At 48.0% G+C, this 72,089-nt stretch overlaps 1 protein-coding gene across 1 annotated transcript; it reads right to left on the bottom strand.

Annotated features, from left to right (window-relative positions):
• Nucleotides 1-17,209: 17,209 nt before the first annotated feature.
• On the bottom strand, nucleotides 17,210-71,634 carry DIABLO (diablo IAP-binding mitochondrial protein). Its single transcript, XM_063964465.1, has 7 exons — nucleotides 71,415-71,634; nucleotides 69,605-69,828; nucleotides 69,066-69,180; nucleotides 61,333-61,461; nucleotides 42,474-42,584; nucleotides 35,152-35,248; nucleotides 17,210-18,093 (listed from the first exon to the last, which is right to left on the bottom strand). Exons 2-7 carry the CDS (start codon nucleotides 69,805-69,807, stop codon nucleotides 17,867-17,869), a joined length of 882 nt encoding a protein of 293 aa, XP_063820535.1. The 5' UTR covers nucleotides 69,808-69,828; nucleotides 71,415-71,634; the 3' UTR covers nucleotides 17,210-17,866.
• Between the last annotated feature and the right edge of the window lie 455 nt (nucleotides 71,635-72,089).

Raw genomic sequence — 72,089 nt, 5'->3', positions numbered from 1 at the left:
TATGATAACAGCGGAGCCTCTGAAAAGATGGCTCACAACAATAATAACCCGATTTTTGTAACTATGTACAAGTATTGCAGATAATCCGCACTTGGGATGGGCGCCCAGCATCCACTACGGACTCCGAGAAATAGAATTATCGGTAAGTAAATTCTTATTTTCTCTATCGTCCTAGTGGATGCTGGGGTTCCTGAAAGGACCATGGGGATTATACCAAAGCTCCCAAACGGGCGGGAGAGTGCGGATGACTCTGCAGCACCGAATGAGAGAACTCCAGGTCCTCTTTTGCCAGGATATCAAATTTGTAGAATTTTACAAACGTGTTCTCCCCTGACCACGTAGCTGCTCGGCAGAGTTGTAATGCCGAGACCTCTCGGGCAGCCGCCCAAGATGAGCCCACCTTCCTTGTGGAATGGGCCTTAACCGATTTAGACTGTGGCAGGCCTGCCTCAGAATGTGCAAGTTGAATTGTGTTACAAATCCAACGAGCAATCGACTGCTTAGAAGCAGGCGCACCCAACTTGTTGGGTGCATACAGTATAAACAGCGAGTCAGATTTTCTGACTCCAGCTGTCCTGGAACATATTTTCAGGGCCCTGACAACTTCTAGCAACTTGGAGTCCTCCAAGTCCCTAGTAGGTGCAAGGCACCACAATAAGCTGGTTCAGGTGAAACACTGACACCACCTTTAGGGAGAGAACTGGGGACGAGTCCGCAGCTCTGCCCTGTCCGAATGGACAAACAGATATGGGCTTTTTTGAGAAAAAACCACCAATTTGACACTCGCCTGGTCCAGGCCAGGGCCAAGAGCATGGTCACTTTTTATGTGAGATGCTTCAAATCCACATATTTGACTGGTTTTAAACCAATGTGATTTGAGGAATCCCAGAACTACGTTGAGATCCCACAGTGCCACTGGAGGCACAAAAAAGGGGTTTGTATATGCAATACTCCCTTGACAAACTTCTGGACTTCAGGAACTGAAGCCAATTCTTTCTGGAAGAAAATTTACAGGGCCGAATTTGAACCTTAATGGACCCCAATTTGAGGCCCATAGACACTCCTGTTTGCAGGAAATGCAGGAAACGACCGAGTTGAAATTTCTTTGTGGGGCCTTCCTGGCCTCACACCACGCAACATATTTTCGCCACACGTGGTGATAATGTTGTGCGGTCACCTCCTTTCTGGCTTTGACCAGGGTAGGAATGACCTCTTCCGGAATGCCTTTTTTCCCTTAGGATCCGGCTTTCCATCGCCATGCCGACAAACGCAGCTGCGGTAAGTCTTGGAACAGACATGGTACTTGCTGAAGCAAGTCCCTTCTTAGCGGCAGAGGCCATAAGACCTCTGTAAGCATCTCTTGAAGTTCCGGGTACCAAGTCCTTCTTGGCCAATCCGGAGCCATGAGTATAGTTCTTACTCCTCTACGTCTTATAATTCTCAGCACCTTAGGTATGAGAAGCAGAGGAGGGAACACATACACCGACTGGTACACCCACGGTGTTACCAGAACGTCCACATCTATTGCCTGAGAGTCTCTTGACCTGGCGCAATACCTGTCCCGTTTTTTGTTCAGACGGGACGCCATCATGTCCACCTTTGGTATTTCCCAACGGTTTACAATCATGTGGAAAAAACTTCTCAATGAAGTTTCCACTCTCCCGGGTGGAGGTCGTGCTGAGGAAGTCTGCTTCCCAGTTTCCATTCCCGGGATGAAAAACTGCTGACAGTGTTATCACATGATTTTCCGCCCAGCGAAAAGTCCTTGCAGTTTCTGCCATTGCCCTCCTGCTTCTTGTGTCGCCCTGTCTGTTTACGTGGGCGACTGCCGTGATGTTTTTCCCACTGGATCAATACCGGCTGACCTTGAAGCAGAGGTCTTTGCTAAGCTTAGAGCATTATAAATTTACCCTTAGCTCCATTATATTTATGTGGAGAAAGGTCTCCATACTTGATCACACTCCCTGGAAATTTTTCCCTTGTGTGACTGCTCCCCAGCCTCTCAGGCTGGGCTCCGTGGTTACCAGCATCCAATCCTGAATGCCGAATCTGCGGCCCTCTAGAAGATGAGCACTCTATAACCACCACAGGAGAGACACCCTTGTCCTTGGATATTGGGTTATCCGCTGATGCATCTGAAGATGCGATCCGGACCATTTGTCCAGCAGATCCCACTGAAAAGTTCTTACGTGAAATCTGCCGAATGGAATTGCTTCGTAGGAAGCCACCATTTTTACCAGGACCCTTGTGCAATGATGCACTGTTTTTAGGAGGTTCCTGACTTGCTCGGATAACTCCCTGGCTTTCTCTTCCGGGAGAAACACCTTTTTCTGGACTGTGTCCAGAATCATCCCTAGGCACAGCAGACGTGTCGTCGGGATCAGCTGCGATTTTGGAATATTTAGAATCCACCCGTGCTGATTGTAGCAGTATCCGAGATAGTGCTACTCCGACCTCCAACTGTTCCCTGGACTATGCCCCTATCAGGAGATCGTCCAAGTAAGGGATAATTAAGACGCCTTTTCTTCGAAGAAGAATCATCAATTCGGCCATTACCTTGGTAAAGACCCCGGGGTGCCGTGGACAATCCAAACGGCAGCGTCTGAAACTGATAGTGACAGTTCTGCACCATGAACCTGAGGTACCCTTAGTGAGAAGGGCAAATTTGGGACATAGAGGTAAGCATCCCTGATGTCCCGGGACACTATATAGTCCCCTTCTTCCTGGTTCGTTATCACTGCTCTGAGTGACTTCATCTTAATTTGAACCTTTGTAAGTGTTCAAAAAAAATTTTTTAGAATAAGTCTCACCTAGCCTTCTGGCTTCAGTACCACAATATAGTGTGGAATAATACCCCTTTTCTGTAGTAGGAGGGGTAATTTAATTATCACCTGCTGGGAATACAGCTTGTGAATTTTTTCCCATACTACCTCCTTGTCGGAGGGAGACTTGGTAAAGCAGACTTCAGGAGCCTGCGAAGGGGAAACGTCTCGACATTCCCATCTGTACCCCCGGGATACTACTTGTAGGATCCAGGGGTCCTGTACGGTCTCAGCGCCATGCTGAGAACTTGTCAGACGCGGTGGAACGCTTCTGTTCCTGGGAATGGGCTGCCTGCTGCAGTCTTCTTCCCTTTCCTCTATCCCTGGGCAGATATGATCTTATAGGGACGAGAGGACTGAGGCTGAAAAGACGGTGTCTTTTTCTGCAGAGATGTGACTTAGGGTAAAAAAACGGTGGATTTTCCAGCAGTTGCCGTGACCACCAGGTCCGATGGACCGACCCCAAACAAGTCCTCTTCCTTTATACGGCCATACTGTGCCGTTTGGAATCTGCATCACCTGACCACTGTCGTGTCCATAACATCTTCTGGCAGTTATGGACATCGCGTTTATTCATGATGCCAGAGTGCAAATATCCCTCTGTGCATCTCGCATATATAGAAATGCATCCCTTAAATGCTCTATAGTCAATAAAATACTGTCCCTGTCAAGGGTATCAATATTTTTAGTCAGGGAATCCGACCAAGCCACCCTAGCTCTGCACATCCAGGCTGAGGCGATCGCTGGCCGCAGTATAACACCAGTATGTGTGTATATACTTTTTATTATATTTTCCAGCCTTGTCAGCTGGTCCTTGAGGACGGCCCTATCTATAGACGGTACCGCCACTTGTTTTGATAAGCGTGTGAGCGCCTTATCCACCTTAAGGGGTGTTTCCCAACGCGCCCTAACTTCCGGCGGGAAAGGGTATACCGCCCATAATTTTCTATCGGGGGGAACCCACGCATCATCACACACTTTATTTAATTTATCTGATTCAGGAAAAACTATGGTAGTTTTTTCACATCCCACATAATACCCTCTTTTGTGGTACTTGTAGTATCAGAAATACGTAACACCTCCTTCATTGCCTTTAACGTGTGGCCCTAATAAGGAATACGTTTGTTTATTCACCGTCGACACTGGATTCAGTGTCCCTGTCTGTGTCTGTGTCGACCGACTAAAGTAAACGGGCGTTTTAAAACCCTTGACGGTGTTTTTGAGACGTCTGGACCGTACTAATTGTTTGTCGGCCGTCTCATGTCGTCAACCGACCTTGCAGCGTGTTGACATTATCACGTAATTTCCTAAATAAGCCATCCATTCCGGTGTCGACTCCCTAGAGAGTGACATCACCATTACAGGCAATTGCTCCGCCTCCTCACCAACATCGTCCTCCTACCTGTCGACACACACGTACCGACACACAGCACACACACAGGGAATGCTCTGATAGAGGACAGGACCCACTAGCCCTTTGGAGAGACAGAGGGAGAGTTTGCCAGCACACACCAAAAACGCTATAATTATATAGGGACAACCTTATATAAGTGTTTTCCCTTATAGCATCTTAATATATATATAAACATATCGCCAAATTAGTGCCCCCCCTCTCTGTTTTAACCCTGTTTCTGTAGTGCAGTGCAGGGGAGAGCCTGGGAGCCTTCCCTCCAGCCTTTCTGTGAGGGAAAATGGCGCTGTGTGCTGAGGAGATAGGCCCCGCCCCTTTTTCGGCGGCCTCGTCTCCCGCTCTTAACGGATTCTGGCAGGGGTTAAATATCTCCATATAGCCTCCGGAGGCTATATGTGAGGTATTTTTAGCCAAAATAGGTATTCATTTGCCTCCCAGGGCGCCCCCCTCCCAGCGCCCTGCACCCTCAGTGACTGCCGTGTGAAGTGTGCTGAGAGGAAAATGGCGCACAGCTGCAGTGCTGTGCGCTACCTTTAGAAGACTGAGGAGTCTTCTGCCGCCGATTCTGGACCTCTTCTTACTTCAGCATCTGCAAGGGGGCCGGCGGCAAGGCTCCGGTGACCATCCAGGCTGTACCTGTGATCGTCCCTCTGGAGCTGATGTCCAGTAGCCAAGAAGCCAATCCATCCTGCACGCAGGTGAGTTCACTTCTTCTCCCCTAAGTCCCTCGTTGCAGTGATCCTGTTGCCAGCAGGACTCACTGTAAAATAAAAAACCTAAGCTAAACTTTCCTAAGCAGCTCTTTAGGAGAGCCACCTAGATTGCACCCTTCTCGGCCGGGCACAAAAATCTAACTGGCTTGGAGGAGGGTCATAGGGGGAGGAGCCAGTGCACACCACCTGATCCTAAAGCTTTACTTTTTGTGCCCTGTCTCCTGCGGAGCCGCTATTCCCCATGGTCCTTTCAGGAACCCCAGCATCCACTAGGACGATAGAGAAATTAAGTTATAGTAAAAGTATAAATATTTAAATTGAGTCATTAGACAACTATGAAAGGAAAAATATATCTCCACAAGCCTTCGCTCTAAGATACTACCACCACAACCCCACCAGTGCCGCAGAGATTCGGGGAGGGGGGGGATTCGGGGCAAGACACGGGTACAAATTACCCGGGCTTCTGGAGAGGCCTGCTACCCACCCCCAGTATACCTGTACTGCTGCGGGCGGCGCCAGCGTCTCTGTGATATCTTTGGGAAGATGATGCCACACATGGGGGGTGATTCAGAGTTGATCGTAGCTGTGCTAAATTTAGCACAGCTACGATCAGGCACACTGACATGGAAAGGGCTGGCCAACGCAGGGCTAGTTCGCCCTGCATATCCGGCCCTACCCGGTTGCAGAAGTATAAAAGCATCGCTCAGCTGTGAGGGCCATAGCGGCTGCATGTGACGTAACGCCCCCTCCCACCCGACTGCCTCTGCCTGTCAAGCAAGCAGAGGCGATCGCAGGGCTAAGACAGCCGTCGGCTGTGTGCCATGCGCACGTCAGCCCTGATCGCTGCTGTGCAAACATGCACAGCAGTGATCAGGTCTGAATTAGCCCCATCGGAAGCAAAGACTCTGGCACTGTGCCAGAGTCTTTGCTTTCTATGGGGCTAATTCAGACCCCAAATGGGGTTCTTACAGGAGGGGTGAAATGGGAGATCAGGACTTGACTTCCCAAAATAACACTGCCTAGCCAGATCAGTGTGGCAACAGCGCATCCCAATCTCACACAAAACTGCTTGCACCACCATAGGGTTGTGCTACCATGTAGGAAATTGTATATACTATCATTCAGTGGGTACTAGGATTAAAGCAAAAATAAGATTTTACTTACCGGTAAATCTATTTCTCGTAGTCCGTAGTGGATGCTGGGGACTCCGTAAGGACCATGGGGAATAGACGGGCTCCGCAGGAGACTGGGCACTCTAAGAATGAATTAGGATACTGGTGTGCACTGGCTCCTCCCTCTATGTCCCTCCTCCAGACCTCAGTTAGAGAAACTGTGCCCGGAAGAGCTGACAGTACAAGGAAAGGATTTTGGAATCCAGGGTAAGACTCATACCATCCACACCAATCACACCGTATAACTCGTGATAAACTTACCCAGTTAACAGTATAAACGACAACATAGCATCAGACAACCTAATGCAACCATAACATAACCCTTATGTAAGCAATAACTATATACATGTATTGCAGAAAAAGTCCGCACTTGGGATGGGCGCCCAGCATCCACTACGGACTACGAGAAATAGATTTACCGGTAAGTAAAATCTTATTTTCTCTAACGTCCTAAGTGGATGCTGGGGACTCCGTAAGGACCATGGGGATTATACCAAAGCTCCCAAATGGGCGGGAGAGTGCGGATGAGTCTGCAGCACCGAATGAGCAAATACAAGGTCCTCCTCAGCCAGGGTATCAAACTTGTAGAATTTTGCAAAAGTGTTTGAACCCGACCAAGTAGCTGCTCGGCAAAGCTGTAATGCCGAGACTCCTCGGGCAGCCGCCCAAGAAGAGCCCACCTTCCTTGTGGAATGGGCTTTTACTGATTTTGGATGCGGCAATCCAGCCGCAGAATGAGACAGCTGAATCGTGTTACAAATCCAGCGAGCAATAGTTTGCTTTGAAGCAGGAGCACCCAGCTTGTTCGATGCATACAGGATAAACAGCGAGTCAGTTTTCCTGACTCCAGCCGTTCTGGCAACGTAAATCTTCAAAGCCCTGACTACATCTAGTAACTTGGAATCCTCCAAGTCACGAGTAGCCGCAGGCACCACAATAGGTTGGTTCAAATGAAAAGCTGACACCACCTTCGGCAGAAATTGCGGACAAGTCCGTAATTCTGCCCTGTCCATATGGAAAACCAGACAGGGGCTTTTACATGACAAGCCGCCAATTCTGACACACGCCTAGCCGAAGCTAAGGCCAATAGCATGACCACTTTCCACGTGAGATATTTTAACTCCACGGTCCTAAGTGGTTCAAACCAGTGAGATTTCAGGAAACTCAACACCACGTTAAGATCCCAAGGTGCCACTGGTGGCACAAAAGGGGGCTGAATAGGCAGCACTCCCTTTACAAACGTCTGAACTTCAGGAAGAGAAGCCAGTTCCTTTTGAAAGAAAATGGATAGGGCCGAAATCTGGACCTTAATGGACCCTAATTTTAAGCCCATAGTCACTCCCAACTGTAGGAAGTGAAGGAAACGGCCCAGTTTGAATTCCTCTGTAGGGGCCTTCCTGGCCTCACACCAAGCAACATATTTTCGCCATATACGGTGATAATGTTTTGCTGTCACGTCCTTCCTAGCCTTTATCAGCGTAGGAATAACTTCATCTGGAATGCCTTTCTCCGCTAGGATCCGGCGTTCAACCGCCATGCTGTCAAACGCAGTCGCGGTAAGTCTTGGAACAGACAGGGCCCCTGTTGCAACAGATCCTGTCTGAGAGGCAGAGGCCATGGGTCCTCTGTGAGCATTTCTTGCAGTTCCGGATACCAAGTCCTTCTTGGCCAATCCGGAACAATGAGTATTGTTCTCACTCCTCTTTTTCTTATGATTCTCAGCACCTTGGGTATGAGAGGAAGAGGAGGAAACGCATAAAACGACTGGAACACCCACGGTGTCACTAGTGCGTCCACAGCTATCGCCTGAGGGTCTCTTGACCTGACGCAATACCTTTGAAGCTTTTTGTTGAGGCGGGATGCCATCATGTCCACCTGTGGCAGTTCCCATCGATTTGTAATCTGCGTGAAGACTTCTTGATGAAGTCCCCACTCTCCCGGGTGGAGGTCGTGCCTGCTGAGGAAGTCTGCTTCCCAGTTGTCCACTCCCGGAATGAACACTGCTGACAGCGCTTGCATGTGATTCTCCGCCCAGCAAAGAATTCTGGTGGCTTCTGCCATCGCCACCCTGCTTCTTGTGCCGCCCTGGCGGTTTACATGAGCCACTGCGGTGATGTTGTCTGACTGAATCAGCACCTGTTGGCTGCGAAGCAGAGGCTCCGCTTGACTCAGGGCGTTGTATATGGCCCTTAGTTCCAGGATATTGATGTGCAGACAAGTCTCCTGACTTGACCACAGCCCCTGGAAGTTTCTTCCCTGAGTGACTGCCCCCCACCCTCGGAGGCTTGCATCCGTGGTCACCAGGACCCAGTCCTGTATGCCGAACCTGCGGCCCTCGCGAAAGTGAGCACTCTGCAGCCACCACAGAAGAGACACCCTGGCCCTGGGGGATAGGGTGAGCAGCCGATGCATCTGAAGATGCGATCCGGACCACTTGTCCAACAGATCCCACTGAAAGGTCCTCGCATGGAACCTGCCGAAGGGAATGGCTTCGTATGACGCCACCATCTTTCCCAGGACTCACGTGCATTGATGCACCGACACCTGTTTTGGTTTTAAGAGGTCTCTGACCAGAGCCACAAGCTCCTGGGCCTTCTCCTCCGGGAGAAACACCTTCTTCTGGTCTGTGCCCAGAATCATGCCCAGGAAGGGCAGTCTCGTCATAGGAATCAGCTGCGACTTTGGAATATTCAGAATCCAGCCGTGCTGTTGTAACACCTCCCGAGAGTGTGCTACGCTGATCAGCAACTGCTCTCTGGACCTCGCCTTTATAAGGAGATCGTCTCAGTATGGGATAATTGTGACTCCTTGCTTTCGCAGAAGCACCATCATTTCTGCCATTACCTTGGTAAATATTCTCTGTGCCGTGGACAGACCAAACGGCAACGTCTGGAATTGGTAATGACAATCCTATACCACAAATCTGAGGTACTCCTGATGAGGTGGATAAACGGGTACATGAAGGTAAGCATCCTTTATGTCCAGAGACACCATAAAATCCCCCTCCCTTGCGATGACCGCTCTGAGCGATTCCATCTTGAACTTGAACTTTTCAAGTATATGTTCAGGGATTTTAAATTCAATATAGGTCTGACCGAACCATCTGGTTTCGGGACTACAACATGGTCGAATAATAACCCCCTCCTTGTTGAAGGAGGGGAACCTTGACCACCACCTGTTGAAGATACAATTTGTGAATTGCAGTTAACCCTGTTTCCCTCTTGGGGGGGGGGGGGGGGGGGGGGAAGCAGGCAGGGCCGTCAGTGAGGAGGCATCTTCTCAAAGTCCAGCTTGTATCCCTGAGACACAAGGATCTAACAGGGAGTGAACCCCCCCCCCCCCCTCGGGCATGATTCTAACAGGGAGTGAACCCACTTGTGGCTGAACTTACGAAAGCGTGCCCCCCCCCCCCCCCCCCGGGCCTAGCTCCGCCTGTGGAGCCCCAGCGACATGCGGTGGATTTTCGTAGAGGCCGGGGAGGACTTCTGTTCCTGGGAACTAGCTGTGTTTTGCAGCTGGTTTCCTCTGCCCCCGCCTCTGGCAAGAGGAAAGGACGCACCTCGGACTTTCTTGTTTCTTTGTTCGAAAGGCTGCATTTGATAATGACGTGCTTTCCTAGGCTGTGCAGGAATACAAGGCAAAATATCAGAATTACCAGCTATAGCTGTGGAGACCAGGTCCGAGAACCTTTCTCCACACAATCCTCAGCATTCCATATGCCACTGAAGTTGGCATCATCTGTCCATTGCATATTCTACAGGATACGTCAAGCAGAAATCGACATAGCTTTGCCTCTGGGACCCAGTATACTCATGTCTCTTTGGGCATGTTTTATGATATATATCTCTTAAGACAGCATCTTTAATATATATATATATATATATATATATATATCTCTATATATACATACTAGGGTCTCAATTTCTGCTGATAAGGTACCTGTCCATGCCGCGACAGCGCTATAAACCCATGCCGACACAATCGCCGGTCTGAGTAGTGTACCAAAATGTGCACGCTATCTGCAGGATCCCTGAGAATAGCTAGGGCTACCTTTTGGGCAAACGTGACACCCTAGGGGAAGATTCCCATCACATCCTGGCCCTAGTGGTGAAAGGATACTGCCTGAGAATTCTTTGTGGGAAGCTGCAGTCTCTTGTCTGGAGATTCCCGCTCTTTTTCCTCATGAGAGGAGGGAAATTTACCTCAGCTTTCTTCCCCTTAAAATGTGTACCCTTGTGTCAGGGACAGCTGAGTCATCAGTGATATGCAAATCATCTTTATTACAATAATCATATATTGAATACTTTTCTGCCATTTTGGCTGTAACTTTGCATTATCGTAGTCGACACTGGAGTCAAACTCCGTGTCGATATCGGTGTCCATTATTTTGGATAGTGAGCATTGTGAGACTCTGAAGGTCTCTGCGCCATAGGGACAGACATGGGTAGATTTCCTGTCTGTTCTCTAATCTTTTGTGCAATAAATTCACCTTAGCACTTACACATATCCAAACAGGTGTCGGCGTTGTCGACGGAGACACCCTCTCACACACATTAGCTCCATCTCCTCCTTAGGGGAGCCTTTTACCTCAGACATGTCGACACACACGTACCGACACACCACACACACAGGGGATGCTCTATTTGAAGACAGTTCCCCCACAAGGCCCTTTGGAGAGACAGAGAGAGAGTATGCCAGCACACACCCCAGCGCTATATGACCCAGGAATCACACAGTAACGTAGTGTTAACCCAGTAGCTGCTGTATATATTGTTTTTACGCCAAATGTATGTGCCCCCCCTCTCTTTTCACCCTCTTCTATCGTGCTTCTGCAGGGGAGAGCCTGAGGAGCTTCCTCTCAGCGGAGCTGTGGAGAGAAAATGGTGCTGGTGAGTGCTGAGGAAGAAGCCCCGCCCCCTCAGCGGCGGGCTTCTGTCCCGCGATTTTGTGTAAAATAATGGCGGGGGCTCATGCATATATACAGTGCCCCCCCCCCAAAAAAAAAAAAAAACAGCAATAGCTGAACAGGCAAACTTGTATAGATGGACTATGAGAAAAGGATTTACCGGTAGGTAATTAAAATCCTATTTTCTCTAGCATCCATAAGGGATACTGGAGTCACTTAGTACGATGGGGACATCCCAAAGCTTCCAGAACAGGCGGGAACGAGTGGAGACCTCTGCAGCAGCGCCTGCCCAAACTGGGCATCCTCTTTGGCTAGGGTATCAAACTTGTAGAACTTCACAAAGGTATTCCTCTCCAACCAAGTAGTAGCTCAGCATAGTTGCAAGGTCGAGACTCCACGGCAGCCGCCCAGGAAGACCCCACCGATCTTGTAGAGTGGGCCTTCAGAGACTGTGGAACAGGTAAGGCTGCCGACACATAGGCCTGTTGGATAGTCAGCCTAAGCCAAAAAGCAATGGACTGCTTGGAAGCAGGGCAATCCTTTTTCTGCGCATCATACACCACAATAGGTTGGTTCAAGTGGAATGCAGAGACAACCTTCGGCCAGAAACTGCTGCCTAGTCCTGAGCTCAGCTCTGTCTTCATAAAAAAAACAAGTATGGACTTTTACACGATAAGGCCCCCAATTCTGAGACACGCCTGGCAGAAGCAAGGACCAGTAACATTACAGTCTTCCACGTAAGGTTCTTGTCTTCTACCGTCCGTCATCAACTGTTCAAACCAGGAGGACTGCAGAAATTCCAATACCACATTCAAATCCCAGGGTGCAGTTGGTGGCACAAAAGGGAGGCTGTATGTAAAGTACCCCTTGCAAGAAGGTCTAAACTTCTGGCAACACTGCCAACTTCTCCTGGAAGAAAATAGAGAGGGCTGAAATCTAGACCGTAAGGGAGCCCAGACGTAAATCCATATCCACTCCAGTCTGCAGGAACCGTAAAAATTGTCCCAGGTGAAAATCTGCAGGAGGATATTTGCGCTCCTCGCACCAAGAGACATATCTCCTCCAGACCTGATGGTAGTGCTTTGACGTCACAGGCTTCCTGGTCTGAACCATGGTTCAATAACCTTTTTGGAAAGGCCTTTGCGTGCTAGGATGTTCCGCTCAACCGCCATGCCGTCAAACGAAGCAGCCGTAAGCTCGGGAAGATGAACGGGCCCTGTTGAAGAAGGTCTCTTCTCATTGGTAGACGCCAAGGGTCTTCGACGGACATGTCCCAAAGATCCGTGTACCATGCCCTCCGAGGCCAGTCTGGGGCAATCAGAATTGCCTGCACTCTTTGATGCCTGATTCTCTTTAGCACCCTAAGGAGCAACAGAATCGGAGGAAACAGGTAGACCAATCAGTAAGGCCACAGCGTCGTCCGTGCATCCACTGCTATCGCCTGAGTGTCCCTGGTTCTTGAACAATACCGGCGAAGCTTCTTGTTGAGTCGAATGCCATCAGGTTTATCTGCGGGCAGCCCCACAGGTCCGTGATCTGCTGAAACACCTGCAGGTGGAGGCCCCACTCTCCTGGGTGGAGGTCGTGACGATTTAGGAAGTCTGCTTCCCAGTTGTTCACCCCCGGAATAAAGATTGCCGACATTACTCTTGCATTACTTTCTGCCCAGAGGAGTATCCTTGACACTTCTCGCATGCAGGTTCTGCTCTTCGTTACTCCTTGTCGATTGATGTATGCCACAGCCGTGGTATTGTCCGACTGAACTTGAATGGCCTCATCCCGGAGTGGAGGAGAGGCCTGAAGCAGAGCGTAGTAGATCATCCAAAGTTCCAGAATGTTGATCGGAAGTAGGGCTTCGTGGGCTGACCACCTGCCCTGGAACTGAGCCCCTCGGGTGACAGCTCCCCATCCTCTCAGACTCGCGTCCGTTGTGAGGATCCAATCCTGAATCCCAAAACTTCGACCTTCCAGCAAGTTTGAGGACTGCAGCCACCACAGGAGGGAAATCCAGGCGGAGACGTATGATCCGATGCATCTGAAGATGTGATCCGGACCACTTGCTCAGGAGATCCAATTGAAATGTTCTGGCATGAAACCTTCCGTACTGAATCACCTCGTATAAGGCTACCATCTTTCCCGAAGGTTGTATGCAAAGATGGATGGAGATCCGATTCGGCCTTAGAACTGCTCGGATCATCTCCTGAAGCATCCTTGCCTTGTCCTCTGGTAGGAATACCTTCTGAGCCACCGTATCCAGAAACATTCCTAGGAACAGGAGCCGCTGAGTTGGCTCCAAGTGTGACTTTAGAATCCACCCATGATGTGACAGAAGTTGAATAATGCGGTTGATATGGAGCAATAGAAGCTCCCTGGATCTTGCCTTTCTCAAGAGATCGTCTAGGTAAGGGACGATATTGACCCCCTGGACTCAGAGCTGAAACATCATTTCCGCCATCATCTTCGTGAAGACCCTTGGAGCTGTGGACAGGCCGAAGGGCAGAGCCTGGAACTGGTAGTGGTCGTTCAACAGGGCAAACCGCAGGTAAGCCTGGTGAGGTGGCCAAATTGGGATATGGAGATAAGCATCCTTTATATCCAGCAAAACCATGAACTCCTGTTCTTCCAGACCTGAGATCACTGCTCGCAAGAATTCCATCTTGAACTTGAAGACCTTTAGGTAAGGGTTCAAGGATTTTAGATTCAAAATGGGTCTTACCGAACCGTCCGGCTTTGGTACCACAAACAGGTTGGAGTAGTAACCCGCTCCATGTTGTTGCAGTGGCACTGGAACAATGACATGGGACTGGACCAACCTCAGGATGGCCTGTTACAGTGTAACTCACGTATCCTCCAAATCTGGTAAGCTTGATTTGAAAAATCGGTGTGGAGGAGCACTGTCGAACTCCAGCTTGTAGCGCTGAGAAATTAGCTCCTTTACCGAGGCATCCTGGCAGGAGCTTCCCAGATGCTGCTGAAGTGACACAACTGAGCTCCCACCTCGAGATGCCCTCGGGGTGGGGGGGACACAGTCATGCCAAGGCCTTGGTGGAAGCAGAGCTGGTGCTTTGTTCCTGAGAACCTGCAGCGGCTGGTTTTCTTGTCTTGCCTCTGGTGCCTCTTGCAGCATTTGAGGCACCTCTGGCTCTTGACCAAAATCTAGCGGTCCGAAAGGACTGTAAAGACGGCCCCGAGTAGGAGCGCCTGGCCGTTGGGGCCCCAGAGGGGAGAAACGTGGATTTCCCCACAGTAGCTTTCGAAATCCACATATCCAACTCGCCCACGGATAGACACTCCTGAAAAAGGAAGAGCCTCTGCACTGCGCTTAGAATCCACGTCCGCTACCCACTGACGCAGCCACAAAGCTCTATGCGCAGACACTGCCATGGCAGTAGTCCTTGCATTAGTAGCACCTACCTCCGTGACAGAATCATACAGAACGCGTGCAGTATCCTGGATGTGTTCTATCAGCGTAATCATATTAACTAGAGAAATATCCCCCGCAAGGCCCTCTTGAATCTGGCCCGCTCAGGTGTGAATGGCATGTGTCATCCAGCAACCCGCTATCACAGGGCTTTGTGATACACAAGCTGCTGCATAAATAGATTTTAATGCAGTCTCTATTCTCCTATCCCCAGGATCCTTTAAGGCCCATACGTCCACAGCAGGAGGGTTTTCCCAAATCTTCCTGTCTTCTGGGGCAAATGGGAAAGTGCTTAGAAAGCGTCTTTTCACCTGGAACTTTTTATCAGGGTTTTGGCAGGCTATCTTAAACATGTCATCTAGTTCCTTTGAATCAGGAAAGGTGACGCTAACCCGTTTCTGTGAAGGGAAGAACGACTGCTGTACTGCAGCGACTTCCGCTGGGAGTTTTAACACATCCCTGATAGCAAGTATGAGGGGTTCAAGCCCCTGCACCGGAGATGGATCCTCTGTAATAGGTTCCAGCTCCTCCCCCCCCTCCTGTCCCTCTTCATCAGATTCCAAGAGTGAGTCAGGCACCCACGCTTGGCCCTGAGCTAGGGGGAGGTGGTCTGTCTGCCATCTGCCTTTTCAGCCAGGTCTGCTACAGCCTGCTGCAGCTGCTTCTTCTGACTAAGGACATGTCCGCCATCATGGATTTTATCAAAACTAACCAGGATGGCTCCTGAACCTTCCCCCCCCAGACTCCTGACTACGTTGAGAGGACTGGCTACATTGATCACATGTGGTTTGTGAATCAGCCAGGAGGGGGAGAATCTGGTCTGACACACCATGCATAATGTTTTTTTTTTTACCATGGTTATATGAGACAAAGTTACCACCCCCAAAACAAAACACACAGACAAGTATATAGGCAAGCCTGCCCAGACTGGTATGTGTATAGGAGACCCAGAGAGTGAGGACCAGCACACCAAGCCTAGCAGACTCAGTAAGAATGCAGGCTGTATAAATACACTGAAGCTCTGTGTAAATACCAGAGCTTACTGCTGTCACAGGAGTGCGATTATAATATAATCTAGCGGCTCTCCCTCTTTCTAACACCCCTGTACCGGCTTCCCAGTGTAATGAGTGTCCCTGGAGGAGCTCTGTGACTTGCTGCTGCAAGCAGAGGAAGGCGCCAGTGAGCCGCTGTTCCCGCTCTGAGTTAGCGCCACCCCCTTTTATGGCGTCGGAGCTGTGTGTTTATTAATACTGGCTAAAGTCTACTTATGGTGCCAAACATAGTATGAGTACCTGTTTCCACCAAAACAAATTCCAGTGTACGCTGGGGGACTATGGGATCCCTCCATGGAAGGTCCGTATGCCGCCCTGCACCCTGGAACCGGCAGATCCCCCTAGCGGGGTCCCCAGCTTCTTCTCACCACTCTTCTACCTTCAGGATTCTGTTAGGGGTGTGCAGCATGCTGCAGTTGTGTGTGCTAAGGCACCGTGCCCGTGGTACAACAACCTCTCAGGACGGTGGTCCTACAGCGGGGAAGCGGCTCTGACGGGTGTGGTATGAGTTACTGGCGGCCAGGTCCTCATCGACGAGCATACCGGCGCCGGGATCCCAACCGCCGGCTTGCCAACAGCGGGGAGAGCACAAATGAGCCCCTTGTGGGCACGGTGGCGCGCTACTCTATCTATTCTCCCTCCAGGGGGGTTGTGGACCCCCAAGAGGGAGAAAAGTTGTCAGTATGCCAGTTGTCGGGATTCCGGCGCCGGTATACTGTGCGCTGGGATTCCAACAACCGGTATACTGAATACCACCCGCTCTGACACCTAACAGAGGCCGGTGACCATTCCCCCAACTTCCTCTGTGCAGGTATGCTGTTGCCCAAATAGCATACCAAAAAACAAACAAAAAAAAAACGTTTAAAATAAACTGAAGAAAAATCCTCTGGAGCTCCAGTGTGCGCATTTCCTCCTGAGGACACATTTTTCTAAACTGGCTGTGGGAGGAGGCATAGAGGGGAGGAGCCAGCACACCCAGTTGAATAAATTTTAAAGTGCACCGACTCCTTTGGATGCCCATCTATACCCCATCGTGACCCCAGTATCCCTTACTGATGCTCAAGAAAATATGATTAACGACCCAATGTGATTTTAACTAATCAGGAGTGTATTTATCTTATAAGGAATATATGAAATAGGTTTGAATGTAGGAGTTAAATGTTTAGATAATTTAGTAGCATGCATGTCTGGCTACATAATAAAGGTTGTATGTATATATAATAGGGAATTAGGTAATGTCTGCATACATATACTACAGTATATGTCTGCTTCACAGCAAATAAATAATTAGAATCCAGTAGTTTCATGGGCTGCATTATATGTAAACATACTGGTATACACTGGGGTTTGTTAGTTAAAGATCACACGCAAACCTCTGCATACATGTAGCAAATGTAAACCAGCTATTGCCCAGTTACAGTGCAGGCCAGAGACAGTGACAACATAAGATCAATTGAACTACTACCATCAAATCCCAATTGTTGATACTAACACCCGAGGCAAACAAATATATTTACACTTCAAATAATCAAAAGAAAGTTATTGATGAATAAAGAAATACCAAATTTTATGACCCCAAAATACATTCCCTGCTTGCCACCTTGGGGCAGACAATCTGACATGTTTTACAACACTTTGGCATCTAGCAACCTAATAATTATCAGTTACAATAGGAATATATTTGGATTGCCGAGGTCAAAGACAGAGAGGCGTGCAGTGTGACATTAGAATGGTCACAGCTTGTATAAGTTTAATAAAATTGGCAAACATGTTTTCAGTGGTTAGCATTCAGGTAATTTATACTACTGCCAAGTCCCCCATTAAACAGGGTATAAGGTAACACAAGAATATACAATTAATACAAAACCAGCACTTTTGAAGAACAAAAACCTATCTAGAAACGTAGACCATTAAGTGCATTCTTGTTCAGTGCGCTAGGCCATGGTGAATGTATGGGATTGGATATAGGTACGTCCATTCCTCAAACACAATTCTGTGTCACAATGCTTAATCCTCTTGCTCTTTTGCTGCAGCACACTATAAAAGGTGAGACGTTTGTGTTTCTCCTGAGTGAAGTATTACTAAAGACAAGAGCACCATCACTTACAGCCACCTGCTTTGTGCCATGCTGATACGCCTGCTGGTCACTTAGCAGCGGCTAATAGTGAATTATATGCACCACATTAATTACTGATTATCATTTATATATGATTGTGCTTGATGGTTTCTGTTTCCAGAGATTTCTTTTTCTCTTTTTTTTTTTTTTAAGCAGGGACTTCAACATTGGCTCTGTCTCATTCATTAGTACATGGCTGATTCATAGCAGGAGAGCCTGTTCCAGGGCTCAGGGAGCAATTGAACAACACACTTCAATCTTCACGCAGATATGCTTCAGGAACCTCATCCTCAAGACTGATGATGGGACTGCCTCCATCCGGGGGATGGTCCTTGTCCTGTGTAATTGTTTTCCTGATCTCCTCACTCAAAGAAGCAGCCAACAGGGCCTCTGCCTTAAGCGCAAGCTCCCGTGTCTCCTGTACTTGTGTTTGCACCAGCTGTATGTGATTTCGTACTATAACAGAGGCTTGATCTGCACCTATGAATTAAAAATGAATATTTTGTTTAGAATAAAAAATGTAAATTAATCACTTGCCTGCCACTAACATAAGCGTCCGCAGCCAGAAGTGCGTTTCCTTGACCATGTCGCATCCCATACATTAGTGATGCTGCTCTGCTTCCACCATTTTTATGGAGGAAATCTGTTCTGCCAATATGCAGTACAGATCTCCTGCTCTTGCTCCGAACCCCTGGGAGTGACTGGCAACATCACTCCCAGAATGCCATGTGAACGGCACTCTGGGGCGCATGAGCCTAAACTAAATGTTCTAAGAGGGGAACATAGTTTCCCCCAGCACAAGTATGCTGATCTCTGCATGTGCAAGGAGCAGCTGCAGACAGTGATGTGTGGTGAGGGCTGTCATACTCCGATACACTCCAGAGTTTTGACTATAAAAATAATACAAATTTTTTTTTTTATAACTTATAAATATCATCTTTGTCTCAGTCTAATCATTATTATACTCAAACCCACCACCAAAAGCACGTGTGTGTGTGTGTGTGCGTGTGTAAATCCGGCTCTGACACTAGTCAGTGCCTGCCCGGCTATTGACATCACTAGTCCCCCAGGCTCCGTTGCTATCTGCAATAAGGTGAGGAGGCGGGGCTATGACACGTGGGAGAGGGGTGTGTCAAGAAATATGGGGGGTGGGGAGGAATGTGTATGCTGCCCCACAAGTAGTTTTTTGGGCTTGGCGTGGTTTTGAAAATTACTTACATATATACTGACACATGGGGCGGGGGACACTAAACTGTGGAGGCCCATTGGCACTAGGGGTGAGGGTGGTTGCTCTGACAATGGGAACTACTACTACTACGGGTTTGATAATGCTGAGGATCTTTTGTCACTGTGGCAACCAAATGTTGGATGGTAGGCGAATTTACAATGGGGCCTATAGACAAGGCAGGGTAAATACAAAACACCCCCTAGGTATATTTAAATAAATTTTTTTAGAATGCATTCTAAACTTTATTAAATGATTTAAAAAAAAAAAAAAAAAAAAACGATAATTTCTGACAGTTTTTTTTGGGGGGGGAAATAATAGGATTTTAATACCTACCGGTAAATCCTTTTCTCTTAGTCCGTAGAGGATGCTGGGGACTCCAAAAGGACCATGGGGTATAGACGGGATCCACAGGAGACATGGGCACTTTAAGACTTTAATGGGCGTGAAATGGTTCCTCCCTCTATGCCCCTCCTCCAGACCTCAGTTATAGGAACTGTGCCCAGAGGAGACGGACATTTCGAGGAAAAGGATTTTGTTAAACTAAGGTTGAGACACCTACCAGCTCACACCACAACACACCGTACAACATGGCATTTAACTAAAACCAGGTAACAGCGTGAACCAAAGAGATCAGCAACAGGCTGACCTTAACCGAAACACAACCTTTGCGTAACAAAAGCAATAACCATTAACAAGTACTGCAGGAAAAAGTCCGCACTGGGACGGGCGCCCAGCATCCTCTACGGACTAAGAGAAAAGGATTTACCGGTAGGTATTAAAATCCTATTTTCTCCTACGTCCTTAAGGATGCTGGGGACTCCAAAAGGACCATGGGGTTTGTACCAAAGCTCAAGACCGGGCGGGAGAGTGCGGATGACTCTGCAGCACCGATTGAGCAAACATGAGGTCCTCATCAGCTAGGGTATCAAACTTGTAGAATTTTGCAAAAGTGTTTGAACCCGACCAAGTAGCTGCTCGGCAAAGTTGTAACGCCGAGACACCCCAGGCAGCCGCCCAAGACGAGCCCACCCTCCTAGTGGTATGGGCCTTCACCGATTTCGGTAACGGCAATCCAGCCGTAGAATGAGCATGCTGAAACGTATTACAGATCCAGCGTGCAATAGTCCGCTTAGAAGCAGGAGCCCCAACCTTGTTGGAAGCATACAGGACAAACAGTGCCTCTGTTTTCCTATTACGAGCCGTTCTGGCTACATAAATCTTCAAAGCTCTGACCACATCGAGAGACTTTGACTCAGCCAAGGTTTCAGTAGCCACAGGTACCACAATAGGTTGGTTCATGTGAAACGAAGAAACCACCTTTGGGAGAAATTGTTGACGAGTCCTCAACTCCGCTCTATCTACATGGAAAACCAAGTAGGGGCTTTTGTGAGACAAAGCCGCCAACTCTGACACCCGCCTTGTGGACGCCAAGGCCAATAGCATGACCACTTTCCAAGTGAGAAATTTAAACTCAACCTTTTGTAAAGGTTCAAACCAATGCGACGTAAGGAACTGTAACACCACGTTAAGGTCCCATGGTGCCACTGGGGGCACAAATGGAGGCTGGATGTGCAGCACGCCCTTCACGAAAGTCTGTACTTCTGGAAGCGAGGCCAATTCCTTTTGAAAGAAAATAGATAAGCCGAGATCTGCACTTTAATGGAGCCTAACTTAAGGCCCGCATCCACACCAGCTTGCAAAAAATGGAGAAAACGACCCAGCTGAAATTCTTCCGTAGGCGCCTTCTTGGATTCGCACCAAGACACACATTTTCTCCAAATACGGTGGTAATGCTTCGCCATTACCTCCTTTCTAGCTTTCAGTAGAGTGGGGATGACCTCTCCGGGAATACCCTTTCGAGCTAGGATTTGGCGTTCAACCGCCATGCCGTCAAACGCAACTGTGGTAAGTCTTGGAACACGCACGGCCCCTGCTGTACTAGATCCTCTCTTAGAGGAAGAGGCCAGGGATCTCCTATGAGTAATTCCTGAAGATACGGATACCAGGCCCTCCGTGGACAATCTGGAACAACGAGTATCGCCTGAACCCTTGTTCTTCTTATGATCCTTATCACCCTTGGGATGAGAGGAAGTGGAGGGAACACACAGACCGACTAAAACACCCACGGTGTCACTAGAGCGTCCACAGCTACTGTCTGAGGGTCCCTCGACCTGGAACAATATGTCTGAAGCTTCTTGTTGAGGCGAGACGCCATCATGTCTATTTGAAGAATTCCCCAACAACCTGTCACTTCTGCAAAGACCTCTTGATGAAGACCCAACTCTCCTGGATGGAGATAGTGTCTGCTGAGGAAGTCTGCTTCCCAGTTCTCCACGCCTGGAATGAAGACCGCTGACAGAGCGCTTGCATGTTTTTCCGCCCAGCGAAGAATCTTTGTGGCCTCCGCCATCGCCGCTCTGCTCCTTGTTCTGCCTTGGCGGTTTATGTGCGCCACCGCTGTTATGTTGTCTGACTGAATCAGGACGGGTAGGCCGCGCAGCAGATGTTCCACTTGTGGAAGGCCGTTGTAGATGGCCCTTAATTCCAGAATGTTTATGTGTAGACAAGCTTCTTGGCTTGACCATTTTCCCTGGAAATTTACCCCCTGTGTGACTGCTCCCCAACCTCGGAGACTCGCATCCGTGGTCACCAAGATCCAAATCTTGGATCCCGAACCTGCGACCGTCTAGAAGGTGAGAAAGTTGGAGCCACCACAGGAGAGAAATCCTGGCCCTGGGGGACAGGCTTATCTTCCGGTGCATGTGTAGATGGGACCCGGACCACTTGTTCAACAGGTCCCACTGAAAAGTTCTTGCCGCCACCATTTTCCCCAGCACTCGAGTGCATTGATGAATCGACACTCTTGCCGGTTTCAGAAGCTTCTTGACCATGTTCTGGATTTCCAGAGCTTTTTCCAACGGGAGAAAAATTCTCTGTAGTTCCGTGTCCAGAATCATGCCCAAAAACGACAGCCGTGTTGTCGGAATCAACTGCGACTTTGGCAAATTTAGGAGCCAGCCATGTTGTTGAGAATTGTCAGGGAGAGCGCATCGTTTTTTTTAGCAACTGCTCCTGTGATCTCGCCTTTATCAGGAGATCGTCCAAGTACGGGATAATTGTGACCCATTGCTTGCGCAGGAGTACCATAATTTCCGCCATTAACTTGGTGAAAATCCTCGGGTCCGCGGAAAGACCAAACGTCAACGTCTGAAACTGGTAGTGACAATCCTGAACAGCGAACCTCAGGTACGCCTGATGTGGAGGATATATGGGGACATGTAGGTAAGCATCCTTTATGTCGACAAACACCATAAAATCCCCCCTCCAGACTGGAGATCAATGCTCGGAGAGATTCCATCTTGAATTTGAATTTTTTTTAAATACAGATTGAGGGATTTTAAGTTCAGAATCGGTCTGACCGAGCCATCCAGTTTCGGGACCACGAACAGGGTTGAATAAAACCCTTTCCCCCGCTGTAACGGGGGTACCTCGACAATGACTTGCTGCCGACACAGCTTTTGTATTGCCGCACACACTACCTCTCTTACCGGAAGAAAAGCTGGCAAGGTCGATTTGAAAAATCGGTGCGGAGGCACGTCTTGAAACTCCAGTTTGTATCCTTGGGTCACAATTTCCAGCACCCAAGGATCCAGGCCCTAGTGAACCCAGACCTGACTGAAGAGCTGAAGACGTGCCCCCACCGGTGCGGACTTCTGCAGCGGAGCCCCAGCGTCATGCGGTGGATTTGGCAGAAGCCGGGGAGGACTTCTGCTCCTGGGAGCTTGCCACAGCCGGCGATCTTTTTCCTTTTCCCTTACCTCTAGCAGCAAGGAAAGAGGACCCTCGTCCTTTCCTGAATTTATGAGACCAAAAGGACTGCATCTGGTATTGAGGAGTTTTCTTTTGCTGTGGAGGGACAAAAGGCAAAAAGGACGACTTACCCGCGGTAGCTGTAGAAACCAGGTCTGCGAGGCCTTCACCAAACAAAACTTCACCTTTGAAGGGCAGAGCCTTCATAGCCTTTTTAGAATCAGCATCACCATTTCATTGATGCGTCCACAACGCCCTCCTAGCTGAGATTGCCATGGCATTGGCCCTTGAAGCCAAGAGGCCAATATCTCTCGCAGCGTCCTTTAGATAGACAGCAGCGTCCCTGATGTGACCCAGCGTCAAAAGCACGCTTTCCCTATCCAGGGTGTCTATTTCAGATATTTCACGGCCGGCCTGAGCAGCGTACCCGTAGTGACATAAATAGATTTCAAGGTAGTTTCCTGCCTACGATCGGCAGGATCTTTAAGTGCTGCCGTGTCCGGGGACGGTAGCGCCACCTTCTTGGACAAACGCGCCAGGGGAGGTACCTCAAGGAAGAACTGTAGTCTTCTGCAGCCTCTGAAGTCTTCTTGCTTCTGCTACTCACCTGGCTTCTTACTTCAGACTCTGTGAGGGGGACGGCGGCGTGGCTCCGGGAACGAACAACTAGGCTATACCAAGTGATCAGACCCTCTGGAGCTAATGGTGTCCAGTAGCCTAAGAAGCAGAGCCTTTGAACTCACAGAAGTAGGTCTGATTCTCTCCCCATCAGTCTCACGAAGCAGGGAGCCTGTTGCCAGCAGTGCTCCCTGAAAATAATAAACCTAACAAAAGTATTTTTTAGAGAAACTCTGTAGAGCTCCCCTAGTGTGTGGCCAGTCTCCTCTGGGCACAGAATCTAACTGAGGTCTGGAGGAGGGGCATAGAGGGAGGAGCCAGTTCACGCCCATTAAAGTCTTAAAGTGCCCATGTCTCCTGCGGATCCCGTCTATACCCCATGGTCCTTTTGGAGTCCCCAGCATCCTCTAGGAAAGGAGAAAAAAAGGTTACGGAAAAAAAAAAGCAAAAAATAAGTCTGCACATGCAGTTAACATGACACTACTGCTACACTTACGGTAAAACCAATGTTCGCCTTTTTATTTTATTACTTTCGGTTCCCAGAAATGAACTTCTGTATAGTTCAATCCTATAAATGTATCCCAAAGGCCAGCTACTTGCCTAGATTACAGAAATACTACTTAAGGTGTGGCACATTTTGCAGGCTCTAGAAATAAACCTAGTCTACACACAAAGGAAACCTGATTAGTCTACTTTTAGCAAGCAAGTAGTGCAAATAAGGGTTGAGACAGACAAGTGAGCCAAAATTATTTTCTCCCTGCACGTGATTACCTAATAGCCATCGCAGTTATCTGTGTAGTGCCGATGCAGGACTATAATATACATAATGAACATAATATACAGTTGCAGGGTGTGTAGTGGGGGCCACACTGGACCCAGGGGCCTCGCCCACCCTGCACCCACTAAAGATACACCAATGCACAGTGAGGATAAAGTAATAGGATGGAGAAGAGAGAACAAGTCCATTAGAGCTTACAGCCTTTGAAGGAAGGAGGAACTAGGAGTGGGAACTGCAAGAGAGGGTAAGTGGACGATCAGAGCTACTGAGGAAAGAGTTATGATGGCTGATAGGCCTGTATGAAGCAGTGAGTCTTGAGGCCTCATTTGAAGGTGTGGAGACAGGCTGAAAGCTTTATAGAGTGGGGGAGGTAATTACAGAACAGTATGGCAGCACAGGAGAAAACCTGAATACGGGAGTGAGAGGATGTGATCAGACCAGAGGAGAGGAAGAGCAGAGAGTGCGGGAGGAAGTGTGGTCATAAATGTAGAAGGCAGTGAAGCAACTGAGCGCCAATGAGCAGCTAGAGTAGCAAAATAGATAAATGAGACAGGTGTCAGAGTGAAAGATTAAAGAAGAGTGAGAAAAACGCTAGAGAGAAGTAGATTGAAGTACTGTAATCAAGGCAGGGAATTAAAAGTGCATGAATGAGGATTTTGGTGGCATCCATTCTGAGGACAAGTCTGATTCTACATATACTGGTAAGGTGAAAATTGGCAGAAGTGTGAGAGAGCAGAAGAAGTAGAGGATGATGCTTAGGCGGCGTAAATATCTGACAGACCAACCAAGCAGCCGTTTATGGTAAGCATACACAATTACCATTCGGCACCCAGTTGAGATGTCAGTCACTGAGGTCTCTGCAACAAATGTAGGGGCAGTTGAGGGGTCGCCCATACACACAGCCAGAAGCGCCAATTTACAGATGCATCCTCATACATCTAGCCTCAATATGCCACACAGTGTGAGATGCCTGGTGTGACTGAGCCACCAGATCCCGTGTAACTCTGCTAGCATGGAGTGTCTTTTTTGGACAAAAATGCATCTTAGTCGCACAATGTGGCTAGGACACACCAGGAAATTGTGCCGATTAAATTGATATGCGACACTTGTATATTGTGTGACAGAGTCTATCTACGGAGCACAATGGAACTTGTATTGCAAAAAAGCTTTGGCTGCTACATTGTAGCACTTTGCATACAGATTTAAGGGTATATTCAATTGAAGTCGGATCCATTCCAACATGCATTTGTCGGAAATGGATCCGACCAGGGCTATTCAAATGGCCATCTCAATTCGACAGCAGCATTGTAGGAGGATGTGTCACCGCCGCCAGACCTCACGGCAGCATCCACCCGGCTCCAGCAAGCGAGACCTCACTTGCTGGTGCCAGGTGGACGTTGCCGTGAGCGGCGGCTGTGCCACATCCTCCTACAACACTGCTGCAGCGCTGCTTCCCCACCCGTCTCCAGCTGGAGCCAGGTGGACGTTGCCGTGAGCGGCGGCTGTGCCACATCCTCCTGCAAATGCTGTGTTGTAGCCGCGGCTCTCCCCCGTTTCCTCCTCTCAGCTCCCTCATGTCCCTCATCTTAGTCCGACTTTTTTTTAAAGTCGAATTGAGATGGTCGGAAAGGGGGCCAAAACACTTCCAACAGACGGCAGCTTTCGACTTCAATTGAATATACCCTTGGGAGACTCAGGGGTAGCGGCTTTATAGCAGCATGGATCGTCTACAGGAAGGAACATCGACAAGATGTAACAACATCTTGTCTGCTGAAGCTGGGGAGTGAACACTCTCCCCTCTGGTGATCCCCACATGAGACCACAGAGCATCAGCTTAGTGTTGATAAGAAAAGGTGAGTAGCGAGAGCACACGCTCAAGTCAGAGACTCTAGACGCGGAGGCTATGGCAAGCATGATGACAGTCTTCCACATGAGCCAATAAAGGTCTAAAACATCCAATGGTTCAAAAGGAGAGTCCTGAAGAGCCCTCACCACCAAGGCCAAATACCAAGGAGCCACCAAGGGAATGAAGAGAGGTTGAATATTGAGGACACCCTGCAAAAGTGTCTGTACGCCTGGGAAGAAGGCCACCTTTCTTTAGAAGAGGACCAAGAGCCGATACTTGGACCTTAATGGAGAAAAGACAAAGGGCCCTATTCAGGTTTGTTAGCAAACCAAAAAAGCACACTTATGGGCAAGATGGGGCAGATGTAACGTGCAGAGAGATTTAGATTTGGATGAGGTATGTTAAAACTGAATCTAAATTGCAAGGTAAAAATAAAGCAGCCAGTATTTACCATGCACAGAAACAATATAACCCACCAAATCTAAATCTCTCTACACATGTACATCCAGAAAATGGCAGGTTTCCGCCCAGAAGCACCAGCTTCCTGTCAGTCAAACAGCCGTTGCATTGCGATCACGATTTGTACGCAATTTCTGTTGCTCTTTTTGCTCACACATGCGCAATGCAAATGCTGTGCATGCGCAGTCGTTCGATAATTGAGCGGATTGCGAATCGCAAATTTTACCATCCTTACTGAATAAGGTCCTCAGTTCACTGACCGAACAATCAAAATAAGTCTTCCAGACTTGATAGTAAATCCTAACCAAGAAGTTTTCTAGCGTAAAGCAATGTCTGGATGACAGAATCTGAGAACACTTTAGCCCTTAGGATGGATATCGCAATAGCCACCCTGTCATAGGCAGGCTAGGTCCAGGTTCAGACACGGACCCTGCAACAGAAGACCCAATGAAGAGGATATTGAAGAACCAAGAAGGTCAGCGTATCTAACCCAGCATGGTCAATCCACCCTCCAACTTCAGTCTGAAATTGGAGGGATGATGTATGTAAATGAGAGAGAAGTTCCAATAAACCACGACGGCATCCTTCAGAAGGGTTCCCCGGGTTCTTGGTGCAGGAGCTGTATCGAGAAAGCTAGTGATTAAAGGACCAGCATCTGGAACACCTGTGGGTGAAGAGACCACTCACCGAGTGAACGACCTGGTGGCTTAGGAAGTCCTCCTCCCAAGTCTAGACACCTGGAATGTAAACCGCTGACAGAGCTGTAAGAAAATGCTTGGTCCACAGGAGAATGTGTTTCACCTCATTCACTGCACCTCGACTGCGGGTGCCGCCTTGATGATTTTTGTAAGCGACCATAGTCATTGTCTGACTGAATCCTGACAGAGCTGTGCAGGTGAAGAGGTTTAGCCTGGCAGAGTGTTTGGTAGATCACAAAAAGCACCAGAATATTTATCAGGAGTACAGCCTCCAGAGCAGTCTATCGTCCCTGAAAGGTGTGCTGACAAGTCACGCACCCCAGCCCCAAAGGTTAATTTTGATGGTGGACAGGGCCCAGCAGACCTTTGTTTGAGTGAGAGTGATGGAGCCACCACATTAAGGAGTGGCAAACCTACTGAGACAGAATAATTGTCTGAAATCTGAGATGAAGGTAGGAGCAGTTCTACCGGGAGCTCCAACTGTAGAGGTCTGGAATGAATCTGGCATACCCCACCATGTCAAAGGTTGAGACTACAGTGCCCAGTACCTGCATGCAGGAGTGAATTGACACTTTGCTCCGACAAAGGAAGGATAGAATCTTGGTCTGAAGATATTAAATTGTCCCTGGGAAGAAACACTCACCAACCCTGGAGTACAGTAAGGCTCCAGGTAGAACATCTCCTGAGATGGAGAAATGGTGGACTTCCATTAATTAATCATCCATCCGTGGAACTGAAGGAAGTTCACAGTGAGACAGAAAGATACTGGAGACTGAGCCAGAAGAAGGAGATCACCCAAATATGGAAGAACGTGAATCCCCTTGTGTCCGATATTCGCCTCGATTACCACCAGTACTTTTGTGAACACACAAAGAACCATAGATAGACCACGTGGTAATGCTCGCAACTGGAAGTGATCCTCTCATATCACAAACCTGAGGAAACGCTGGTGATTGTCCTGTATGGGAATATGCAAGCATGCATCCTGAAAATCTAAGGGGGACCATGAAATCCCCCAGTTCCAGAGCCAGGATGACTGAGTGAAGAGATTCCATTCAGAACAGAGGAACTTGGAGAAACTGGTGGCGCAACTTCAGGTTGAGGATGGAGTGGAAGGAATTGTTCAAGGTTGGTGTAAAAAATAAGATTTTACTTACCGATAAATCTATTTCTCGTAGTCCGTAGTGGATGCTGGGACTCCGTCAGGACCATGGGGAATAGCGGCTCCGCAGGAGACAGGGCACAAAATTTAAAAGTTTGACCACTAGGTGGTGTGTACTGGCTCCTCCCCCTATGACCCTCCTCCAAGCCTCAGTTAGGATACTGTGCCCGGACGAGCGTACACAATAAGGAAGGATTTTGAATCCCGGGTAAGACTCATACCAGCCACACCAATCACACCGTACAACTTGTGATCTGAACCCAGTTAACAGTATGACAAACGTAGGAGCCTCTGAACAGACGGCTCACAACAATAACAACCCGATTTTTTTGTAACAATAACTATGTACAAGTATTGCAGACAATCCGCACTTGGGATGGGCGCCCAGCATCCACTACGGACTACGAGAAATAGATTTATCGGTAAGTAAAATCTTATTTTCTCTGACATCCTAGTGGATGCTGGGACTCCGTCAGGACCATGGGGATTATACCAAAGCTCCCAAACGGGCGGGAGAGTGCGGATGACTCTGCAGCACCGAATGAGAGAACTCCAGGTCCTCCTTAGCCAGGGTATCAAATTTGTAGAATTTTACAAACGTGTTCTCCCCTGACCACGTAGCTGCTCGGCAGAGTTGTAATGCCGAGACCCCTCGGGCAGCCGCCCAAGATGAGCCCACCTTCCTTGTGGAATGGGCCTTGACAGATTTAGGCTGTGGCAGGCCTGCCACAGAATGTGCAAGTTGAATTGTGCTACAAATCCAACGAGCAATCGTCTGCTTAGAAGCAGGAGCACCCAGCTTGTTGGGTGCATACAGTATAAACAGCGAGTCAGATTTTCTGACTCCAGCCGTCCTTGAAATATATATTTTCAATGCTCTGACAACGTCCAGTAACTTGGAATCCTCCAAATCGCTAGTAGCCGCAGGCACCACAATAGGCTGGTTCAGGTGAAACGCTGAAACCACCTTAGGCAGAAAGTGAGGACGCGTCCGCAGTTCTGCCCTGTCCGAATGGAAAATCAGATATGGGCTTTTATACGATAAAGCCGCCAATTCTGACACTCTCCTGGCTGAAGCCAGGGCCAGTAGCATGGTTACTTTCCATGTAAGATATTTCAAATCCACCGATTTGAGTGGCTCAAACCAATGGGATTTGAGAAAATCCAAAACTACATTAAGATCCCACGGTGCCACTGGGGGCACAACCGGGGGCTCTATATGTAGTACTCCTTTTACAAAAGTCTGGACTTCAGGAACTGAAGCCAATTCTTTCTGGAAGAAAATCGACAGGGCCGAAATTTGAACCTTAATGGACCCTAATTTGAGGCCCATAGACAATCCTGTTTGCAGGAAATGTAGGAATCGACCCAGTTGAAATTCCTCCGTCGGGGCCTTCCTGGCCTCACACCACGCAACATATTTTCTCCAAATGCGGTGATAATGTTGTGCAGTCACCTCCTTCCTGGCTTTTACCAGGGTAGGGATGACCTCTTCCGGAATGCCTTTTTCCCTTAGGATTCGGCGTTCAACCGCCATGCCGTCAAACGCAGCCGCGGTAAGTCTTGGAATAGACACGGTCCCTGCTGAAGCAGGTCCCTTCTTAGAGGTAGAGGCCACGGATCTTCCGTGAGCATCTCCTGAAGTTCCGGGTACCAAGTTCTTCTTGGCCAATCCGGAGCCACGAGTATCGTTCTTACTCCCCTTTGCCGTATAATTCTCAGTACTTTTGGTATGAGAGGCAGAGGAGGAAACACATACACTGACTGGTACACCCATGGTGTTACCAGAGCGTCTACAGCTATTGCCTGAGGGTCTCTTGACCTGGCGCAATACCTGTCCAGTTTTTTGTTGAGGCGGGACGCCATCATGTCCACCATTGGTCTTTCCCAATGGACCACAATCATGTGGAAGACTTCTGGATGAAGTCCCCACTCTCCCGGGTGCAGATCGTGTCTGCTGAGGAAGTCTGCTTCCCAGTTGTCCACTCCCGGGATGAACACAGCCGACAGTGCTAACACATGATTTTCTGCCCAGCGGAGAATCCTTGCAGCTTCTGCCATTGCCCTCCTGCTTCTTGTGCCGCCCTGTCTGTTTACGTGGGCGACTGCCGTGATGTTGTCCGACTGAATCAACACCGGCTGACCCTGAAGCAGAGGTTTTGCCAGGCTTAGAGCATTGTAGATTGCTCTTAGCTCCAGTATATTTATGTGAAGAGACGTCTCCAGGCTTGACCACACGCCCTGGAAGTTTCTTCCCTGTGTGACTGCTCCCCAGCCTCTCAGGCTGGCATCCGTGGTCACTAGGACCCAGTCCTGTATGCCGAATCTGCGGCCCTCTAACAGATGAGCACTCTGCAACCACCATAGCAGAGACACTCTTGTCCTTGTGGACAATTTTATCCGCTGATGCATCTGCAGATGCGATCCGGACCATTTGTCCAGCAGATCCCACTGAAAAGTTCGTGCATGGAATCTGCCGAATGGAATCGCTTCGTAAGAAGCTACCATTTTTCCCAGGACTCTTGTGCATTGATGCACAGATACTTTTCCTGGTTTTAGGAGGTTCCTGACTAGATCGGATAACTCCCTGGCTTTCTCCTCCGGAAGAAATACCTTTTTCTGAACAGTGTCCAGAATCATCCCTAGGAACAACAGACGTGTCGTCGGGATCAGTTGGGATTTTGGAAAATTCAGAATCCACCCGTGTTGTTGGAGCACTACTTGGGTTAGTGCTACTCCGACCTCCAGCTGTTCTCTGGATCTTGCCCTTATCAGGAGATCGTCCAAGTAAGGGATAATTAAGACGCCTTCTCTTTGAAGAAGGATCATCATTTCGGCCATTACCTTGGTAAAGACCCGGGGTGCCGTGGACAATCCAAACGGCAGCGTCTGAAACTGATGATGACAGTTTTGGACCACGAACCTGAGGTACCCTTGGTGTGAAGGACAAATTGGAACATGAAGGTAAGCATCCTTGATGTCCAAGGACACCATAAAATCCCCTTCTTCCAGATTCGCTATCACTGCTCTGAGTGACTCCATCTTGAACTTGAATTTTTGTATGTACAGGTTCAGAGATTTTAGATTTAGAATCGGTCTTACCGAGCCGTCCGGCTTCGGTACCACAAATAGCGTGGAGTAATACCCCTGTCCCTGTTGTAGGAGGGGTACCTTGACTATCACCTGCTGAGAATACAGCTTGTGAATGGCCTCCAATACCGTCGCCCTGTCGGAGGGAGACGTTGGCAAAGCAGACTTTAGGAAACGGCGAGGAGGGGACTTCTCGAATTCCAACCTGTAACCCTGAGATACTACCTGCAGGATCCAGGGGTCCACCTGCGAGTGAGCCCACTGTGCGCTGAAATGTTTGAGGCGACCCCCCACCGCCCCTGAGTCTGCTTGTAAGGTCCCAGCGTCATGCTGACGCCTTTGTAGAAGCCGGGGAGGGCTTCTGCTCCTGGGAAGGAGCTGCTTGTTGCAGTCTCTTACCCTTTCCTTTGCCTCGGGGCAAATAGGAATGTCCTTTTGCTCGTTTGTTCTTATAGGAACGAAAGGACTGCGGCTGAAAAGCCTGCGGCTTTTTCTGCTGGGAGGTGACCTGGGGTAAAAAGGTGGATTTTCCGGCCGTTGCCGTGGCCACCAGATCCGATAGACCGACCCCAAATAATTCCTCCCCCTTATACGGCAATACTTCCATATGTCGTTTGGAATCCGCATCACCTGACCACTGGCGCGTCCATAAACTTCTTCTGGCAGATATGGACATCGCACTTACTCTTGATGCCAGAGTGCAAATATCTCTCTGTGCATCTCGCATATAAAGAAATGCATCCTTTAACTGCTCTATAGTCAGTAAAATACTGTCCCTATCCAGGGTATCAATATTTTCAGACAGTGACTCCGACCAAGCCACGCCAGCACTGCACATCCAGGCTGAGGCGATTGCTGGTCTCAGTATAACACCCGTATGTGTGTATATACTTTTTAATGTATTCTCCAGCCTCCTATCAGCTGGATCCTTGAGGGCGGCCGTATCAGGAGACGGTAACGCCACTTGCTTTGATAAGCGTGTGAGCGCCTTATCCACCCTAGGAGGTGTTTCCCAGCGCGCCCTAACCTCTGGCGGGAAAGGGTATAATGCCAATAACTTCTTTGAAATTAGCAGTTTTCTATCTGGGGTAACCCACGCTTCATCACACACTTCATTCAGTTCCTCTGATTCAGGAAAAACTATCGGTAGTTTTTTCACACCCCACATAATACCCTTTTTTGTGGTACTTGCAGTATCAGAGATATGCAAAGCCTCCTTCATTGCCGTGATCATATAACGTGTGGCCCTACTGGAAAATACGTTTGTTTCTTCACCGTCGACACTGGATTCAGTGTCAGTGTCTGGGTCTGTGTCGACCGATTGAGGTAAAGGGCGTTTTACAGCCCCTGACGGTGTCTGAGACGCCTGGACAGGTACTAACTGGTTTGCCGGCTGTCTCATGTCGTCAACCGACTTTTGTAGCGTGCTGACACTATCCCGTAATTCCATAAACAAAGCCATCCATTCTGGTGTCGACTCCCTAGGGGGTGACATCACCATTACAGGCAATTGCTCCGCCTCCACGCCAACATCGTCCTCATACATGTCGACACACACGTACCGACACACAGCAGACACACAGGGAATGCTCTGATAGAAGACAGGACCCCACTAGCCCTTTGGGGAGACAGAGGGAGAGTTTGCCAGCACACACCCAAGCGCTATAAATATATATAAGGACAACCTTAATAAGTGTGTTCCCTTTATAGCAGCTCAAATATTATAAATATCGCCAATAAGTGCCCCCCCTCTCTGTTTTTACCCTGTTTCTGTAGTGCAGTGCAGGGGAGAGTCCTGGGAGCCTTCCTCGCAGCGGAGCTGGGCAGGAAAATGGCGCTGTGTGCTGAGGAGAATAGGCCCCGCCCCCTTTTCGGCGGGCTTCTTCTCCCGGTTTTTTTGGAACCTGGCAGGGGTTAAATACATCCATATAGCCCCAGGGGCTATATGTGATATATTTTAGCCAGAATAGGTATATTACATTGCTGCCCAGGGCGCCCCCCCCAGCGCCCTGCACCCTCGGTGACCGCTGGTGTGAAGTGTGCGGAGAGCAATGGCGCACAGCTGCAGTGCTGTGCGCTACCTCATGAAGACTGAGACGTCTTCTGCCGCCGGTTTCTGGACCTCTTCTCTATTCGGCATCTGCAAGGGGGTCGGCGGCGCGGCTCCGGTGACCCATCCAGGCTGTACCTGTGATCGTCCCTCTGGAGCTAGTGTCCAGTAGCCTAAGAAGCAAATCCATCCTGCACGCAGGTGAGTTCACTTCTTCTCCCCTAAGTCCCTCGTTGCAGTGAGCCTGTTGCCAGCAGGACTCACTGAAAATAAAAAACCTAACAAACTTTTTCTAAGCAGCTCTTTAGGAGAGCCACCTAGATTGCACCCTGCTCGGACGGGCACAAAAACCTAACTGAGGCTTGGAGGAGGGTCATAGGGGGAGGAGCCAGTACACACCACCTAGTGGTCAAACTTTTAAATTTTGTGCCCTGTCTCCTGCGGAGCCGCTATTCCCCATGGTCCTGACGGAGTCCCAGCATCCACTAGGACGTCAGAGAAAGTTCCTTTCTGAGAAGGGGAACTGGAATAATAACATGGGAGGCCAGAAGAGACTGAATGGACTCACTTAAGGCCACTGCTTTCCCAGGATCAACTAGAAGACTGTGGAAAAGAATTGTTACTGGAGACCAAAGGAGTTGATGAGGGAGGAGATGTAAACAAGATAAGAGAAGGGGGTCAAGAACAGATTTTGGGGAACACTAACAGGTGGGGGGAAAGTGAGAAGAGGTCAGAGGAGGAGACTAAGTAGGAGCAGTTAGGTAGGATGACAACAGGAGAGGACAGAGTTGCGGAGCCCAAAGGAGGAGTGTATTAAGGAGGAAAGAATGGTCCATAGTATCAAAGGCTGCAGATAGGACCAGAAGGATGAACAGAGAACTGACCCTTGGATTTACCAATAAGAAAAATGTTAGTGACCTTAGTGAGGGGCATTTCTGTGGAGTGGAGGAGGTTGAAACCAGACTGGAGTGGGTCAGGGAGTGAATGGAGGGAAAGGAAAGTGGTGGGGCAGCTACAGACAAATCTCTCAGAAGGGAGGAGAGTAGGCAAAGACTTCATTGCCATTGGCTACGGAGAAGGAGGACATTGGGTACAGGCAGCTGGAGTTAACAGAAGATAGGACAAGAGTGGACTGATTTGTAGATGTTCTGGTGAATAGCATCAATTTGGATGTGATATAGGTGACAGAGTCAAAGGTCACTAAGGGAGGAAGTTAAGGAAGGGATGAGGGACAAAGAAGTGTGCTGAAGGTGGCAAGGATTAGAGGACTAGGAGGAGATGAGAAACTTGAAATAATATTGTTTGGAGAGATATATGGCACAGTTGTAGGAGGATAGCATGAATCTGATATGAGTAATTCAACTTGAAAGCGTGACTTCCTTCAATGTCACTTAGTGGGGTAAGAGCATTTTTTTGGAGGAAGCAGGGAGTGCTAAGGTTAAGATGTGGACTGATTGAGCATAAATCATAATGGACAGCAGAGGTACCCTGTGTAACCAATTCTGGAAGTAGGAAAACAGTTTGGTACCAATTCTCTAAGTATGAACTATACCCAAGTTTTTAGATTTCTAAACTAAATACTTGTAAATAGATTTATTTCCTCACTTACTTCGGTATCATGTCTGCATCTTCTCCATCAACCTCAACCTCATATGTCTTGCATCTTCTCCATCAACCTCAACCTCATATGTCTTTGTTTAGTTATTATGTAATATTGTTACTCTGACCTTGCGGTGCTGCAGATTTTTGTGTCGCTTAATAAATTAGCAGTGTAAGGTAATTCTGTAGTGTGTACTTACCAGCCTGGTAAGCTGCTTCGGCCGCCATCTCTGAAAGACTCACAGCACGCATCCAGCAAGCCTCATACTTCAGATACTGTTCCTGCAGAATCTTCATCTAGAACCAATGTAAAGTATAATCTGTTGGCAGTGAAAAATTTCAAGAGCTTGGTAATGTCACCACTCCAGTCAAGGGTGGGGGTTGATAGACAGACAGTGTCTAGTTAGACAGTCAATAGCTAAACACTATGTTAGACAGACATTAGGTCGACATGAAAAAGGTAGACCGTACAAAAGGTTGGCAGGGTAAAAAGGTCGACATGAAAATGGTCAACACAAAAAAAGGTAGACACCATGGGGTAAATTTACTAAGATGAGAGTTCTATTTAAGATGGGATGTTGCCCATAGCAACTAATCAGATTCTACTTCTCATTTATCTAGCACCTTCTAGAAGATAATACCTGGAATCTGATTGGTTGCTATGGGCAGCATCCCATATTAAATAGAACTCCCATCTTAGTAAATTTACCCCCATGTTTTTTACATTTTTGTGGTTTGTCTGGATAGTTTTGTCACCTGGGACCCCCAATTGTAGAAAAGTATACACTCGCCACTCTTCGAGCTCGGTGGCTCGCCACAAGGTTTATAACAAACTCTATGCTGACATGGATAGCAAAGGTATGAAATGGTCCAAAACATGTATAATAAAATGTTAAAAAAAACACGTGTATCTTTTTTATAATGTCGACCATTTTCATGTCAATCTTTTGTCTGTTTACCTTTTTTCATGTCGACCTTTTGACCCCGTCGACCTAATGTCTGTCTAACATATGGTGTCTATCTATTGACTGTCTAACTAAACACTGTCTATCAACCGGATACCCCAGTCAAAGTAATTTGTATAATTCAATAACCCGGTTACTGTAAGCCACCGGAATGTGAGGACTGGCATACACTAGCATTGTATTTGTGTCTTCTGCCCGCAAAAAAAAGAAAGAAAAGAAAACAAAGCAAGTTAGTAGTTATTCATTTTAAGCAGGTGTCTTATTCAGTAAATTAATACACTAACACAAAATACAATTTTGTAGCTTTGAGATTAACACTATAGGGATAATTAATCATATACCATGTGCTAAGCTATGTAGAGATGCTCAGAAAAATAGGATTTTAATTACCTACCGGTAAATCCTTTTCTCGTAGTCTGTAGAGGATACTGGGAATCTATTTAGTACCATGGGGTATAGACAGGTCCACTAGGAACCATGGGCACTTTAAGAATTTGATAGTGTGCACTGGCTCCTCCCTCTATGCCCCTCCTACCAGACTCAGTCTAGGAAACTATGCCCGAGGAGATGGACATACTTTGAGAGAAGGACATAAAAGGATAGTGGTGAGATTCTGAACCAGCACACACAAACAAGAGGAAAGCCATGCTAACCAAGCTTGAAAACAGCAACAGCTGAACCCAACAACAATACTTAACCTAGTAACAGCGCAGGAAGTACAAAGCACTGGGCGGGCGCCCAGTATCCTCTACGGACTAAGAGAAAAGGATTTACTGGTAGGTAAATAAAATCCTATTTTCTCATACATCCTAGAGGATACTGGGGATCCATTTAGTACCATGGGGAAGTACTAAAGCTCCCAAACCGGGTGGGCGAGTGCTGAGGTTCCTGCAGAACAGATTGACCAAACTGAAGGTCCTCAGAGGCCAAAGTATCGAACTTGTAGAACTTTGCAAACGTGTTCGAATCTGACCAAGTAGCTGCTTGGCAGAGCTGTAAGGCCGAGACACCGTGGGCAGCCGCCCAAGAAAAACCCACCGACCTAGTCGAGTGGTCCTGTACAGATTAAGGAATCGGCAATCCTGACGTGGAATAAGCATGCTGGATAGTAAGCCTGATCCAGCGCGCAATTAACTGCTTTGAAGCAGGACACCCAATCTTATTGGGATCATAAAGAACAAACAGCGAGTTCGATTTTCTGTGACGAGCTGTTCGCTTTACATAGACCTTCAAAGCCCTTGCAACATTCAAAGACTTTGAAGTAGCAGAAGTGTCGGTAACAACAGGAACCAGAATAGGTTGGTTGATGTGAAATGCAGACACCCCTTTAGGAAGAAATTGCTTACAAGTTCCGAGTTCAGCTCTGTCTTCATGGAAAATTAAATAGGGGCTCTTGTGAGACAACGCCCCCCAGCTCCGACACACCTCATGCTGAAGCCAAGGCCAACAATGTAACAGTCTTCCACGTAAGATATTTTACGTCTACCTCCTGTAACGGTTCAAACCAGGCCGATTGGAGGAACTGCAGCACCAAATTGAGATCCCAAAGCGCTGTGGGAGGCACAAAGGGAGGTTGGATGTGCAGAACACCTTTCAAGAACATCTGGACCTCAGGGAGAGAAGCCAATTGTTTCTGAAAGAAAATGGACAAGGCTGAAATCTGGACTTTAATGGAGCCCAGACATAGGCCCAAATCCACACCTGACTGCAGAAAAAGCAGTAAACGTCCCAGATGAAATTCCACCGCAGAATATTTTCTGCTCTCACACCAAGAGATGTATTTCTTTCAAATACGGTGGTAATGTTTAGAGGTTACCCCCTTTCTGGCTTGGATTATAGTCGGGATGACCTTGTCAGGGATACCTCTCTGGACTAGAATCACCCGTTCAACTTCCATGCCGTTAAACGTAGCTGCGGTAAGTCTTGATAGACGAACGGGCCCTGTTGCAGAAGATCCTCACGAAGAGGTAGAGACCACGGATCTTCGAGTAACATCTCTAAAAGGTCCGCGTACCAGGCCCTTCTTGGCCAGTCCGGAGCAATGAGTATTGCTTGAACCTTTTCCCTTTTTATTCTTTTGAGAATTCTTGGGATCAGAGAAAGTGGAGGAAACACGTACACCATCTGATAGACCCATGGAGTTGTCAGAGCATCTACCGCCACTGCCTGTGGGTCTCTTGACCTGGAACAATACAGCTTGAGCTTCTTGTTGAGACGAGAGGCCATCATGTCGATTTGTGGATATCCCCACCGAAGTGTCAAGCACCTGAACACTTCTGGGTAAAGTCCCCACTCCCCCGGTTGCAAGTCGTGTCTGCTGAGGAAGCCTGCTTCCCAGTTGACTACTCCCGGAATGAAGACCGCTGACAACACCACAGCGTGTTTTTCTACCCAGAGGAGAATTATGGTCACCTCTGACAATGCTGCTCTGCTTTTCGTTCCACCCTGTCGGTTTATGTACGTTACCACCGTCACAATGTCCGACTGGACCTGAATGGCCTGATCTCGAAGAAAATATGAGGCCTGCAGAAGGGCGAATTTCAGATTGCTGATTGGAAGGATGACTTCCTGACTTGACCATCTTCCCTGAAACTGCACCCCCTGGGTGACTGCTCCTCAACCTCTGAAGCTTTCGTCTGTAGTTAGTAGAATCCAATTCTGAATCCCGAACCATCGACCCTCAATTAGGTGAGAAGCGTGAAGCCACCATAGAAGAGAAATCCTGGCTCTTGGCGACAGACGGATCCTCTGGTGCATGTGAAGATGCAATCCGGACCATTTGTCCAACAGATCGATCTGGAAAGGTCTTGCATGGAACCTTCCGTACTGAAGCACCTCATAAGAGGCTACCATTTTCCCCAGAAGGTGAATGCATAGATGCACAGATATCCGGGTTGGCTTCAGGACATCCAGAACCATCAACTGGATTACCAATGCCTTTTCCAATGGAAGGAACACCTTCTGTGACTCTGTCCAGTATCATCCCCAGGAATGGAAGCCTCCGTGTTGGCTCTAGGTGAGATTTTGGAAGGTTCAGAATCCACCTGTGATCCCGGAGTAGTCGGGTTGAGAGGGCAATGCTGTCCAACAACCTCTCCATGGACGGCGCCTTTATCCGAAGATCGTCCGGGTACGGAATTATGTTTACTCCCTGCTTGCAGAGAAGAAACATCATCTCTGCCATCACCTTGGTGAACACCCTCGGTGCCGTGGAGAGACCAAATGGCAGGGCCTGGAACTGGTAGTGACAGTCCTGCAGTGCAAACCGTAGATAAGCCTGATGAGGCGGCCAGATCGGAATGTGAAGGTACGCATCCCTGATATCCAGAGACACTAGGAATTCCCCTTCCTCGAGACCTGAGATCACCGCTCTCAGAGACTTCATCTTGAATTTGAACACTCGTAAGTTCGGGTTCAATGACTTGAGGATCAAAATCGGTCTTACCGAACCGTCCGGTTTTGGTACTACAAACAAGTTGGAATAATACCCCTTGTTCTGCAGATGAGATAGAACTGGAACAATGACCTGAGTCTGCACCAGTTTCTGAATGGCGTCCTGTAAAGTTATACTTGCCTCCTGTGAAACTGGTAAGTCTGATTTGAAGAATCTGTGAGGTGTGAGCTCCTGGAACTCCAGTCTGCAGCCCTGGGGAAAAAGATTTATGAACCAGGGATCCTGGCACGAACTTGTCCAGATACGACTGAAGAATTTTAGCCGGGCTCCCACCTGCCAGTCTTCCAGGCATTGCAGTCCACCATCATGCTGAAGGCTTTGAGGAAGCAGAGCTTGAACTCTGTTCCTGAGAACCGGTAGTTGCTGGATTGCATGGTTTACCTTTAGTGCCTCTGGTGGCTGTAGAAGAACCTCTGGTTTTGCCCTTAAACTTGGCTGTCCAAAAGGACTGCAAATTGGAAGCTGAGTAGGCCTTCCTGGCTGGGAGAGCTGCGGAAGGAAGATATGTGGACTTATCCATAGTAGCTTTGGAGATCCATTTATCCAGTGCATCTCCAAATAAGGCCTCTCCTGTAAATTGTAGGCCTTCTACGCCTTTCCCGGAGTCCGCATCAGCAGTCCACTGGCGTAGCCATAAGCCCCAACATAAAGTTTGCAAATCCCCCCTAGGTAAATCTAACCCCTCAATTAGGTTACCTGTCCATTTAGCAATGGCTTTAGTGATCCACGCACATGCTATAGCGGGTCTCTGGGCCACCACAGCAGCTGTGTACAAGGATTTGAGTGTCGTCTCAATTCTACGATCAGCCGTGTCTTTCAGGAAGGCTGCACCAGGGACAGCAAATACTATTTTCCGTGACAGCCTGGATACTGATGCATCCACTATCGGTGGATTTTCCCATTTTTTCCTATCCTCAGTAGGAAAAGGAAAGGATGAGAGTAACCACTTAGGGATTTGAAATTTTCTATCAGGATTAACCCACGGTTCTTCAAACAGGGTATTCAGCTCCTCTGACACAGGAAAAGTGACTGAGGATTTCTTTTTTACATTAAAATAAGATTCCTAATACTCCTCTGTCACCTTATCAGAAATTTGCAGAACGTCTCTGATAGATTCTATAAGAGCCTCTATTCCCTGTGACAGAGCAGCATTTATCCCCTCTGAGTCCACCACACCCTCCTCCATGTCTGACCCTTCATCATCCGAGTCAGACTGCAGGGTATGGGCCAGAGTACATTTTTGTGGACAAATAGTAGGGGTTTGAGAGGCTGGTTTGGGGACTGAGTCATAAACTCATCCACAGACTGTCTTAAGTACTGCATCTCTTTCTCATTGCAGGACAATTTAGTAGAAATATTGGAAATCATTCCTTTAATGGAATCCAGCCATGCTGGTTCAGCCCCGCTAGCCTGGGAAGGTGTACTACACTGAGTACACAATAGTGAACCCCCTGGGGAAGAAGAACACTCTGCCGTACATGAAACACACTCTTTGCCTGACATATTGTAAATATGACAGCGCACACACACAGGAAAAGGTTAAAAGCACAATTAACCCACAAAGAGCCTTCCAGGGAGACACAGATATTTGGAGCCAGCACACGGTGTCCTTATCGCTAATGCCAAGCTTAGCCGGGTCGCAGACTAAGTACCCAGATTGGGGACTTAGTAGACTAATAATCGCTCCCACCCTGCTATTACCCCCTGGTACCTCCGAGGTAATCTGGAGTTACTCCGGAGGAGCTGCGCGTCCTTGTCAGTCAGTGTCTGTGTCCACTGCAGAGGGAAAATGGCGCTGGTGAACTGCTGGATCCGATCATAGTGAAGCCCCGTCCCCTCTATGGCGTGCGGTCTTCCCGCTTTTTTTATACTGGCTGAGGTCACTTTGTGCTTAAAATGGAGTCAGATCCGTTTTAAGTCTGTGTTTGCCAGTGTGGGTACTGTGCACAGTGTACTGAGACTCAGTTCGCCGCCTCAGAAGCTGTGCGTCTGCACTGTATACCGAGTCTGGAGACGCAGTCCTCCCCAGTTGGAAGCAGTGCGTCTCCGTACCCTCATGCCGCCATAATGACCGGTGACCCGCTAACCGGGACGCCGACTTAGTACTTACCACTCTTCTGGCTCTGTTAGGGGGGGTGGCAGCGTGCTGCAGGAATGTACGCTCGTCGTGGCGGGGCTTGTGTATAGTTCCCTCAAGGGGCTAGTGTCCTGTCAGAGGGGAACGGGACCATTAACTTTTCAAGAGGTTGGGATGTTCCACCACCCTAAGTCTCACGAAGCAGGCAGGCTGGTGCCAACTAGTCCTGCCTGAAAATAACAGATAACATAAATGCAGAAAACTCTTCAGGAGCTTCCATAAGCATGACCAGCTCCTCCGGGCACATTTTTTAAACCGAGTCTGGTAGGAGGGGCATAAAGGGAGGAGCCAGCGCACACTATCAAACTCTTAAAGTGCCCATGGCTCCTAGTGGACCCGTCTATACCCCATGGTACTAAATGGATTGCCAGTATCCTCTAGGATGTAAGAGAAAGCCCCTGTTCCTGCAATCCATAGCAAAAGTAGTGAAGTAGCAGTGTTAATTCCCAGTGCATGCAAGCCTTCTGCACATACGTGACCCTAAGGCTTTCAGTGCGGAAGCAGTGGAGGGATCCACCTAGATACTTCCCGGGCATCCTTCCTGGAATCAAAGTCATCTGAAGATGGCATTGGTCAAACCTGCGTTTCTGTGTCTGTGTTAATAATGAATGGGCCCATTACATAAATAATACTAGGCAGTTCCATCAGGCCTACATCAGATGAAGAAGCCCCCAACTGATCTCCATATATGGTCATTTCAGTTAGCTCTATATTTTTCCTTTTGGGAGTAACAACAGATCATCTTACACGTGTGTTTATAACTGCCTATTAGCCTATGAAGCTCATTTGAGCACTGTTCTCTTATATTGTATTTTTCTATATGTTCTTTGGAGGCTGATTCTCTCCTACACAACAGCTTCTGTTTGATCCAACTACCCCTGGCAATGCCTGATGAGATATACACCTTTTATATATCCCCTTATATCTCAACCACAACCTGGCAACCTCCGGGAATGACAAAATTACCTGCACACGTGCCCCAATTATCACCTGCCAGATGGCGCTCTCCTCACTTGAGTTCATTTGATCCAGAAGGGATGTGTATTTCTGCTGAAGTGAGATAAGCATATGTATAGCCTGCATAGAAGAGGAAGGTGTTAAAGGTCAGATAATGTGCAGTAAATGGCATGTATGTTACTACAAAAAGTAATACACATATTTCATTAGAAATGTAAACAATGTACATTGTCTAATGCATAATTTTCCAACTTCAATCCTCCACTATCCCCAACAGGTCATGCTTCTGGATTTTTCCTATCATGGCATAGGATCATCTATTTGCTGGGTTAGTAATGATCACGTTTCTGTGGGTAAATCCTGAAAACATGACTTGTGTATATTTAAGGATTGGAGATGAAAACCCCTGGCCGAATATAACTAACATACTTACTGAACATGTTGCTCGTAAAAAAGGAATATTTCACTGTAGCACTATGCAACATTTGCCAAAGGTAACTAAGGAAATATTCACAATGTTTATATACAGATAATGGGTTATTTATTTTCAAGGCAACACTGCTTAAGGTTTTATACAGTCTCCAACGCCAGATAAAGACACTCAGCCAATTTAACTGAAGGATATAAGAGAGTTTGCAGACATTAAGCTACTAAAATCCCAAACATTATTCAAGGTGTTTACCATATCTCACTCCTGTAACATGCAACGTATAATGGACATGGGTATATTCAACATATACATTTACATATAGGAGGCCAAAGTTAAAAATGATTGACAAAAGCTTTTATGGACAAGCAGCTATATATATATATATATATATATATATATATATATATACACACACACACACACACACACACACACACACACATATATACATACACATATACATACATACGTACATACATATACAGCCAATAAATTGTATTCAAATAAAAATAACATTACAAAAATGTTAGGGTAAAAACATGTACTTAGGGATAGGATATACTTCTGATGTAACATTTCCTTGAGGAAAGTGGAGGAGCCTTTCTGCACCAATGCTTCATATCCCCCATCTCCTGCCAATGGGGGGGAATGGAGCAGTGCAGAGAGCACAGCACAAAGAACACAAATACAACATATAAGGCGGCACTGCCAGTGTACAGCACACCGGGCTTTACACTGAATGCGAGTGCCACTTTACATTTTCAGCTCCAACCCACTGAGAAGCAGTGGCTGTCGCTCTGTAAATATAGCCTCTCCTGTCTCTTACTTACACATTATATTTTTAACAATTAAAATTGAGAGAAAAGTCCCCCTTACCTAGATACTGGTGCAGCCACAAAGTGATTCAGCTATGAGCTGCCAATGCCGACAGAGAGGGGCACTCTCATAGGGCTCAACAGAGGCATGAACAGGATCCCTCTCCCTACAATTGGACATTCTCAGCAGGATATGTGGAGGGGGTAGCATAGGCAAGACATGTTCATAGGTGGGCTTGCTTTTATGAAAATAGGAATTTAATACCTACTGGTAACTCCTTTTCTCGTAGTCCGTAGTAAAAACTGGGGAATACTAGATTACCATGGGGTATAGATCGGGTCCACTGGAGCCTGGCACTTTAAGAAACTAATAGTGTGTGCTGGCTCCTCCCCTCTATGCCCCTCCTAGCAGACCTAGTCCAGGAAACTGTGCTCGAGTAGACGGACATACTTTGAGAGAAGGATATAACACAAAAGCGGTGAGGTAACAAACCAACATACAAACAATAAGATAGCAGAGCTAACCAGAACAGAGGAAAGCAACGCCAACTATAGACGGATAGCAATGCTAATCAAACAAGGAACAGGGAAAACAATAGCAAACTCAACCATAACACTTACAACCAGGTAAGCAGAAACGAAGCACCGGGCGGGCGCCCAGTATCCACTACGGACTACGAGAAATGGAATTACCGGTAGGTATTAAATTCCTATTTTCTCTTACGTCCTAGTGGATACTGGGGATGCTAGATTACCATGAACACGCCCCAAAGCTCCCAGAACGGGTGGGAGAGTGCGGAGACCCCTACAAAACCGCCTGACCAAACTGAAGGTCATCTTTGGCCAAGGTGTCAAACCTGTAGAATTTAACAAAGGTGTTCACACCGGACCAAGTTGCTGCACGGCACAACTGTAATGCCAAGACGCCTCACGGGTAGTGACTCTTTCTAAGGTACGTATAAGATGCTGTTTAGAAAGATCACTCATTAAAAAAATAATAATAAGATTTTAAACCTACCGGTAAATCTTTTTCTCGTAGTCCGTAGAGGATGCTGGGGACTCCGTAAGGACTATGGGGATAGACGGGCACCGCAGGAGACATGGGCACTTTAAGAAAGACTTTGACTCTGGGTGTGCACTGGCTCCTCTCTCTATGCCCCTCCTCCAGACCTCAGTTAGAGAAACTGTGCCCAGAGGAGACGGACAGTACGAGGAAAGGATTTTAGTTAATCGAAGGACAAGATTCATACCAGCCACACCAATCACACCGTATAACTTGTGATATACTATCTAGTTAACAGTATGAAAAAACAACATATCATCGGTCCAAAACCGATGAAACTATAACATAACCCTTATGTAAGCAATAACTATATACAAGTCTTGCAGAAGTAGTCCGCACTTGGGATGGGCGCCCAGCATCCTCTACGGACTACGAGAAAAAGATTTACCGGTAGGTTTAAAATCTTATTTTCTCCAACGTCCTAGAGGATGCTGGGGACTCCGTAAGGACCATGGGGATTATACCAAAGCTCCCAAACGGGCGGGAGAGTGCGGATGACTCTGCAGCACCGATTGAGCAAACAGGAGGTCCTCCTCAGCCAGGGTATCAAACTTATAAAACTTTGCAAAGGTGTTTGACCCCGACCAAGTAGCAGCTCGGCACAGCTGTAGTGCCGAGACCCCTCGGGCAGCCGCCCAAGACGAGCCCACCTTCCTAGTGGAATGGGCTTTAACCGATTTCGGCAACGGCAATCCTGCCGTAGAATGCGCCTGCTGAATCGTGTTACAGATCCAGCGAGCAATAGTCTGCTTTGAAGCAGGGCCGCCAACCTTGTTGGCTGCATACAGGACAAACAGTGCTTCTGTTTTTCTGATCCTAGCCGTTCTGGCCACGTAAATTTTCAAAGCCCTGACCACATCCAGGGACTCTGAATCCTCCAAGTCACGTGTAGCCACAGGCACGACAATAGGTTGGTTTATATGAAAGGATGAGACCACCTTAGGTAGGAATTGAGGACGGGTCCGCAATTCCGCTCTATCCATATGGAAAACCAGATAGGGGCTTTTATGTGATAAAGCCGCCAATTTCGAAACTCGCCTAGCCGAAACCAAGGCTAACAACATGACCACCTTCCAAGTGAGATATTTCAACTCCACTGTTTTAAGTGGTTCAAACCAATGTGACTTAAGGAAACTTAACACCACGTTAAGGTCCCAAGGCGCCACCGGAGGTACAAAAGGAGGCTGAATATGCAGTACTCCCTTCACAAAAGTCTGTACTTCAGGTAAAGAGGCCAATTCCTTTTGAAAGAAAATGGATAAGGCCGAAATCTGAACTTTAATGGAGCCTAATTTTAGGCCCAAATTCACTCCAGTTTGTAGGAAGTGAAGAAAACGGCATAGATGGAATTCTTCCGTAGGAGCATTCCTGGCCTCACACCAAGAAACATATTTACGCCATATTCGGTGATAATGTTTAGATGTCACGTCCTTCCTAGCCTTAATCAGGGTAGGAATGACCTCAACCGGAATACCTTTTTCCGCTAGGATCCGCCGTTCAACCGCCATGCCGTCAAACGCAGCCGCGGTAAGTCTTGGAACAGACAGGGACCTTGTTGTAACAGGTCCTGCCTTAGAGGAAGAGGCCACGGATCTTCTGTGAGCATTTCCTGCAGATCCGGATACCAGGTCCTTCGTGGCCAATCCGGAACAATGAGTATTGTTCTCACTCCTCTTTTTCTTATTATCCTCAACACCTTGGGTATGAGAGGAAGAGGAGGAAACACATAGATCGACTGGAACACCCACGGTGTCACTAGGGCGTCCACAGCCACCGCCTGAGGGTCTCTTGACCTGGCGCAATACCTTTGTAGCTTTTTGTTGAGACGGGACGCCATCATGTCTATTTGGGGCAGTCCCCACCGACTTGCAATCTGCGCGAAGACTTCTTGATGAAGTCCCCACTCTCCCAGATGCAGGTCGTGCCTGCTGAGGAAGTCTGCTTCCCAGTTGTCCACTCCCGGAATGAACACTGCTGACAGAGCGCTTACATGATTCTCCGCCCAGCGAAGAATTCTGGTGGCTTCCGCCATTGCCACCCTGCTCCTTGTGCCGCCTTGGCGGTTTACATGAGCTACTGCGGTGACGTTGTCTGACTGGATCAGAACTGGTCGATCGCGAAGTAAGATCTCCGCTTGACGTAAAGCGTTGTATATGGCCCTTAGTTCCAGGATGTTGATGTGAAGACAAGTCTCTTGACTTGACCAAAGGCCTTGGAAATTTCTTCCCTGTGTGACTGCACCCCAACCTCGGAGGCTCGCGACCGTGGTCACCAGGATCCAGTCCTGAATGCCGAACCTGCGGCCCTCTAGAAGGTGAGCACTTTTCAGCCACCACAGGAGAAATACTCTGGCCCTGGGGGACAGGGTGATCCGCTGATGCATTTGCAGATGTGACCCGGACCATTTGTCCAATAGGTCCCATTGGAATGTCCTTGCATGGAATCTGCCATAGGGAATGGCTTCGTATGTCGCCACCATTTTTCCCAGGATTTGAGTGCAATGACGTATTGACACTTGTTTTGGCTTCAACAGGTTCATGACTAAAGTCATGAGTTCCTGCGCTTTTTCTGTTGGAAGAAAAATCCTTTTCTGGTCTATGTCCAGAATCATGCCCAAGAAGGGCAGACGAGTTGTAGGATTCAGCTGCGACTTTGGAATATTGATAATCCAGCCGTGTCGCTGTAACACAGTCAGTGAAAGTGATACGCTGTTCAGCAACTTCTCCCGTGATTTCGCTTTTATGAGGAGATCGTCCAAGTACGGGATCCTTTATGTCCAGAGATACCATAAAATCTCCCCCTTCCAGGCTGGCGATGACCGCTCTGAGCGATTCCATCTTGAACTTGAACCGTTTTAAGTAAAGGTTCAGGGATTTTAAAGTCAAAATGGGTCTGACCGAACCGTCCGGTTTCGGGACCACAAACAGAGTTGAGTAGTACCCCTTCCCTCTTTGAAGCAGGGGAACCTCTACCACCACTTGTTGAAGACACAATTTGCGAATCGCATGTAACACTATCTCCCTTTCCAGGGGGGAAGTCGGTAGGGCCGATTTGAAAAACCGGCGAGGAGGCACCTCTTCGAATTCCAGCTTGTAACCCTGGGAAACAATTTCTATTGCCCAGGGATCCACCTGTGAGTGAACCCAGATGTGGCTGAACAGTCGAAGACGTGCCCCCACTGGGGTGGACTCCCTCAGGGGAGCCCCAGCGTCATGCGGTGGATTATGCAGAGGCCGGGGAGGACTTCTGTTCCTGGGAACTAGCTGTGTTGTGCAGCTTTTTCCCTCTGCCCTTACCTCTGGCAAGAAAGGACGATCCACGTACTCTCTTGCTTTTATTGGAACGAAAGGACTGCATTTGATAATGAGGCGCTTTCTTAGATTGTGAGGGAATATATGGCAAAAAATTCGATTTACCTGCCGTAGCCGTGGAGACGAGGTCCGAGAGGCCCTCTCCAAACAATTCCTCACCCTTGTAAGGCAACAACTCCATATGTCTCTTGGAGTCGGCATCACCTGACCACTGTCGGGTCCATAAGACACGCCTAGCAGAAATAGACATAGCGCTTATCCTGGAACCCAGTAAACTAATGTCTCTTTGAGCATCCCTCATATATAAGACAGCATCTTTTATATGCTCTAGGGTCATTAAAATGGTATCCTTATCAAGGGTCTCAATATCCGCTGATAAGGAATCTGTCCATGCTGCTACAGCACTACAAACCCAGGCCGACGCAATAGCCGGTCTGAGCAACGTACCAGAATGTGTGTAAATGGACTTCAAGGTAACCTCCTGCTTGCGGTCAGCAGGATCCTTGAGGGTAGCCGTATCTTGGGATGGAAGCACTATCTTTTTTGATAAGCGCGTCAAAGCTTTGTCTACCCAAGGGGAGGATTCCCACCGGATTCTGTCCTACGACGGGAAAGGATACGCTATTAGAATCCTTTTGGGAATCTGCAGTTTTTTGTCTGGAGTTTCCCACGCTTTTTCGCATAATTCATTCAGCTCATGTGAGGATGGAAAGGTGACCTCAGGTTTCTTTCCCTTATACATGTGTACACTCGTGTCAGGGACAGGGGGTTCCTCAGTGATATGCAAAACATCTTTTATTGCGATAATCATATATCGAATACATTTAGCCACCTTTGGCTGTAATTTTGCATCATCGTAGTCGACACTGGAGTCTGAATCCGTGTCGGTATCTGTGTCAACTATTTGAGATAGTGGGCGCTTCTGAGACCCCGAGGGTCCAGGCGACATTGGGACAGGCATGGGTTGACTCCCTGACTGTATCCCAGCTTCAGCTTTGTCTAATCTTTTGTGCAATAAATTAACATTAGCACTTAAAACATTCCACATATCCATCCAGTCAGGTGTCGGCACTGCCGACGGAGACCTAACATTCATACACTCCCCCTCCTCCTTAGGTGAGCCTTCAATCTCAGACATGTCGACACGCGTACACCCACACACAGGGAAGCTCTTTTCTGAAGACAGGTTCCCCACCAGGCCCTTTGGAGAGACAGAGAGAGAGTATGCCAGCACACACCCCAGCGCTATATGACCCAGGAAAAAAACCAGTATGTTTACCCAGTAGCGCTTTTGTTATGTATCTGCGCCAATTATGTGCCCCCCCTCTACTTTAAAAACCCTTCTTTCACCGTGTGTTAAGCAGGGGAGAGTCCGGGGAGCTTCCTCTCAGCGGTGCTGTGGAGAAAAAATAAGAATTTACTTACCGATAATTCTATTTCTCGTAGTCCGTAGTGGATGCTGGGGACTCCGTCAGGACCATGGGGATTAGCGGCTCCGCAGGAGACAGGGCACAAAAGTAAAAGCTTTAGGATCAGGTGGTGTGCACTGGCTCCTCCCCCCATGACCCTCCTCCAAGCCTCAGTTAGGATACTGTGCCCGGACGAGCGTACACAATAAGGAAGGATTTTGAATCCCGGGTAAGACTCATACCAGCCACACCAATCACACTGTACAACCTGTGATCTGAACCCAGTTAACAGCATGATAACAGCGGAGCATCTGAAAAGATGGCTCACAACAATAATAACCCGATTTTTGTAACAATAACTATGTACAAGTATTGCAGACAATCCGCATTTGGGATGGGCGCCCAGCATCCACTACGGACTACGAGAAATAGAATTATCGGTAAGTAAATTCTTATTTTCTCTGACGTCCTAAGTGGATGCTGGGGACTCCGTCAGGACCATGGGGATTATACCAAAGCTCCCAAACGGGCGGGAGAGTGCGGATGACTCTGCAGCACCGAATGAGAGAACTCCAGGTCCTCCTCAGTCAGGGTGTGCCCCTGACCAAGTATCAGCTCGGCAAAGTTGTAAAGCCGAGACCCCTCGGGCAGCCGCCCAAGATGAGCCCACCTTCCTTGTGGAATGGGCATTTACATATTTTGGCTGTGGCAGGCCTGCCACAGAATGTGCAAGCTGAATTGTACTACACATCCAACTAGCATTCGTCTGCTTAGAAGCAAGAGCACCCAGTTTGTTGGGTGCATACAGGATAACAGCAAGTCAGTTTTCCTGACTCAAGCCGTCCTGGAAACTATATTTTCAGGGCCCTGACAACATCTAGCAACTTGGAGTCCTCCAAGTCCCTAGTAGCCGCAGGTACCACAATAAGCTGGTTCGGGTGAAACACTGACACCACCTTAGGGAGAAACTGGGGATGAGTCCGCAGCTCTGCCCTGTCCGAATGGACAATCAGATATGGGCTTTTTTGAGACAAACGCCGCCAATTCTGACACTCGCCTGGCCGAGGCCAGGGCCAACAGCATGGTCACTTTCCCTGTGAGATATTTCAAATCCACAGATTTGAGCGGTTTAAACCAATGTGATTTTAGGAATCCCAGAACTACGTTGAGATCCCACAGTGCCACTGGAGGCACAAAAGGGGGTTGTATATGCAGTACTCCCTTGACAAACTTCTGGACTTCAGGAACTGAAGCCACTTCTTTCTGGAAGAAAATCGACAGGGCCGAAATTTGAACCTTAATGGACCCCAATTTGAGGCCCATAGACACTCCTGTTTGCAGGAAATGCAGGAAACGACCGAGTTGAAATTTCTTCATGGGGCCTTCCTGGCCTCACACCACGCAACATATTTTCGCCACATGTGGTGATAATGTTGTGCGGTCACCTCCTTCCTGGCTTTGACCAGGGTAGGAATGACCTCTTCCGGAATGCCTTTTTCCCTTAGGATCCGGCGTTCAACCGCCATGCCGTCAAACGCAGCCGCGGTAAGTCTTGGAACAGACATGGTACTTGCTGAAACAAGTCCCTTCTTAGCGGCAGAGGCCATGAGTCCTCTGTGAGCATCTCTTGAAGTTCCGGGTACCAAGTCCTTCTTGGCCAATCCGGAGCCACGAGTATAGTTCTTACTCCTCTACGTCTTATAATTCTCAATACCTTGGGTATGAGAAGCAGAGGAGGGAAGACATACACCGACTGGTACACCCACGGTGTTACCAGAACGACCACAGCTATTGCCTGAGGGTCTTTTGACCTGGCGCAATACTTGTCCAGTTTTTTGTTCAGGCGGGACGCCATCATGTCCACCTTTGGTTTCCAACGGTTCACAATCATGTGGAAGACTTCCCGATGAAGTCCCCACTCTCCCGGGTGGAGGTTGTGCCTGCTGAGGAAGTCTGCTTCCCAGTTGTCCACTCCCGGAATGAACACTGCTGACAGTGCTATCACATGATTTTCCGCCCAGCGAAAAATCCTTGCAGTTTCTGCCATTGCCCTCCTGCTTCTTGTGCCGCCCTGTCTGTTTACGTGGGCGACTGCCGTGATGTTGTCCCACTGGATCAATACCGGCTGACCTTGAAGCAGAGGTCTTGCTAAGCTTAGAGCATTGTAAATTGCCCTTAGCTCCAGTATATTTATGTGGAGAAAAATCTCCAGACTTGATCACACTCCCTGGAAATTTTTTCCCTGTGTGACTGCTCCCCAGCCTCTCAGGCTGGCCTTCGTGGTCACCAGCATCCAATCCTGAATGCCGAATCTGCGGCCCTCTAGAAGATGAGCACTCTGTAACCACCACAGGAGAGACACCCTTGTCCTTGGAGATAGGGTTATCCGCTGATGCATCTGAAAATGCGATCCGGACCATTTGTCCAGCAGATCCCACTGAAAAGTTCTTGCGTGGAATCTGCCGAATGGAATCGCTTCGTAATAAGCCACCATTTTTCCCAGGACTCTTGTGCAATGATGCACTGACACTTTTCCTGGTTTTAGGAGGTTCCTGACTAGCTCGGATAACTCCCTGGCTTTCTCCTCCGGGAGAAGCACCTTTTTCTGGACTGTGTCCAGAACCATCCCTAGGAACAACAGACGTGTCGTCGGAAACGGCTGCGATTTTGGATATTTAGAATCCACCCGTGCTGTCGTAGAACTACTTGAGATAGTGCTACTCCGACTTCCAACTGTTCTCTGGACCTTGCCCTTATCAGGAGATCGTCCAAGTAAGGGATAATTAAGACGCCTTTTCTTTGAAGAAGAATCATCATTTCGGCCATTACTTTGGTAAAGACCCGGGGTGCCGTGGACAATCCAAACGGCAGCGTCTGAAACTGATAGTGACAGTTCCGTACCACGAACCTGAGGTACCCTTGGTGAGAAGGGAAATTTGGGACATGGAGGTAAGCATCCTTGATGTCCAGGGACACCATATAGTCCCCTTCTTCCTGGTTCGCTATCACTGCTCTGAGTGACTCCATCTTGATTTGAACCTTTGTATGTAAGTGTTCAAAGATTTCCCATTTAGAATAGGTCTCACCGAGCCATCTGGCTTCAGTACCACAATATAGTGTGGAATAATACCCCTTTCCTTGTTGTAGGAGGGGTACTTTGATTATCACCTGCTGGGAATACAGCTTGTGAATTGTTTCCAATACTGCCTCCCTGTCGGAGGAAGACGTTGGTAAAGCAGACATCAGGAGCCTGCGAGGGGGAGACGTCTCGAATCTCCAGTCTGTACCCCTGGGATATTACTTGTAGGATCCAGGGGTCCACTTGCGAGTGAGCCTACTACGCGCTGAAACTCTTGAGATGACCCCCCACCGCACTTGAGTCCGCTTGTACGGCCCCAGCGTCATGCTGAGGACTTGGCAGAAGCTGTGGAGGGCTTCTGTTCCTGGGAATGGGCTGCCTGCTGCAGTCTTCTTCCCTTTCCTCTATCCCTGGGCAGATATGACTGGCCTTTTGCCCGCTTGCCCTTATGGGGACGAAAGGACTGAGGCTGAAAAGACGGTGTCTTTTTCTGCTGAGATGTGATTTGGGGTAAAAAAGGTGAATTTTCCAGCTGTTGCCGAGGCCACCAGGTCCGATGGACCGACCCCAAATAACTCCTCCCCTTTATACGGCAATACTTCCATGTGCCGTTTGGAATCTGCATCACCTGACCACTGTCGTGTCCATAAACATCTTCTGGCAGATATGGACATCGCACTTACTCTTGATGCCAGAGTGCAAATATCCCTCTGTGCATCTCGCATATATAGAAATGCATCCTTTAAATGCTCTATAGTCAATAAAATACTGTCCCTGTCAAGGGTATCAATATTTTCAGTCAGGGAATCCGACCAAGCCACCCCAGCGCTGCACATCCAGGCTGAGGCGATCGCTGGTCGCAGTATAACACCAGTATGTGTGTATATACCTTTTTAGGATATTTTCCAGCCTCTCAGCTGGCTCCTTGAGGGCGGCCCTATCTGGAGACGGTACCGCCACTTGTTTTGATAAGCGTGTGAGCGCCTTATCCACCCTAAAGGGTGTTTCCCAACGCGCCCTAACTTCTGTCGGGAAAGGGTATACCGCCAATAATTTTCTATCGGGGGAAACCCACGCATCATCACACACTTCATTTAATTTATCTGATTCAGGAAAAACTACAGGTAGTTTTTTCACACCCCACATAATACCCTTCTTGTGGTACTTGTAGTATCAGAAATGTAACACCTCCTTCATTGCCCTTAACATGTAACGTGTGGCCCTAAAGGAAAATACGTTTGTTTCTTCACCGTCGACACTGGAGTCAGTGTCAGTGTCTGTGTCGACCGACTGAGGTAAATGAGCGTTTTACAGCCCCTGACGGTGTTTGAGACGCCTGGACAGGTACTAATTTGTTTGCCGGCCGTCTCATGTCGTCAACCGACCTTGCAGCGTGTTGACATTATCACGTAATTCCTTAAATAAGCCATCCATTCCGGTGTCGACTCCCTAGAGAGTGACATCACCATTTCAGGCAATTGCTCCGCCTCCTCACCAACATCGTCCTCATACATGTCGACACACACGTACCGACACACAGCACACACACAGGGAATGCTCTGATAGAGGACAGGACCCCACTAGCCCTTTGGGGAGACAGAGGGAGAGTTTGCCAGCACACACCAAAAACGCTATAATTATACAGGGACAACCTTTATATAAGTGTTTTTCCCTTATAGCATTTTAATATATATATACATATCGCCAAATAAGTGCCCCCCCTCTCTGTTTTAACCCTGTTTCTGTAGTGCAGTGCAGGGGAGAGCCTGGGAGCCTTCCCACCAGCATTTCTGTGAGGGAAAATGGCGCTGTGTGCTGAGGAGAATAGGCCCCGCACCCTTTTCGGCGGGCTTCTTCTCCCGTTTTTCTGAGACCTGGCAGGGGTTAAATACATCCATATAGCCCCCAGGGGCTATATGTGATGTATTTTTAGCTAGAATAAGGTACTATCATTGCTGCCCAGGGCGCCCCCCCCCCCCAGCGCCCTGCACCCTCAGTGACCGCTGCTATGAAGTGTGCTGACAACAATGGCGCACAGCTGCAGTGCTGTGCGCTACCTTATGAAGACTGAAGAGTCTTCTGCCGCCGTTTCTGGACCTTCACTTTTCGGCATCTGCAAGGGGGGTCGGCGGCGCGGCTCCGGGACGAACCCCAGGGTGAGACCTGTGTTCCGACTCCCTCTGGAGCTAATGGTGTCCAGTAGCCTAAGAAGCCAATCCATCCTGCACGCAGGTGAGTTCACTTCTCTCCCCTAAGTCCCTCGTAGCAGTGAGCCTGTTGCCAGCAGGACTCACTGAAAATAAAAAACCTAACAAACTTTTACTCTAAGCAGCTCTTTAGGAGAGCCACCTAGATTGCACCCTTCTCGGCCGGGCACAAAAATCTAACTGAGGCTTGGAGGAGGGTCATGGGGGGAGGAGCCAGTGCACACCACCTGATCCTAAAGCTTTTACTTTTGTGCCCTGTCTCCTGCGGAGCCGCTAATCCCCATGGTCCTGACGGAGTCCCCAGCATCCACTTAGGACGTCAGAGAAATGGCGCTGGTGAGTGCTGAGGGAGAAGCCCCGCCCCCTCGGCGGTGGGCTTCTGTCCCGCTCAAATTTCTCAATAACATGGCTGGGGCTCTTTATATACATGTACAGTGCCCAGCTGTACATGTATATATCTATATATGCCACAGGAGAGGTTTATATTGCTGCCCAGGGTGCTCCCCCCCCGCGCCCTGCACCCTTACAGTGACCGAGGTGTGTGAGGTGAATTGGAGCAATGGCGCACAGCTGCAGTGCTGTGCGTTACCTCTATGAAGATCAAGGTGTCTTCTGCCGCCTCTGAAGTTCTTTTCCTCAATACTCACCCGGCTTCAATCTTCCGGCTCTGCGAGGAGGACGGCGGCGCGGCTCTGGGACGGACGGCTAGGGTGAGACCTGCGTACCGATCCCTCTGGAGCTAATGGTGTCCAGTAGCCTAAGAAACAGAGCCCTGAAACTCAGAGAAGTGGGTCTGTTTCTCTCTCCTCAGTCCCTCGATGCAGGGAGTCTGTTGCCAGCAGGATCCCTGAACATAAAAAACCCTAACTAAAATGCTTTCTTTACAGGAAACTCAGGAGAGCTCCTGAAATGCACCCAGTCTCCACTGGGCACAGTATCAAACTAAGGTCTGGAGGAGGGGCATAGAGGGAGGAACCAGTGCACACTCAGAGCCAAAGTCTTTCTTAAAGTGCCCATGTCTCCTGCGGAGCCCGTCTATCCCCATGGTCCTTACGGAGTCCCCAGCATCCTCTAGGACGTTAGAGAAAGTAAGATTATAAAAATAAAATAAAAAAAGCTTATGGCTGCTAAAACCAGCAGCCCTTAGACCAGGCCTGGCCAACCTGTGGCTCTCCAGCTGCTGTAAAACTACACATCCCAGCATGCCCTGCTGCAGCTTTTGCATTCCCTAATAGCAAAACTGTGGCAGGGCATGCTGGGATGCGTAGTTTTACAACAGCTGGAGAGCACAGGTTGGCCAGGCCTGCCTTAGACCATGGTTCGGCTCCAGGCGCACCAAACAATAAACTGATTTGCATGAGCCAGGAGGCGGGGATATATAGACGGAACCGCTGCATGCTGGGAGGCCAGAAAGCTTTGACCGATTGTTGCAAGATCCGCTGTCGTTCAACCATATCCCAATGTATCCTGTGGATACCCTGTGGGCCCTGCAGGAGAAATCCGTGCTTTTGGAGACAGGGTTATATGCTGATGCATGTGCAGGTGAAATCCCGACCATTTGTCCAACAAATCCAGTTGAAACGATCGCGCATGGAACCTGTTGTACTGTATCGCCTCGTAGGAGGCCACCATCTTGCCCAGAAAGCGGATACAAAGGTGAATCGAGACCACACGAGGTTTCGGCACCATGCGGACCATAGATTGAATAGTCAAGGCCTTGTCCCTGGGAAGGTAAACCTTCTGAGACACTGTATACAGGATCATCCCCAGGAACCGAATTCTCTGAGACGGTTCCAAGTGAGATTTCTGGAAATTGAGTATCCATCTGTGCTCCGTAAGCAAACGAGTAGTTAAGTCGATACTGTGCAAAAGCTGTTCCCTGGACACCGCCTGTATCAGGAGATCGTCCAGTTACGGAATTATTTGGACACCCCTCATGCGCAGTTGTAGCATAATTTCTGCATAACCTTTGTGAATACCTTTGGGGCTGTGGAGAGACCGAAGGGTAAGGCCTGAAACTGGTAATGCTGGTCTAGAATCTCGAACTTGAGGAATGCTTGATGAGGGGTGCCAAATTGGGATATGCAGGTATGCGTCCTTGATATCCAGGGACACCAGAAACTCCGCCCCCCCCTCCAGATTCACTATCAGTGCTCTTAGAGATTCCATCTTAAATCTGAAAACCCGAAGATACGAGTTCAGGGATTTGAGATTCAAGAACGGTCTTACCGAGCCGTCCGGCTTCGCAACCACAAAGACACTCGAGTGAAACCCCTTTGTGTGCAGCCGAAAAGGCACAGGAACAGTAATTCCTGTAGAAAGCAACTTTTGCACTGCCTGCTGCAGGGAAACCCTGGCTTCCTGTGAAGCTGGTAAGCCTGACCTGAAGAATCAGAGAGAATGGATTCCCTGGAATTCCAGACGGTATCCTTGGGTTATGAAGTCCCTCACCCAAGGACCCCGGCAGGACTCTGCCCATATATGGGCGAAGTGTTGAAGGCGAGCACCTACCTGACAGTCGCCTTGCTGCTGGGGCCAACCGTCTTGCGGAGGGCTTTGTGGAAGAGGATCCTGAGGCCTGGTCTGCAGGTCTAGCAGCAGCTGGTTTACGGGACTTACTGCAAGATCATCTAGCAGCATTGGAGGCACCTCTGGCCCTGCCTCTGAATCTGGCCACTCGAAAGGACTGCAGGGATGGTCCAGGAGAGGGACGCCTGGCAGGTGACGGAGCAGACGGCAGATATGTAGATTTACCTGCAGTTGCCTGAGATATCCCCAAACAAGGAATCATCTGTAAAAGGATGGTTTTCAACTCCTTTTTTTAAATCAGCATCCGCTGACCATTGATGCAGCCACAGAGCTCTACGAGCCAATACTGCCATAGCCGTGGTACGGCCATTAATGATACTAAGTTCCTTAACGGCCTCACTCAAAGTTTGCAGCATCCTGGATGTGTTGTAGTAATGTAACTATCTCTTCATGAGGTAGTGTGAGCAACCCTTTCAAAATTTCATCAGACCATTTTACCATGGCTCTAGAAATCCAGCCGCATACTATGGTAGGGCGTTGGGCTTCACCTGCTGCAGTATAAACGGATATAAGAGTCAATTTTGCAATCAGCTAAGTCTTTAAGGGAAACAGCCCCAGGTACAGGTAAAACCATCTTACGTGATAGCCTGGACAGAGAGTTATCCACTGTTGGTGGGGTTTCCCAGACTTTCCTATCCTCTGTAGGGAAGGGGAATGAATTTAACACCCATTTAGGAGTAATACATTTCTTTTCAGGATTAATCCATGCTGCCCTGGCCAAGGAATCTAATTCTTTAGAAACCGGAAAGGTTGCTGAGGACTTTGGCTTTACATTAAAATACAATTCCTCTTCCTGCTCTTCCTCTTTATTAGGGATATTAAGCAGCCCTCTAATCAAGCTCTGGTAGTTCAGAATCAGAGTCAGATTGTAACAACTGAGGGAGCGTGCGTTTGTGAGAGGCCAATGGGGGGGGGGCTGAAGAGCCGGTCTGTGGTCGGCAGCAGTTACCATAAACATGTCCATAGTTTGTTTTGGGGCTTGCCTTTCTTGCTTAGCCGTAGCTAACTCTGAATTAATATTGGAAATCATAGTTTTAAATGATTCCATCCACTCTGGTGCCTGTACATCACTACCTTGTGAAGGAATTGAGCACTGGGTACACATAAGTGATCCCTGTGAGGAAGGTGTAAACCTAGCCTTGCATAAAGTACACACAGACTTATTAGCAGACATGCTTAAGCAGAAAGTACGCCGATTAGTATGAAAAACACAGCAGTATTCGTGAGATATGCAAACTAACCCAGACTACCGTGAATGGAGTGACACAGAGAGATATGGGAACCAGCACACTACACCACAGACTGAGCAACGCCCCGCTGGGTGACCTCTGAGTGTAATTGTCCACACAGCGGTAAAACCGCTGATAATGAGCTCCCCCCTCACGATAACCCCCTGGTACCACTGTACAATGGTGATTCAGGGGTCCTGGAGGAGCAGTCTCCATGTGCAGCCTGTGCAGCAGCAGGAAATAGCGCCGTTTGACTTCTGGTCCCGCTCTCCGGGAAGCGCCGCCCCCATAATGGCGCGCAGTCCCTGCATTGTATTTATACTGGTTTCTCCTTAATGTGTGTAAAACGAGAGTATATAGCCCCCGTTTACTTGTTGTCAGTCTGGGTAGTCAGTGTGCACCGCGGCCTGGAGCCGGGTGAACACTGTCCCTCATGCTGCCATCATGTACCGGGGACCCGCTAACCGGGTCCCCGGTGTAACACTAACCACACCGCGTCTGTATTCGGCATCTGTTAAGGAGTGGCGGCATGCTGCCGGCGTGGTCTCACCCTCTGGGAGTGTGAGAACATCACCTCAGGAGCTCAGTGTCTTATCAGCTGGGATCACGAACCGTAAGTTGGTTCGGTCATCCCCTTAAGTCCCACGACGCAGGCAGACTGGTTGCCAACCAGTGTGCTTGAAAATAATAAACTAAAATACATTTCTGAAGAAAACTCTCTGGAGAGCAAGCAGAATGCACCCTGGCTCCTTGGGCACATTTTCTAAACTGGGTCTGCTAGGAGGGGCATAGAGCGGAGGAGCCAGCACACACTATTAGTTTCTTAAAGTGCCAGGCTCCAGTGGACCCAATCTATACCCCATGGTAATCTAGTATTCCCCAGTATCCACTAGGACGTAACAGAAAAAAGACAGATATGGCACATGCCGTAGCTGCTAGCATGTTATATAATATTGGTACACACAAGTTTTGTAACAAACATAATGATATGCAGAAATGACTAGAGCCCTTTACGCACATTACTGTAAAAGGATACCCACAGCAGCAGTAAGATACACCAGTGTGCTTTATAATGGCATACAGATGCTTTGGGAGCCCATGTATAATAGCATATAGCATGCAATTCATACACTGTACTTTGCTGCACGCAGGCGCCAGTGCACACGCTGAGCTCCTGCTACATGAACAATGATACGCTCTGCGAACACCGCAGACACTGCTCCATGTATATATCAAGGCTTGTGTTTTAGGAACTCAGAGCTGACCCTGCATAGTGCAAGAAAACGCAGCATCTGAGCGCCATAAGTATCTTTACTTCCAATAATATAACGTGCTTGCTGAAAATAAAAACAGATTGCACAGTCCCACGTGGCAATTTTTCTGGTTTTTTTGCAGAAAGAGTCCAGGACCACACAAGATTATACCAATTAGAGATAACTCACTGTGGTTGGATCCACTTACTGCCACAAGCAAATGGGAAGAAATAACTTCTTGCACAAATGTATAAAAAAAATGCTTATTTAAAAAAAAAAATAGAAAAATTATTGATTCAAGTTAAAAACATTTTTAAATAGGTCTTTAAGTATTTTAGTGGAAAAATATCCCAAGGGGTGTTTAGCACTCTTCAGTGTCCATAGGTCCCCAGAGAAGCATAATCCCCCACACAGCCAGTGGCAATAGCTTCCCCAGTAGCAAGTGATACCCTACCCAGTGTCCATGGGTTAATTAAAATAACCCCCTCCTTCCCCCAGTGGCAGTAAACTCCCTACATTTATAGAAGCCCTCACCAATTATACCCTTCTTTGACTTGATCCCCCGCATCACTACTGTCCATAGATCACCCCCCAGTGGACATAGGGCCTAATTTATGTTTGTACGAAAATGCTACTTTTTTTTTTTGACTGCGGTACTGTCTATGTTAGCAAGTCAAGCTGCCGCCCAGGAATGAACTGATTCGCCCACCAGAGTCATCGCAAACGCTATCGCAATTGCGTACACATTTGCAGCCTATACGCAAGGTTGAGGAACATCGAGGTAAAGGGTAGCCCTTTAGCTATGCAGACTGAACACAGCAGTAGCCACACAGAAGCCATGTATTTGTATGTACAAGCTCGCAGCTGATGGAGGATACCCGCCCCTCCCCCCAAAAAAGGGCCATAACGTGTCTGTATTTTGCCAAGCATTCACCAAAAACTCCCAGTTAACAACTCCAAACGCTCGCTTCCCGTCAATCACATAGCAATGTAAACCTCACTGCTAGCAAGACTGCAAAGGCACCTTCGCACATGCGCATTACGATTGCAGAACATGCAAAGTCTGCTGATAATCGATCCATTGTGTGATAATCAGCAATTGTGCACAAACATGAATTCTACTTGGTCATTAGCCCCCCTCATACAGAGTGCAGATGGGCGGTCCACAGGGGGGACTGATTCCTGTACTCAATGAATAGTACTCGGAGGGACCTCAGTTCCCCTCTTTGCACCAATATTAATTGTATTATAAAGCATGAACAGCATTCTGGGGGTGCAAAATCGAAATTGATGTCACCAGACAGAGACCAGTCAGGGGCTGGAGGAGGAGGAAATGCATTCTACAAAAGTGCAGGATGGACTTGCTCTAAGAGTGCAGGGGCAGAGCAGGACGGTACAGTTGCATGGGATGTGAGCGTGTCAGAGAAACCCCATTTTGCTGAAAAAGTTTATATATATTGTAAATTCCCAATATACTACATACCTTAGTATATTCTGTAAGCGATTCAATAAGTGCATACGTAGTCTGTGACAGGAAGGTGTGTGCACTATCTGTTACCAAAGAAGCCGCTCTTCTTATCAAAGACTCATTTGACAGTGCTGGATCCGACCTCTTCAGGTAAATATGGGGGGGGGGGGGGGGGGGGAGAAGCAGAAGATTCAGTTTATTAAATGACATAATAGCTGGCACTCAGAGAGACTGTGAAATATCCTGTTTAAGCAAATATAATGAAGAAAAAGGTAAAGAGGAGACTACAGACAAAAATGTGTTTTCTTTCCATATTAGAAAAACAAACTTTGTTCATTTGATTATTTGATAATTGGTCATTTACAAATTAAAAACAGCATTGAAGGAATGTCTGTAACCAGGGTTTTTACTTTGCCTGTCTAAAGGGGGGTGTTGGACCCCCGGAAACCCCCATAAGTGCATCTATTATTATTATTACCTTTTATTTAAATGGTGCTACAAGGTTTGCACAGTGCTGTACCTCGGAAACAATAATTATGTACATAAATACATAGGATAACTATTTACAAAACATTACAACCAGATGCAGCATGGAGAGTATGGGGAAGAGCTGCCTAGTAATAACAGGATATAAATCAGCGTTCACTGATCCTGTATTCAGCAAGCCAGTAAACACATATCAGATCAGAGTCATTGGTGAGGGATGGGAAACAGATGTGGAGTGGTGTCAGGAAGAGAGCTAAGAGGACACTCGTCCCCTACAACATAAGTGATGGGGACACCGGCCTTAAGTGGTACATGCGGCCAACTGCTCCATCAGTCCTGTCGCAGCTTTCATGGTTTACGGCATGGGCCACACTACTCCGCAGGTAGTATGGGAATTTCAGTTTTTGCCAGTCTTAATGCTGTGTATATATTTATTCAACCACATTTCAGAAAGCATTTCTATGTTTCACCCTATATTCTAAATATATATTTTTATTTTTATTTGGGGGGGGGGGGGGGGGGGCTATCCACTAGAAATTGTGAACTCAAATAATTTACTTTGCTGTATTCCAGATTTTCTGTTCATCTGGATTAACAAGAATAATGAGATTTAATACTATATTGTAAGCAAAGGGAAGCAAGTGGTGGCATTCACAGGCATATCACATACTGTATGTACTTCCATTTTCAGCTAGGGTGATATAGATACTGACATTTACACAAGAATGTACTGTATTGCTTTGTGCTGCATTCATCACACGATGAACAAGACAGCTTGGACATCTGATATAATCAATGTCTATAGTAAACCAATAGCTAGTGACTTATTCACATCCTTGATGTTTCTACTTTACTTGTTGCCTTTCAATTAATAGGGATATTACCAATGTCTAATACTGTTAAGTGACCTTTAATAAAAACAAAGAGTGGGAAAACTGAATCAGATTATTACATTGTATAAATAATAAGATTTTACTTACCGGTAAATCTATTTGTCGTAGTCCGTAGTGGATGCTGGGGACTCCGTAAGGACCATGGGGAATAGACGGGCTCCGCAGGAGACAGGGCACTTTAAGAAAGAATTTGGATACTGGTGTGCTCTGGCTCCTCCCTCTATGTCCCTCCTCCAGACCTCAGTTAGAGAAACTGTGCCCGGAAGAGCTGACAGTACAAGGAAAGGATTTTGGAATCCAGGGCAAGACTCATACCAGTCACACCAATCACACCGTATAACTTGTGATAAACTTACCCAGTTAACAGTATGAACAACAACGGAGCATCAGATCAACCCTGATGCAGCCAAACATATCCCTTATTTAAGCAATAACTATATACAAGTATTGCAGAAGAAGTTCGCACTTGGGACGGCGCCCAGCATCCACTACGGACTACGAGAAATAGATTTACCGGTAAGTAAAATCTTATTTTCTCTAACGTCCTAGTGGATGCCGGGGACTCCGTAAGGACCATGGGGATTATACCAAAGCTCCCAAACGGGCGGGAGAGTGCGGATGACTCTGCAGCACCGAATGAGCAAACACAAGGTCCTCCTCAGCCAGGGTATCAAACTTGTAAAACTTTGCAAAAGTGTTCGAACCTGACCAAGTAGCCGCTCAGCAAAGCTGTAATGCCGAGACCCCTCGGGCAGCCGCCCAAGAAGAGCCCACCTTCCTTGTGGAGTGGGCTTTTACTGATTTTGGAAGCGGCAATCCAGCCGCCGAATGAGCCTGCTGAATCGTGTTACAGATCCAGCGAGCAATAGTTTGCTTTGAAGCAGGAGCACCCAGCTTGTTGGGTGCATACAGGATAAACAGCGACTCAGTTTTCCTGACTCTAGCCGTTCTGGCTACATAAACCTTCAAAGTCCTGACCACATCTAGTAACTCGGAATCCTCCAAGTCACGAGTAGCCACAGGCACCACAATAGGTTGGTTCATATGAAAGGATGACACCACTTTTGGCAGAAATTGTGGACGGGTCCGCAATTCTGCCCTGTCCATATGAAAAACCAGATAGGGGCTTTTATGTGACAAAGCCACTAATTCTGACACACGCCTAGCTGAAGCCAAGGCTAATAGCATGACCACCTTCCACGTGAGAAATTTTAACTCCACGGTTTTGAGTGGCTCAAACCAGTGTGACTTCAGGAAACTCAACACCACGTTAAGATCCCAAGGTGCCACTAGAGGCACAAAAGGAGGCTGAATATGCAGCACTCCTTTTACAAACGTCTGGACTTCAGGAAGAAAAGCCAGTTCTTTTTGAAAGAAAATGGATAGGGCCGAAATCTGGACCTTAATGGAACCCAATTTTAGGCCCAAAGTCACTCCCGACTGTAGGAAGTGAAGGAACCGGCCCAGCTGGAATTCCTCCGTAGGGGCTGTCCTGGCCTCACACCAAGCAACATATTTTCGCCATATACGGTGATAATGTTTAGCCGTCACGTCCTTCCTAGCCTTTATCAGCGTAGGAATAACCTAATCCGGAGTGCCTTTTTCCGCTAGGATCCGGCGTTCAACCGCCATGCCGTCAAACGCAGCCGCAGTAAGTCTTGGAACAGACAGGGCCCCTGTTGCAACAGGTGCTGTCTTAGAGGCAGAGGCCATGGGTCCTCTGTGAGCATTTCTTGGAGCTCTGGATACCAAGTCCTTCTTGGCCAATCCGGAACAATGAGTATTGTTCTCACTCCTCTTTTTCTTATGATTCTCAGCACCTTGGGTATGAGAGGAAGAGGAGGAAATACATAAACCGACTGGAACACCCACGGTGTCACTAGTGCGTCTACAGCTATCGCCTGAGGGTCTCTTGACCTGGCGCAATACATCAGTAGCTTTTTGTTGAGGCGGGATGCCATCCTGTCCACCTGTGGCAGTTCCCACCGACTTGCAATCTGCGTGAAGACTTCTTGATGAAGTCCCCACTCTCCCGGGTGGAGGTCGTGCCTGCTGAGGAAGTCTGCTTCCCAGTAGTCCACTCCCGGAATGAACACTGCTGACAGTGCTCTTACGTGATTCTCCGTCCAGCAAAGAATTCTGTTGGCTTCCGCCATCGCCATCCTGCTCCTTGTGCCGCCTTGGCGGTTTACATGAGCTACTGCGGTGATGTTGTCTGACTGAATCAGCACCGATTGGTCGCGAAGCAGGGTCTCCGCTTGACTTAGGGCGTTGTATATGGCCCTTAGTTCCAGGATATTGATGTGAAGGCAAGTCTCCTGACTTGACCACAGACCTTGGAAATTTCTTCCCTGTGTGACTGCCCACCACCCTCGGAGGCTTGCATCCGTGGTCACCAGGACCCAGTCCTGAATGCCGAATCTGCGGCCCTCGAGAAGGTGAGCACTCTGCAGCCACCACAGAAGAGACACCCTGGCCCTGGGGGATAGGGTGATCAGCCGATGCATCTGTAGATGTGATCCGGACCACTTGTCCAACAGATCCCATTGAAAGGTCCTCGCATGGAACCTGCCAAAAGGAATGGCCTCGTATGATGCCACCATCTTTCCCTGGACTCGCGCGCAGTGATGCACCGACACCTGTTTTGGTTTTAAGAGGTCTCTGACCAGTGTCATGAGTTCCTGAGCCTTCTCCGTCGGGAGAAAAACCTTCTTCTGGTCTGTGTCCAGAATCATGCCCAGGAAGGGCAGACGCGTCGTAGGAATCAGCTGCGACTTTGGAATATTTAGAATCCAGCCGTGCTGTTGTAACACTTCCCGAGAGCGTGCTACGCTGATCAGCAACTGCTCTCTGGACCTCGCCTTTATAAGTATGGGATAATTGTGACCCCTTGCTTTCGCAGGAGCACCATCATTTCCGCCATTACCTTGGTAAAAATTCTCGGTGCCGTGGAGAGACCAAACGGCAACGTCTGGAATTGGTAATGACAATCCTGTACCACAAATCTGAGGTACGCCTGATGAGGTGGATAAATGGGGACATGAAGGTATGCATCCTTTATGTCCAGAGACACCATAAAATCCCCCCCTTCCAGGCTTGCGATGACCGCTCTGAGCGATTCCATCTTGAACTTGAACCTTTTCAGGTATATGTTCAGGGATTTTAAATTCAATATGGGTCTGACCGAACCGTCCGGTTTCGGAACCACAAACATGGTCGAATAATAACCCTTTCCTAGTTGAAGGAGGGGAACCTTGACCACCACCTGCTGAAGATACAATTTGTGAATTGCAGCTAACACAATTTCCCTCTCTAAGGGGGAAGCTGGCAGGGCCGATTTGAGGTATCGGTGAGGGGGCATCTCTTCGAATTCCAGCTTGTATCCCTGAGACACAATCTCTATTACCCAGGGATCCACCTGGGAGTGAACCCACTTGTGGCTGAAATTTCGGAGACGCCCCCCACCGGGCCTAGCTCCGCCTGTCATGCGGTGGATTTAGTAGAAGCCGGGGAGGACTTCTGTTCCTGGGAACTAGCTGTGTTGTGCAGCTTCTTTCCTCTACCCTTGCCTCTGGCAAGAAAGGACGCACCTCGGACTTTCTTGCCTTTTTGTGAACGAAAGGACTGCATTTGGTAATACGGTGCTTTCTTAGGTTGTGAGGGAACATATGGCAAAAAATTTGACTTTCCAGCAGTAGCTGTGGAGACCAGGTCCGAGAGACCCTCCCCAAACAATTCCTCACCCTTGTAAGAGAAAACCCCCATGTGCCTTTTTGAGTCTTCATCGCCTGTCCATTGCCGAGTCCACAGGACCCTTCTGGCAGAAATCGACATTGCATTTATTCTAGAGCACAGTAGGCTAATGTCTCTTTGAGCATCTCTCATATACAGGACAGCATCTTTTATATGCCCCAGAGTCATTAATATAGTATCCTTGTCTAAGGTATCCAGATCCTCAGATAAGGAATCCGTCCATGCTGCTACAGCACTACACACCCAGGCCGACGCAATTGCCGGCCTTAGTAAGGTACCTGAATGTGTGTAAATGGACTTCAGGGTACCCTCTTGCTTTCTATCCGCAGCATCTTTTAGGGTGGCCGTATCCTGTGACGGCAGGGCTACCCTCTTGGATAAGCAGGTTAGAGCTTTGTCCACCCTAGGGGAGGATTCCCAGCGTAACCTGTCCGTTGGCGGGAAAGGATACGCCATAAGCATCCGTTTGGAAATCTGCAGTTTTTTATCTGGAGATTCCCAAGCCTTTTCACATAACTCACTTAGCTCATGTGAAGGGGGAAAGGTCACTTCCTGCCTTTTTTCCCCCATACATATGAACCCTCTTGTCAGGGACTGGGGTTTCCTCTGTGATGTGCAACACCTCCTTCATTGCTATAATCATATAACGTATAGCTTTAGCCAATTTAGGCTGTAACTTTGCATCATCATAGCCGACACTGGAGTCAGACTCCGTGTCGGTGTCTGTGTCAACAATTTGGGATAGTGGGCGCTTCTGAGACCCTGACGGCCTCTGCGACATAGGATCAGGCATGGGCTGAGACCCTGACTGTCCTAAGGTTTCAACTTTATCCAACCTTTTATTCAAGGAATTAACATTATCATTTAAAACCTTCCACATATCCATCCAATCAGGTGTCGGCGCCGTCGGCGGCGACCACACATTAATTTGCTCCCACTCTGCTTCCACATAGCCTTCCTCGTCAAACATGTCGACACAAGCGTACCGACACACCACACACATACAGGGGATGCTCTTTTTGAAGACAGTTCCCCCACAAGGCCCTTTGGAGAGACAGAGAGAGAGTATGCCAGCACACACCCCAGCGCTATATGTCCCAGGAATCACACAGTAACTTAGTGTTAACCCAGTAGCTGCTGCATATAAAGCTTTTTGCGCCTAATTTATGTGCCCCCCCTCTTTTTACCCTCTTCTACCGTGTTTCTGCAGGGGAGAGCCTGGGGAGCTTCCTCTCAGCGGAGCTGTGGAGAGAAAATGGCGCTGGTGAGTGCTGAGGAAGAAGCCCCGCCCCCTCAGCGGCGGGCTTCTGTCCCGCGTTTGTGTGTAAAATAATGGCGGGGGCTCATGCATATATACAGTGCCCAACTGTATATATGCTACTTTTTGCCAAGAGGTTCCTAATTGCTGCCCAGGGCGGCGCCGCACCGCGCGCCCCCCCCCCCCCCCCCCCCTGCGCCCTGCACCCTACAGTGACCGGAGTGTGTGGGTTTAATGTGGGAGCAATGGCGCACAGCTGCAGTGCTGTGCGCTACCTCAGTTTGAAGACTGGAGTCTTCTGCCGCCGCTTTTGAAGTCTTCTTGCTTCTGTCACCGGCTTCTGTCTTCCGGCTCTGCGAGGGGGACGGCGGCACGGCTCCGGGATCGGACGACCAAGGGTGAGATCCTGTGTATGATCCCTCTGGAGCTAATGGTGTCCAGTAGCCTAAGAAGCAGGACCTATCTTCAGTGAGTAGGGCTGCTTCTCTCCCCTCAGTCCCACGCTGCAGAAAGTCTGTTGCGAGCAGATCTCTCTGAAAACAAAAAAAAACCTAACAAAATACTTTCTTATAGCAAGCTCAGGAGAGCTCACTAAGTAGCACCCAGCTCGTCCGGGCACAGATTCAAACTGAGGTCTGGAGGAGGGACATAGAGGGAGGAGCCAGAGCACACCAGTATCCAAATTCTTTCTTAAAGTGCCCTGTCTCCTGCGGAGCCCGTCTATTCCCCATGGTCCTTACGGAGTCCCCAGCATCCACTAGGACGTTAGAGAAATATAAAGTGACAGGATCCTATGGTGGCTCTAAGAAAGAGCACTTTATTTTCTGTATACCCCATTATCACATATGCCCATTCACAGTGCGCTCTGAACAGTCACATGACAGGATATTCCGATGGTCAGGGCAGAAAAGCAAAACACTTAAGCTACTGGGGTGCATATGATTCCTAGACATACTGTACTGTAGCTAAGAAGAAAACTGCAATTTATCCAGTGTGTCTGTCATGGGAATATAATAACATTCTGAGTATCTGTACGGTAGAACTTGTATCGTTCTGGACACTACTGTTCTTACCAAGCATGTAAAGACAACTGCACAGTACTTTATAAGCATGTAGGATCTCTAAATAAGTAATGTACCAGGCCAGCAGTCACAGTTGTAAATGTATCCAGAACATCTGACATTCTCACTTAGCATTATAAAATGAAAATCTCACCCCAATTAGCTGCCTCTATACACTGAAAATCCAACACAAAATGTTTAAAGCTAATTAAAAATGAAACAAACATGACATTAACTTCCCTGTAAGATAAGGTCATTTTTTTTTCTTTGAGCGCAGAAGAGGAACTCCCACATTACCTGTCCAACAGGAACAGCACACAAAGTTGTTCCAATTCCCACTGAGAACACCTGACGCCAGGAACGGTTTAAAATGCTGGGAAAGTACCTTTTCGGAACGACTGGGAAGGTTTGCCTAAAGCAGGAACATAAATATTGAGAATATATAAGATGGAACAATATTGTGGCAATATAACAATGCCACCTTACGGTCTAATGTTTGCAGATGCCGATGTAACTGTACCATTCCCTTCTATGTGTCATATAAAACAGTTGTACATTAATATAAACAGCAGGAATAAAGAGATCTGAGAAGCAGCACATAAAAGGGCATTAGTTATGCTGACATGGGCAGTCACCGTTATTACAATCAGCAGTTAGGAGGCTAGCAATGGTAACTAATACAAGAGCTGCTAGAGCCCCTGACCCACACTTCCTGGTGTGACTACAAGTACCACACCTCTCTTCTCCCTTAGGAGTAACACAATATAATAACTTATGGGTTAATAGCTACACTATTAAGAACTCTCTATAAGGTGATACTGATCAGATCCCTGTACCTGAGGAGATAGGAAACACTCCAGAAGACTCTTCTACTGACAGACGCCATCTTACTGGTGGCAGCAGGATGTGACGTGCAACGTCTTTCCAATATCTGGCACACTACTTGGACGGAGGCCTGGAGGGGGTCATTGCGGGGTAGCGTCGTCGTTGCTGCTGTGTTGAGTGCTGACTGAGTCAGCTCTGGGAGGGAGAGTCGCATGATTGTGTATGCTGCAAGAGGCTGAAACAAGTGGATTGCATTAGTGTTACGTACTAATGTCAGCATGTAGCTATTGTATTATATACATTATAGAGTATTCCAGCTAATCTGAGACAATGCTGTGTCATAATCGCAGTGGCATTAGTAAAACTGAATAAAGCCTGCGTGGTGCAGAAGAGGCTGATCTTTTTGTAACTGCCTTAGATGCTCCCGTTTGTATGAGTCGTGATTGTAAAGTTAATACTTTATTTTGCTTTTCTATAATGGATTATTGTATAACAACACATTCATAAACTTTAAATTTCACACATAGAGATGTGACTATCATGTTGATACTAGTGGTACTTTTCATGTGCTTTCAGGGCTAAAATGGTACTGGTTTTATAGTTATTCAAAAAGAAGGTTATGGTATCATATATTGACATGGCCAAAAGGTCGACACGGAAATGGTCGCCACATGAAAAGGTCAACATGAGTTCTTCAGGTTTTTTTGGTGTCAGATTTTAACTTGCAGCACGTGGAAACCCAATTAGTGTACCGCATGGTGAGCGAAGAAGGCAGGTTACCGTTCCCAATTGTAGTCCACGTGGATGGTAAAGTATGAAAAAGTTGAAAAATGGATATAAAAAAATTCATGTTGACCATATGCTGTGTAGACCATTGTCATGTCGACCATTTGAACCTGTCGTCCTTTTGACCATGTTGTCCATATACATGATTACCATTTGGTGTCGACCTATCATCCAGAAACCCAAAAAGAAATACCTTCTGTGGTCTTCTGATGCACTGTGGTTTCTCGTCCCTCTGAGAACTTGGACTATGTCAGCAGAGCACAAAGGGTTATATGTGCTCCTATACTGGGCTTTCATGAGCCGATAAGGTCACGCATGCCCAGCCAAATGTTCACATTTTATAGGTACAGTGCTTTCTGCTGTTGGGATGGCGACACAGTGCCCGAAAAGCCAGACTGACCCGCTCACAGCAAGATGGTTGTGGAGGTACAGTATGCTGCCAATGATGCATAACACTTTCCAAGGGGGATACCAGTCCTGTGCTGATCGCCTAGGGCTGGATGGCACGATGGAATGTGAGGGGGGTGGGGGGGCATGCCATGAGTCCCCCCGCTGCTGTGCCACTAACACTGCCTAGTGTTGGTAATGGAAAAATCGCCCTTGGTCTCAACTAACCAGCTTAACTGGCAACACAGTTGCACAATTATTAACTTGATGCCTCACAGCAACGCGGGTCTTGGCATTGATTCCCGCCAAAGTCCTGTCTGTATGCGATTTACATGTTCTCCCTGTGTTTGCATGGGTATTCTCCAGGTTTTTCCATTTCTGACTACAAGATCAACCCAGTGTACATGTGGTAGGAAGCTTAGATTGCAAGCTCCACTGGGGCAGGGACTAATGTTTTTTTACCACTGCCCATCCAACCTCCCCCCATCCCCCTCCCCAGGACGGCTTGCACTGGTTTTCAAGTGAAGGGGTTGATGGGTGAGGAGATAAAGGAAAAGGCAGGTGCTGTTGCTCCTAAACCCCCCTCTCCCCATTTCTATGGCACTGGGTGCTGTGCGGAGTGTGCCTTAATGTTCCCATAACTCATACCTATTACTTGGTTTGATGATGGTTCACTGTAGCTGTGTCGCTCCTCGGGCTGCCTTAACTCCCCTCATGCTTATATCCGCCCTGTCACTTTCGCACATGACAGCCACTACACTGCAGTGGTTCTTTCCAGTCTAATATGGGTACTGCTGGTATCCTCCCTGCCCGCAGGGCCGGATTAAGCCTTGGGGGTGCCCGGGGCACTTTAGACAGGGGGGCCCCAGTGGAAGGTGGGGAGGGCTGTGTATAAGATTGTGCATACCTCCCAACATGACCCCTTCCAGGAGGGACAACATGCTCTTTACATGGACTTCCCACTTAATATTAGATTGGCGTCACCTGTGTTAAACTATTTAATTGATAAGAAAGGTGTGTCAACACAGGTGATTGCAATCAAAACTTAAGAAGGAAGTCCAGGTAGAGAGCATTGTGTCCCTCCTGGAATGGGTCATGGTGGGATGTATGGATTGTGTATATGACATTTAGCCCAATGGTGTATACTAGATTTAAATTAATAGTTTAATAAGGCCTGGGTACTGTTTATAGCTCCACCTAATTGAAAGACAACTATTTTATAAAATGTTCTTGTAGTGTAACAAAGACAACTTAACCAACCTTAAAATACACATAGAATAATAAAATGAATAATTTACCTTGTCACATGCAAAAATAGCAGCA

The sequence above is a fragment of the Pseudophryne corroboree genome, chromosome 1 (assembly GCF_028390025.1).
Source record: "Pseudophryne corroboree isolate aPseCor3 chromosome 1, aPseCor3.hap2, whole genome shotgun sequence".
NCBI lineage: Eukaryota > Metazoa > Chordata > Amphibia > Anura > Myobatrachidae > Pseudophryne > Pseudophryne corroboree.
This window is presented reverse-complemented; position numbering and strand designations above follow the sequence as displayed.

Excerpts from the sequence above, each read along its gene's own strand:
- DIABLO (XM_063964465.1), bottom strand. The coding sequence starts at position 69,807 with ATGCGACTCTCCCTCCCAGAGCTGACTCAGTCAGCACTCAACACAGCA. Across the intron at positions 69,181-69,604 it reads AGTGTTTCCTATCTCCTCAG|GCAAACCTTCCCAGTCGTTC; the intron begins GTACAGGGATCT and ends TTCCTGCTTTAG. Across the intron at positions 61,462-69,065 it reads GTGCTGTTCCTGTTGGACAG|AGGTCGGATCCAGCACTGTC; the intron begins GTAATGTGGGAG and ends ATTTACCTGAAG.